Here is a 72089-nt window from a genome sequence, read left to right as displayed (position 1 = left end):
AATTAAATCAAATTAAGAAATATTGTTTTTATTAAAAGCTACCTTTGTAAAACTTGGAATTTATTCCATCCATTTAAATAAAATCCGGTGTTTCTAAACTCTGATATTTTTCCTAACTCACGGTCCTGCTGAAATTTCCGCTGCAATGTTTTTCAAAATAATAACCGGTACCACTGGACTGCTCGCGGCTTCCGATTCCGGCCAGGATGGGATCGGGGTCGTGACAGAAGGTGGTATCAGAGCTAAGCCACTGCTTTAATCTTATAAGTGTTGTGATAATAATACTTACGCTTAAATAAAAGAGTTAGGAGATTACTATTAAATGGTAGCACAGCTGATAACAGTTAGACTTGAACATAAGAAAAGATGCCTTAGTATAAGCTAAGCCACTGGTTTACCCAATTAGGTGTTATAATAATACCTAAGTGAAACGGAGAATTAGAAACTTAATGTTATCTGATAGCACTTCGGATGATATTTAGACTTGAACTTAAGAATTTTGCCTTAAAATAAACTTTAAGGTAAATTACTTATATAAGTATAATGTAATGGATACTAGTATGTCATAAGAATGACGGTTAGCAGGCAATAGCACTTAATTGCTATTTATTCTTGCTTATTGATATTATTTGGTCTAGAATAAGATATGTTATGGGAATACAAATTTCCTTGATTCTGGATAAAAGTCCTAATAAAAGAGACACTTTTAAAATCTTGAAAAGATACTATTTATGGGAAATAGAAAATTTTCTCCGGCAAAACTGGGTATAGAGTAGCAGACTCTCCAGCTTGTCCGGATATACTGAGGTTACCTCTCCGGCGCGAACCGGGTAAGATGGGGTATATAAAATGTCAAACAAGTGACAAGATTTCCCTAAATAAGTATCATGGCCTGATATCAGACTTGTTTTTGAAAATAAGAATCTGTTAAATACATTAACCTTATAAAGGGTATGTATATTACAGCATGTGAAATATATGATTATATAGATATGTATATCTATAAGAAATTTCAAAAGCCATAACAATTGATAATTAAGGATAAAGCACAACTATATGTGTCAATAATAAATCTAGATTCCTTTATCAAGAATCTCTTACCTATATCGATATCAAACATTATTTTGTTTGATCATCTACCTCGTAACTCGAGCAATAATAATAAATGGAAACCCATTAAGTTAGGACACCATCAAAAATATAAGAAGTACCAATGCGTTACCATAAATTATTAACGCCATAAATTATGAACGCAAGTAAGAAGCATGTAAAGTTGTGCTAATGCACAAGAAAACACATAAAACTTAAATTATACGTCCACAGACGTCAAAGTTTATCACACACAACTTCCAAGGCAAGACCTTTGAAAAATATAAATTAGGCACGACGACGCCAATATTAATTCCGTCAGTAAAAGTACTACTAATCAAAAAGCGGCACTTTATCTTACAAACAATCAAAATCTCGCTGAGGTACGTTGGAACAATATTTCACAAACATCGGTGCATAGTCTAACCTGAGTCATAATTATTAGCACTACAAAAGAAGTCATATAGTTTTGCAAATTCCCTATTTCATTTCACTTCATTCGGCATTCTCTAATGTCATTTAACAAATAGTTATCACACGAAATTCCAGATAAGAAGTTCTTATATTTCTTTCGTTGCAATTCTGACTTCTGCCTATAAAGAGTTGACTTTCGTGTTTCTACTTCCTCTAATAGTCATCATACCATGAGGATTTCTTTCATAGTAGCAAATATTGATCTATTTCATTTCTTGGTAAATCCACACTTTACACATGCACTGTTTGTTGCGCATGTGGTTCGTTTGATTTATAAAGACCACTGGAGGGCTTCATTCCGAATTATTATTTTTATCAAAAGTTCAAATATCGTATTACTATACTTGATCTTTGCATTTATAAACCACGGTTATTGCAAAACGTTGACTCTTTGATATCGAGTCAATAAGTTTCTTGAAAAAACTCAATTTCCTTTAGCATACATGGGTTTTGTTGTAACCATATCCAAAATTTCTTATTGAAACATGAACTCGTTTTGTTTACACCAAGTTCAATTGTTTGAACTTGCTCGTATTACGTATTCAATTCAAAGTCCCATATGATATTTTAAGCCATCATATTCAAATCCGAAATAATCCCAACAAGCACTTCGATTCTCTTGAACCATAACATGCTTTCTTGGCCTTCGACTTCACTGAATTATTTCTTTGATCACGATCACTTTGTGATAAAATTTTCACAAATTTGAAGATTGCGTTAATCTAGGATTTAATTATTTATTTATTTATTTATATTGAATCCGCTTTGTTGATTTATTTTATAAAAGCAATCTTACCTATTAAGGTGGGGAGTCTTAACACAATTGTGTGCTAATGATCCACCATTTCATATCCTAATTCCGTAGTCCTTACAACCTCAATCGAGCCTTTCGTGATATTTCTTACCTTATCATCATTAATCGAAAAACATTGTATAAACTTAATTGATTATATATAGAAACTTACAATATAGTATTTCTGTAATTAAAATTTTTGTTAAAACCATTAAGGTAAAGAAATTATATTTTTACGTATAAAATTTTGTTTAAAGTATATTCTCATTTAAGTTTATGCATTTATTATTGGTAATTAATATTAGTTTTATTATTAGTAATAATATATTAATAGTAATAGTGTTAGTATTATTTTTAGATACTAGAATTATTATCAGGGGCATGTATTGAATAGCCTAGCCTTAGTTAGGCATGGACTGGCCACCTATGCTTAAACAAGGCAGCACTAACCAATATCCAACCATGATAATAACTATTTAATATATATATATATAAATTAAGTCATCATACTTATTTAATAAATTTCAATTATATGTAAAAATATTTTTATATTATATATATAGAAATATATATACTTCGTACTGTAAAGAGAAAACATATTTTCATAAAAAAATAATTAAAGGGACGAACAAAATTATCTAAATAATTGTCTGAGCATTCATGAACAAAACATATTATAGATAAATGTTCATCTTAATTAATATTTCACAAACTATTAAATACTTATAGAAATATTCTTTTATAATATGTACATATTAAAATATCAAATGTCATTTACGCAAGCCAATATTTAAGTATGCTCGATATTAAAATAAACATTTATTATTCTACTTTTATGATTTAAAATACTCTAATCTTATAGTAAATATACTTGATGTTAAAAATAATAATCGTAAGTTCTAGAATATTGGGTAAACCAATTTATAAAACATATATCATTATATTGTCAAAGTTACCACGGGTTTTGATATTTAAACCTATCTATATTTATTTATTATTCTATCTTATGATAACATAAAAGGAAAAGGAATTTAATAAATCAAAGTATCACCTATCTTTAATCAAACATTTTGATTAAAATCATCTGAATACAATTGTGTATTAAAACAAAAATACTCTAACTTTATTGTCTTTTCATGTATTCTTACAAATCACCCATCGCAGCACATTGATTTTTATCATAATTCAATATCTGACAAAACATTTTCATGTTTTCATTTCCTTTTGAACCGGTCAATCTTCAGTATTTCTTAGGTACCAATCAAGGTAAGTTTTCTTTTGACAAAGAATTTCACTAATTCCCAAAAAGTTCTTCACATTCATTCTAAAAAAAAAAATCTATAGAGCATATATCTTTTGGCTTAAACATAATCACCTTGGAAAACTATACCATTTCATCTCATTCGTTTAAACATTTTATCTTTTGAAATATCTAGATTCGCTTCCTTGAAACTCTCAAAACGGTGAATTTATTCGGTCATCTTAATTATTGAAATTCTTTCAATCATTACAAACACTTTGTAGCGTCCGAATACATTTGTAGCATGTGCTAATAATAAACCCTATTCATACGCCATTCGTTTGATTTGTCATATTCTTGGTACAATTATGTACTCAGATTACGATACACTAAATTCTATTGTCCAGTACCATTTAAGTAAACGATATTGATTTTCGGATAATCATTAACAAATCATTTTCCATACTTCCATTCACAAAAAGATATTTATCAATTCAGAATCTCCCTCAAATTGATCAAAGTAAGTTCATTTCGGATATTGAATCCAGTTGTTTCTATAAATCATTTTTATTTTCAAAATTCATACCCCTCAAAATATCTTTTGATTCCATTCCCTGATACATTATTTCTCTTAAATTAAAAGAAGAAACATAAAGAAAATATCATAGTCCAAATCTCGAGGACGAGATTTTTATTAAGGTGGGGAGGATGTAACAACCCTCACTAAAATTAATATTTAGTATGATAATTATGCAATAAGGAAACCCTAATTAAGTTTAGTATGATTAATTAATCAGTTAATCAATATTAATTAAGCTAACAAGATTAATTAAGCTAAGTAAGGTTTATTAAAAATAGATATATATGGGGTCGTATAAGAACGTTTAATATTAATAATAAAATATATTATTTTTTTTCCTTACTCCGTTTTTAATGAAACTTAGGTTAAAACGTAGATAAAAATATGCTCGTTCTAAAGACATATTCGTCGTTTTATAAAACGTTATATTTTAAAATTTATGCAAGAAAAACGAGTGAAGCAGCTGAATTAATATATATAAGCAAGCTAGCTAGCATGTCAAGCAGGTAGGTAGGCACGTCAACTTATCCACATCGACCAAAAGTATGATTTGAGGTGCTTGCCTGCTTGCTATAAATAAGAAGCTTAGGATTCATTTTTCTTTGCTCATTTCTTTTCTTCTTCTCTCTATACGTTGGTGTTCTAACCAATAATCACTCAATCGCTATTACGATTCATTTTCCGACCGATCAATATATCCAATGGATGTTTAAGTGCCGCCCATATTAGGGTGATACTTTGTCGTTCGTCGTTAATTCGATGAATGTTTAAGTATCGCACTTTGTCGTTCGTTGTGAGAATTTGATCTCGTGAGTTATCGTAAAAGCTGTATTGATCATTAACCCGGTTTTTGTGAAATTCGTTAAGGTTCGAATCTCATGACTACCGTTAAGGTTTGATTTGGGTTTTACACCAATACGTCTTCCATTCTATTAAACTATGTATTACCAAGAATACTCCCAACTACACCCTTACAATCAAACAAACTATTAAATCATCAGAAGATCCAGAATAATAAAGTGCATGCTTAATTATCGGAAGAAATAGAATCAAGAAGTTTGTTAACTCAATCCTGCATGCTGATTTGTGAGTCATTCTCTTTTTATCAACTATTTTACAATACTCCAAATCATTTTTCAAAGTTATAATTACAGTGATTAAGTTTATGTAATCACCAAATTACAGCCGGTATGTGGGGTATTGTGCACAATATTATTATTATTATTATTATTATTATTATTATTATTATTATTATTATTGTTTCCTTCACATTAGGTGGGCGAGCCTAAACTGATATACGTCACTCATTGGGACAGCCAACGGTGATATGACCACAGTCACAGAGCTGGTCTGTGACAAATACCTATTCTTGAAAGTTGGTTGATAATAAACATATGTAAAAACCCTTAATACTGTGAATTATAACAAATGTGTCGTTTTCAGTAAAATGAATGAACTCACTCAGTATTTCCCGCTGATAAAACCTTTTTAAAACGCGTTTCAGGTAATTACAGTAGATTGGAATAAGGATTGGATCCGGCACTAAAAGACTTCAAGAAGTGGCTTATTTTATTAATTAAATCAAATTAAGAAATATTGTTTTTATTAAAAGCTACCTTTGTAAAACTTGGAATTTATTCCATCCATTTAAATAAAATCCGGTGTTTCTAAACTCTGATATTTTTCCTAACTCACGGTCCTGATGAAATTTCCGCTGCAATGTTTTTCAAAATAATCACCGGTACCACTGGACTGCTCGCGGCTTCCGATTCCGGCCAGGATGGGATCGGGGTCGTGACAGTTATGCTCGAGACTCCTATGATCGGTGTAGATAGTGCACTTGGTACCGTACAGGTAGTGTCGCCATATCTTAAGCGTGAAAACAACAGCTCCCAGCTCTAAATCGTGCGTCGTGTAGTTCCGTTCATGAACCTTAAGTTGGCACGAAGCGTAAGCAATAACTTTATCCCGTTGCATCAATACACAACCAAGCCCCTGTATCGATGCGTCACAATAGACCACAAAATCGTCCGTGCCTTCTGGCAAAGAGAGGATAGGTGCACTGCATAGTCTATCCTTTAAGTGCTGAAAAGCGGTTTCCTGAGTATTTCCCCAACGGTAGGTGACACCCTTCTGTGTCAGTAGCGTAAGCGGCTGAGCAATCTTTGAGAAGTCTTTGATGAACCGTCTGTAATATCCCGCCAAACCCAAGGATTGGCGTATTTCCGTTGTGTACGCGGTGCAGGCCAGTTCCTGATCGAATCTACCTTGGATGGATCAACATGGATCCCATCCTTGTTTACTACGTGGCCTAGAAAGTGGACTTCACGAAGCCAGAAGTCACATTTCGAAAACTTGGCGTACAGCTGTTCTGACCGAAGAAGTTCCAAGATAAGTCGTAAGTGCTGCTCGTGCTCCTCCTGACTCTTAGAATAGATCAGGATATCGTCGATGAAGACAATGACAAACTTGTCTAGGTAGGGTTTGCACACCCTGTTCATAAGATCCATAAAGACTGCCGGTGCGTTTGTTAGCCCGAATGGCATGACTAGAAACTCGTAGTGGCCGTAACGAGTTCTGAATGCTGTTTTGGAGACGTCCTCATCCCGGACTCTCAGCTGATGGTAACCTGACTTCAAGTCTATCTTGGAGTAGTAGCACGACCCTTGCAACTGGTCGAATAAGTCGTCTATACGCGGAAGAGGATAACGGTTCTTCACCGTCACCTTGTTGAGTTCCCGGCAGTCTATGCACATCCTGAATGTACCGTCTTTCTTCTTCACAAACAATACTGGAGCTCCCCAAGGCGAAGTGCTAGGACGAATAAAGCCCTTTTCCAAGAGCTCTTGTAGCTGCTTTGACAGTTCTTCCAGTTCATTTGGAGCTAAACGATACGGTGCTCGAGCTATGGGTGCTGCTCCTGGAGCGAGTTCGATTTGAAATTCGACCTGGCGATGAGGCGGTAGACCTGGTAAATCTTCAGGGAACACCTGAGGAAAGTCACGTACAACTGGAATGTCCTCCAATTTCTTTTCCTTCGCTGATGCATCAGTAACAAGTGCCAAAATAGCGGTGTGACCCTTCCGCAAACATTTCTGAGCCTTCAAGAAAGAGATGATGCCAACCACAGCACCACTCTTGTCGCCTTGAACTTCGAGAGGTTCCTTACCAGAACGAGGGATACGAACAATCTTCTCTTTACACAAGATCTCTGCGTGATGTTGGGATAACCAGTCCATACCAATGACGATGTCGAAACTACCCAAAACTATGGGTATGAGATCGATGGAGAAAGTCTGACCAGCGAGGATAAGATTACAACCCTGAACTATGTGTGTGGCCTCTAGACTTTTACCGTTAGCTAACTCTAAGACATGCTTGGTGTTTAGGGGAGTTGGTGCACGTTTTAACATTTGGCTAACTTTCAAAGACATATAACTTGTATCCGCACCCGAATCAAATAAAACAGTAACATAAATATCGTCGAGAAGAAACTTACCCATAACCACATTGGGATCATTCCTTGTGTCGCCCTGACCCAGCACGAAAGCACGACCCCGAGCTTCATTGCCGTTGTTGTTTCCCCCATTGTTGTTGTTCCATTGCCCTGGTGGTTGTTGTTGTTGCGATTCTGGTTCTAGTTCAATTGGGGGCAATCACGTTTGAAATGACCTTCAGCCCCACACTGGAAACATCCCCTGTTGCCCCGCTGTTGCTGCTGCTGCGGGTTTTGTGGAGCTGGTGGTGGTAGGTGCTGATTCTGATTCGCAGGTCGTGAGCTCCTGCAGTCTTTAGCTTCGTGCCCTAACTTGAGACATCTCTGACAACGTTCCTTACGACACCGTCCACTGTGGTGTCTGTTGCACCTATTACACAATGGGTGAATTCCCCGATATCCACCCTGCCCCTGACCACCAGAGGATTGTTGACCCAGACTCTGGTAGTCGTTTATCTTGCGCTGCTGTGCTTGAGACTGAACGGAAACTGATCCTCTGCTGGAATCCCCATCCCATTTCCGTTTGTTGTCGCTGAGTGTAGCAGGAGTAGCAGCTGAAGTGGTAGTTGCACTGATGCGCTTTGGCAGCTTGTTCTGTTCCACCGCCTGATCCGTGAGGCGATGAGCAAGACGTTGAATGTCTTGGATATTGTCGAGGTTTGCCGATGTAACATGGCTCTGAATCTCTGATGCTAGACCCTTGAGGTACAACTCGATGCGCTTGATTGGGGGGTCCACCATGGTTGGACACAGGATGGCCAGCTCGTTCGACCGTTTCGTATAAGCTTCAATTTCCGACCCCGTCATTTTCAGATGATAAAGCTCCACTTCCAACTTGTGGATGTCATCACGCGTGCAGTATTCTCGTTTGATGAGTTCCTTGAAATCGTTCCAAAGGGTGGCGTTAGCAGCTGCCAGCCCTAGAATCTGTACTTGCGCGTTCCACCAAGTCAACGCAATTCCTTCCAAAGTACCAGTGGCGACTTCACCCTGCGAGCCTCAGGGCATTCACATATCTCGAATACCGACTCGAGCTTCTCAAACCAATGGAGTAGTCCCACTGCTCCTTCTGTGCCACTGAATGTGCTTGGACGACAGTCCATGAAGTTCTTGAAAGTGCAAACAGGTTGCTGTGCGGGTTGACCTATTGTGTACGAATAGGACAGAGTTAAACACATGAGTTGGTTTAGGAGTGTAGGATCTAAAGATCCTAGTGTGAGTTATGACTACAGGATACTTGTGCGGCTGCAAGTGCCGCAGCAACTTGTTCGTTAATGAGAGCCGTCAACTGGGCTTGAGTCATGTTAATTCGTCCAGACATGATCTTCATAGCAAAGATAACATAGGTAAGAGAGAGGTTCGCGAAAAGTGCGATGACAGAAGAGAGTAAGCACACAAGTGTTCTCAAGCAATAGTAGTTATGTGTATCTAAGCATACTACGAGCAAAGTTCTATACAATTCTAGCATGTAGGCAATAAACATAAACCATATTACCTAGGATGTTGAGTCTTGCACGTGGAGCGAAGCGTCGTTGTGGATCGTTGAGAGCACTGTTCTGGTTATAGTCTGGTTTTAATAAAAACGTTTTTCCCATGTTAAAACCAAGTTCTCTATAACCAATGGCTCTGATACCAATCTGTCACACCTCCAAAATCCACCCGCGGAGTACCACCGCTTGGAGGCGTGACATGACCAAGATCAAGCCACCAATCATATTGAACATAGTAATTAAATAATAAAAGTAATCAATTCAACCCATCACAATATAACTGGTGTTTAACAAAACATAATTTGAGTAGCGGAAGCATAAGTATGTAAACCCAAAGTAAATCATAAGTTTAAATGTTTAAACGTTTAACATGGCATCCACGATCCATGTCCCACAACGACCTGCTCCTCCCTGTGCAAGCTCCATATGTACCTAAGGTCCTGCAAGGCATGCAGCAGAGAGTCAACAACTAGTTGAGCGAGTTCACAGTTGATAGTTCAGTAATTGTAATAGTATGAGTAGCTTTATTTTCGTTCATTAGATCATGTATCGTATTAGTTTGCATCGCGGCCATCTAGGAATGTATGCGAAGATTAGGGGAAGTTTTCCCAAGTATTCTAGACTAGGTATATTTGTATCACAGCCACCCGGCATGTGTGCGAAGTTTAGTGCATGGTTCGCAGCCATCCCAGGCATGTGTGCGAAGATTAGTCATATTATCGCAGCCAACCCCGGCGTGTGTGCGAAGATCAGTTCTATTAGGATCACTAGTCTAGTCGTATCTTATCAATAACCCTTCCTCACCCGAGGACCATATCGGTAAGTTCCATTAGCTAGGTAAGTACAAGTAAATCATCTAATCTCATTTCCACCCTGGGAACCCCATGCCTTGGCTGTGTGAACTCACCTCGGGTTTGCTCGGCAGATACACAAAAGGTTTCTTAATAGGGTTACCATACAAGTCAGGTTTTGACTCAAGCATAGCACATAGGTTTACGCATAATCTAACAAGTTATGTACACGTAATGATCATGGCAAACACGTATTGATCATAGAAATCACGTATCCCACATTCGTAGTCAAATTCATCTCAAACTAACACTTGTACAAACCCAAAGATAAAGCCCAATAAACAGGCGGCCCAACCGATTGTGCGATCAGCACCACTTGTGCGATCCACAATGGGTTGTGCGATTAACCCTATGCCCGGCCCAATAACATAAGTAGTCCAATAACATATCGGCCCAATTAAATAACGTATAAGTGGCTTGTGCGGTCCGGTTAGCCTTGTACGATCCGGACAGCTTGTGCGATGGTGGTTTGGGCTGGTTCGGCCCAACAGCGTATCAAGATTCAATACATAGTGTGTGTGGCCGAAGACCTTGTGCGATCGGCACCGTCTTGTGCGATCCACAAGATCTTGTGCGATCATGCAATGTGGGGTTGTACGCTGTGCTTATCCATTTGTACATAACTTGTGCGATCTCTTATGCGTGTGATCTTGTGCGACCAGAGCCTCTTGTACGATCAAGAGGCTTGTGCGATCGGTTTTAAATATCCGGATTTCATGCTTATTCGGTTACACATTCAATAGTTTCCAAACATGTGATTATCAATCAACAACTAATCAATTTCAAAACATGCTAGATTTCGATCAAACAAGGTTGTTACAACCAATTCACATAAACCCTAATCAAATCATAGCACGAACAATATCAAATCAACTCTTATGATTCGGTCCGATTTCATGAACATTCACCCGGTTACATATGTTTAATCTTAAACATCAATTCATGATAGCCGAACAACAACAATAACATATCCGATTACATTCATTCAAAACTTAAATCATCACACCAAATCAGTCCGAAAACAAGGCATAGCAACCTAGTAACATCAAATCGGTTCTAGCTTATTATCATGCACCACAATTGACAAGAACATCACATACGGTTTTAGCTTACTATCACATATACAACCCTAATTGGTTTAATCTAAGCATGGAATCATAACATCATTCAACAAGACATCACAAACAAAACACTAACCGATTGTAGGTAATGCAAGAACGATCCAAACAGAGAGTCTTGGTGCCGTCAGCTTCGAGGGAGAGAAGAGAGAGCAAGTAGGGTTTTTGTGAGTGTGATTGTTGTGATTTATTTTTGATAAAAGTGAGAGATGGTTACTACCCCTAAGTGTTATGTGAACAACAAGATGGGCCGAACCCAACTCGGCTGCCTATTGGTTTCGTTACAAGCAATACGGCCCAAATGGGCTTGTGCGATCGGGTCTATGTTGTGCGATTACATCATACATACATACAAGCACAAATCAAACATAACATTCATTTAAACAACAAGGTTCACATAAGCACGTAACGTTACACAAAGTAGGTTCGAATTAGGAGTTGTCACATTGGGCTTTAAGGCCCAATCAACATAATAAAGTCCAACAATATGTGTGTGTGGCCCAAGCCTTGTGCGACTCTATTGTGCGATCGTGTTGTACGATTGGTCTTGTGCGATTTGAGCTCTTGTGCGATTCAAGAGCTCGTGCGACCAGTTAACAAATTCCTTAATTCATGCAATCAGTTACTGATTTCAATCAATTCGTTTTGACCAATTATAACAGTTTCCATAACTGAAATTTATCAATCAACACAATTACAGTTTCTAACATGAACAATAATCGATCAAAACAAGCATAATCCAAACGATTTCTCATAAACCCTAATCGAAACAAAGCATGAACAATAGTTTACCCATCAACATTCAATCGGATTAAACACTAGAATTAATACATATCATCCGAGTTCAACCATATCACAGCCGATTAACATACATCCATTCGGTTCCTAAAATCAATAACATGCAATCCGATTCATACAAACATCCTCACATAACATCATCATCCATCATATATATATACAACCCTAACCATTATATCAAAACATGAAATCATAATATCATTTAACAAATCATGAAACACTAACCGATTAAAGATGGGATGAGGATGATCCGAAACAAAGCTTAGAGAGAGATGGGGGTGTTCACCGTCGGCTTCTAGAGAGAAGGAAGAGAATAGGGTTTGTGTGTGTGTTGTGTGTTTTGTAACAAATGAGGAGTAACCCTTTCTCCTAAGTGTAATGTGTGTAAAAGAGAGTGGGTCGGCCCATCATGGGCTGCCCTTGGTCCGAGTACAAGAAATACGGCCCAATCGGGCTTGTGCGATCGAATGGTTGTTGTGCGATTCGGGTTACGTACATTTGTTACACATAAACACATAGCATAACATTAAATAAATCAACCAAGTTCACAGAGTCACATAACGTTCAAACAATCACATAAGGTTCAAACGAGTTACACTAAGTACAAAGAGAGGTTTGAAATACGAGTTGTCACAATTAAGCCCCTTGGCCTATATATAGAACACTTAGGGTTATGTTTTAGAACTTTTGGCATTTGGAGAATTGGAGAGCTAGGAGCTAGAGAGAGAAAGTACTCAAGGTGATTCACGGTTCTTGTATCTTTTCAGATCTATCAATCGAATCACAGATTATAATACGTCATGTGTGTTCGGTCACGTTCGTGTACGGATTCCGCACGTTACACGAATCAGTTCGCAATTGTTTCGGAGTCGGAAACCGGTCCTACAAGTGGTATCAGAGCAGGAGCTCGATTGCACGGATCTAACACACAAAATCGCACAAGAAATTCAGAAAATTCAAAGTCAAAACAAATCAGATTTGTCAAATTTCTCATTCTACACTTTTTCTTCACGTTCTTGACTGAAAATTTCCAAATTAAACGAGATTTTACGGCTAAAAATCACTGATTTTTGTATATGTTGTGCGAAAACACTTGATCTATAAGCCTACAGATTTTCAGATCTTAATTCCAAGCGTTTTAAGAGAAATCGAGATTTTTGTGGTTTGAAAGTGTTCAAAATGTTAACTGTTGCTGCTGTTGTTATTCTTGATGGTCATTGATCGGATGGCAATCCGATCGGATGACCATCCGATCCAAAGTTAACTCGTTCAAACTTTGCCTAAATTCTCATTCAATCATTTCTTTGTTTAAAAGTCAATTCGGTCAATCATTATGGCCCTTTATACTAAACATCCCGTGATCTCTTTGGTCCAATAGGATTAAAATTTGAAATAAATGGTTGTCTGACATTTGTGTTCGGCCCAAGAATTGCATGTGATTTCATATACGGGATTGTCGGCCATCTTTATTCAAAATTCATGTATTATAAATTGAATAATTAGTGGATGTCAGCCCACTAAGTCCATCGGCCCAATTAGAATTGAAATTGATTGTTGTTTGTCGGTTAAGTGGACATGGTGGTCCAATAAAATTCAAACACAAATATATCAAAAGCTGTTTGAATTGAGTTGTGGAATGTGTCAGACATTAATTCAAAAGGTTGCATTGCTCGATAATTGATAGCAGTTGTCGGCTTGTAGTTTGAAAGTTTTGATAATTGATACCAAGTATCGAGTGGCAATCCGTATGGATTGCCATCCGATCATCTACACCTAGTTTGTCAAAGTGTCGAATATCAAAAGTCACTCGATCGGATTACATTGATTGTTTGAAAAAGCTACTCGATCGGATCATCATCCGATCCGTGGCATTGTATTGTGTTTTGTTTTGTTAACTGACAATTGTCGAACGGTGACTCAATCGGATCACCATCCGATCCTTGTCACTCTCTCACTTATTCACTTGTGAAAATCATCGAGTGGCAATCCGAACGGATTGCCATCCGATCCTAATCACTCTATTTTGCTCGTGATTCAGGTTCAAGCATCGGATCCCCACTCGATCAGATCACCATCCGATTCAAGGCAAGGTTCAAGCGTCGGATCCCCACTCGATCGGATCACCATCCGATTCAAGGCAAGGTTCAAGCGTCGGATCCCCACTCGATCGGATCACCATCCGATTCAAGGCAAAAGGTTCAAGCGTCGGATCCCACTCGATCGGATCACCATCTGATAGTTGGTTGGTGACACTCGATCAGATCACCATCCGATTCAAGGCATACTGTTCAAGTGTCGGATCGTCGCTCGATTGGATCACCACCCGATCCAAAGCTTATTGTCAAAGTGTCGGATCGTCGCTCAATCGGATCACCACCCGATCCAAAGCTTATTGTTCAAGAGTCGGATCGTCACTCGATCGGATCACCATCTGATTCGCTTCCATCCGATCTTTGTTACTGTTGACTGTTGTTGACCCACTCGATAGGATACCTGTCCGATCCAGTTGTTTGATAGTGTTTGAACTGATCATTTTGTTTGATCGTTTGCAGGTAATTCGAAGTGATTCAAGGCGATAAACAAGGAATATCATGGCTGAAGAATTCTACAACACGTTTTACAAGGCGTTCACGTCCGAGTCTTCCGAAACCTCAACCGTTACACCAAAAACTATAACAAAAGCAATCAATGATAATATTAAACATGATAACTTCTATGGAACTCATTCAAACCACCAAAGCTCGAAAGTATTGAAGATTATACATGGTGGAAAGAACGTTTCATCAACTGGGCCAAAGCTTACGCGCACGAGAGCTGGTTTTGTTTAGAGTTTAGATATGATAGACCTGTCGATGACAAAGGCGAAGAAATCCCACTCAAAAGCTTATCCGTTGAAGACAAAAAGAACTTCTCATATGAATAGAGAATGATTGCTCTAATCCAATCATCGATTAGAGATGACATTTTTGCATTAATTGAACATGACGGGTTATCAAAATCTGTTTAGAAAGCTTTAAGGAAAGAGTTTGATTTGTTTGATAGTCTAAATGGAGAGTCGGTGAGGCAAATGATTGAGAGATTTTGTCATTTAAAAATTGAGCTTGAAAGGTTTGAAATCGTAAAAACACGTGAGGTAATTATTGATAAAATCATTGAAGCGTTACCACGAGCTAATCAGTGGCAAACGTTTGTTTTTATTTTGAAAAATGATGCGTTGTATGAAACAATTACTCTCGACGTGTTGATTGAAAAGATTGAAACTCATGAGCTTGAATTGCAGAAACAGAACAAGATGAGTAGTTCTTCGCATCAACAGAGTGTCGGTCTTTACTACAAGGGTAATGTACCTTCGGTGACTGTAAGTGAATCACCAAAGACAGGATTCAGTGCTGAAAAGTCAAAAGAACCACATAAAAGCTCATCAAGTTACGATCCAGGATATCATTCATCGTTAACAACATCAAACTCTGAAGAACCTGAAGAGATTCTCCGTAACATCGCTTTAAAGCTAAAGAAGTCTTCAACGATGAACATCAATGCTTCTAAACAACAAATGAGTCTTATAGGATCAATTCTGGAATCTTACGAAGATCTGGTAGCTGGGAAAATTGGAAATTCCGAACTGACAAAGGAAGATTACGATCAGATCGATTCAGAAGAGATGGATCTAATTGATCTGAGATGGTGTTTGGCAAGCTGCATTCGAAGAGCTCAACGGTTCATGGATATCGCTGGCAGACAATCAATCTGTGGACCATCAACAAAGCTGGGATTCGACAAATCAAAAGTGACATGCTTCAAATGCAAGCAAAAGGGTCATTTCAAAAGAGAATGCAGAAACTCTGCTGTTGAAGAAAGAGCTAATCCGTTCAAAGAAGATTACTATCAAAAGGCGATCTATCACAAGAACATAGAGGAATCACGAAGGTTGAAACAAATTGAAGATAATCCTGAAAAAGAGAAGTCAAGAGCTTGTGCGGTGATACAATATGACGAAGGGTTTGACTGGAGCGAGTTCCTTCCAGAAGAAGATCGTGTTGATTATCGATTCAAAGTTAGAACAAATGAGGATGCATATAATCATCATGCTTTGGTTGCTGAAATCAAGGAGAAATCTCGAGAAGAAATTCTGAAAGAGAAAACCGAAAGAGAAAGATTCTTTGCTGGTTGCAGAATTGAGAAACTGCACGAAGAATACGAAGATGAAAAGTACTATGGAAGATACGACAAGAAGAGAGATTGCTATGTCAACAAAAATGGTGATCCTGTCGTTCACAGAAAAGATGTGGTTTTCAATGATGTTCTTGTAGTAATTCCTCTGTCCGGCGAATACTATTCAAATGTTGCGAAAGATAAAACTTATCTGAAAAGACTGGACAAGATAATTCGTGATGTAATGACAGCAAGTCTGAAGAAGAGGGATGAAGAAAGGATGAAGAAGAATGTTGATGAGTTGGTAACTGATTTGAAGAAGGTACTTGAGGAAGAGAAGGTAGAAGAAAAAATTGTGGAAAAAGAAGCTGTTACTGAAGAACAGCAGGTTGAAGAAGAGATGAAGAAGAAAGAAGAAGAAGAATAAGTGAAGATGGAAAACTTGGTTGAACAGACTGAGAGTTTGGATGTTGGTAATGATGTTGATGCTGGTGAGGAACAAAAAAACAGTGAAGCTGATCAGACACAGACGGAAGCAAAAGCCGAAGTATCAATCACTGAGGTAAAAATCGATACTGAAGTCTTAAATGAAACTGTTGAACAGTGCAAGAAATGCATGGAAACGTGTAGTGCTTGTACTGAAAAAGATGAAAAGTTCAGAACAAGAAAGCTAGAATTTAATAAAATCGAAGAAGTTTTCAAAAATAAATGCAAAGAAATGTTAGAAAATGAAAAAGTTTTAAAAGAAAATGATGAAAAACTAACACAAAAGTGCAAGAGTTTAGAAAAAGAAAATGGAATTTTGAAAGATAAGGTTTCGAAAATGACAGAAGAATGTGTTCAAAAAGAAAATGCATGTCAGGAAATGAAAAAGGAGTATGATTCGATAAAATTGGCTTACCACATTACAAAACAATCATAAGAAGATGTGAAGAGTCAAATGAAACTTGTTCAATCTAGATTGAGATACTGTTCTGAAACAACTGATACGCTAAAGAGACAGTATTCAATAAAGCAACAAGTTGTTAATTCTTATATTGAGGATGTTTCTAAGTTGAAGCGTCAAATAGCCGATTTAGATCAGGATAACAACAAGTTAAAAAGCTATCATGCGTCATCATATGTGCTTGAAAGAATTTTCAACATAAAACCGGGTGATGATGATTCTAAGAAAAACAAAAAGGGTATTGGTTCTGAATATCATCAAGTTCCTCCATCGGAAAAGTTTGCATTTTATGATGATGAGAAAGTCGAAAAAGCTTTCAACATTGTCGATCAATTGCCAGATAACATTGACGTAACCTATTCCAAATATGATGATTCAAGTGATTCAGAGGTGGTAGGTAAGGTCGTTGAAAGTGTGTTGAAAGAAGAGTCGGTTGAAACAGGTAAATCTGAATCACAGGATGAAAATGAAGGTAGTTTTCATGAAGAATATCTGAAAAACTCAAAATCTGAGAAAAATTTGAATGATGATTCAAAAGGATTGGTTTATACCATGATTGGATCGGACAAATTACTTTTAGATATTGTATTCCCGATTCAGAATGTGATTTCAGAAAAGATTGATAAAGTTTTCAAAATGGTTGAAATTAAAAAATCTGAAATTCCTAAGTTTGCTGGAAAAGGTCACAAAACTTTTTATAACAAACCTAGTTTCAAGAAGAAAAACATGAAGGCTGGGTTCGGTTATAAGAAGAAACAAAGTTGGAATAAAAATGAAAAATCAAATTATCAGAAAAAGACGAACTTTGTTCACGGAACAAGTTCCGAAGAAGAGAAAGAACTCCAATTTAAACGACAGTCTAATGAAGAGTTCTATGCTCAGAAAAAGCAACAACAGGTCAAAGATGTATAAAAAAGAACATGTTTCAAATGCAATCAAAAAGGACATCTTGCTCGCAAGTGTCCAAATCTGAAACCTGTTGGTGTTGAAACGAAAGAGAAGTCTGATGATGTTGAGAAACAGAAATCTGAGGATGTGAAACAAAGGTCGACCAGATTTGATTCAAAACAAACTTGGAGATACAACACAAACAAGTTTGCTTCGAATCAAACTTGGAAATCAAACCCGAATAGGTTCGATTCTAGACAGACCTGGAATTTTCACACACCCAGATTTAGAATAACACAAAGTTGGAGAACAAATGTCGATGCAACAAAACCACAACAGTTTTGGAAACCAACTATTGTTCAAAATCAAAATGTTAAAAAAGATTCACATTTTTACAAAAGAGGTACTCCAAAAGGTCAAACATGGTCTGTTAAGAGACAAATCGCTTTGATAAATGATGAAAAAGTTGAAGTCAAAATTGAGAAAGTCTTTGTACAAAATGACAAAGATTTTCCGAAGTTAAATGATGCATTTTGTGTTGAAATACCCAAGGTCAAACAGACCTGGGCTAAATTGTTCAAATAATTCAAATAGTTGAATGTGCAGGTGCTCAAGAAAATTGAAGACTGTGAGAATGGAAATCAGGGCAGCCTAGCACAAGGAGGGGAGAAGGCTACTGGTCCTCTGCGAGTGTTAAACATAGAGTTTGTTTGATTTTTTTGTACATAAATAAACCATATTTCAAAAAGCCTAAAAATTGAAAATTTAAAAACCAAAAATATGTTTTTAATTTGTCAAAAATTGAAAAATAATAAAAAATACGTTTGTTTTTTTAAATTTGTCAAAAATTCAAAATAATGATGATTGAATACGCCGAAACCCTCACGGCTGAACAAACATGATTAATTTCGCAAGATTGAAAAACGGTTTTCAAACTGTAAAATATCAACGTGTTGTAAATCATGGGGGTACATTATATTTTCTGCAAAACAGGGCATGTAAAGCAGAAAATGGATGGCGAGACAAAGCTGTCAGTATCAAGTTGTCAAATTTTCTTTAAAATGGTTTTGAATTTTAGGGGAGTAAGAAATTGTCAGAAAATCCAAAAACATTTGAAAATTTGAAAAAGCCAAAAACATGATAAAATTCAAAAGTGAGTTTTGTGTAAAAAGAGGAAATGATAGTACATCAGTAGACAATCACAATACGCTAAAGAATTGGAAAGGTAAAATGTGATAAACGGTCTCACTGATGATATGTCAGTAGATTTTTATACGCTTAGTAGATTGTTTTCGAGATATAAACCTAAATATCAATACTTACATATCTCATGGGGAACATATCTCAGATATATGGGTAACCCCCGAAATCTTGTTTGAGAGATTGCCTGATTCTGAGATACTAGGTCTTTATACTGTTTGATATCTGGGGTATTATACCTGGTCTTCTGATATTGCGGAAGCAATGGCCTAGACCACGTATAATACTTTACGCGCTTTTAAAGCTCACCCTCTGCACAAAAAATTGAAAAACATCGAAAGATATGAATCAATTGCAGTTGAAGAAAAGATTCCCTAAAGGGAACACACCTAAAGTCGAAAAGAGCTAGATTTCGATGTTGGATACTTAATGCTGCCAAATCTATGAAGATTGTTGTTAGGGGAAGAAAATCAAGTAATCCTGGATATATTCATATTATTATATTTTAGAGCCAGGATCTTGATTAAAAGTTTTTAAGAGCCAGGTCACGATTCCTGGTCAATCGAAAATGCTTTCACTGTTGAAATATTTCAGCATAAGCTAAGAGAGCCAGGTTATTCAATCCTGGATGATCAAAATGTTTTACTTATAAATGTTTGAGAAATTGCAGATACTATTCCAGATTACGATCCCGATAGCCGAGTCTAAGGGGGAGTCTGAAGACGAGCTCAACGCAAGGGGGAGCGTGCATTCAAGGAGCCAGGTAACTATCCTGAAGGAGCTTGTATCTAGAAAGCCAGGTGTCGATCCCAAAAGCACGGAAGCCTGACGAAAGGGGGAGCCTGAAGGAAGAGTCTACTGAAAGGAGGAGCTGAAGCTGAAGACAGATCCATGGGGATTCTGTCTGAGCAAGAGGGAGTCTATGTTGCTGAAGTTGTGATAAAGCTTCAAGAAGACTCAAGAGAGAGAGAGAAAGACAAGACGCTGCGAGATTGACTGCGGTAATATCCAAGGGGGAGTCTGTTAGTGCAGTTATGTCTATCACCTCTGTCAATTCAGTCTGTAGCAGAATCAGAAGAAAACAAGATATTATATTGTAATATTTAAGGAAAAGGCAAGATGGCATTTATGTAATTAATGAGAAATCTCATTAAGCCCCTTGGCCTATATATAGAATACTTAGGGTTATGTTTTAGAACTTTTGGCATTTGGAGAATTGGAGAGCTAGGAGCTAGAGAGAGAAAGTACTCAAGGTGATTCACGGTTCTTGTATCTTTTCAGATCTATCAATCGAATCACAGATTATATCACGTCGTGTGTGTTCAGTCACGTTCGTGTACGGATTCCGCACGTTACACGAATCGGTTCGCAATCGTTTCGGAGTCGAAAACCGGTCCCACAAGAAACGGTTTAACTGTTGTACCGAGCGGTTTAACCGGGTGACTAGTCATCCTTATAATCAATAAAAATACAACTTTAACTCAAAAAATTATCCAAAGCTACAAATTCAATAATGAAAAATCGATTTTTCACAAAATATTTCTTAAATAAAACTCTACAATAGGTTTATGGCATTGTAGTGTTGAACCCATCAAGTTCAAGGTCACTTAAAAGACGAAATTCATTATTATCATCATTCTTATCATCAAGAACATAATTACTTTTGTTTTCTACAATATAAGGGTGAAGGGAGTGGTTAAATACTTGAAAGTGGCAAACTTCAAAATCAACCAATCAGAGGGTGCCATGTCATTCCATCTAAAAAGTTTAAACTATGCTAAAAAGTGTTGTCAATAGTTAAACACTTGAATTGGTAAACTTTTTTTTTGTTTTCATTTTTTTTTAAATTATGTGTTAAATAGGTCTCTTCCCGCGCGGCATGTGACATCCCGGAAAATTAGGCATCTTTCCTGATTCGTTTTGCGTGTTACTTGTTTATAAAATACATGTTTATTTAGAAATTACGTGTGTCGCGAATATCGCGTAGTGTGTCTTGTATTTATAAATTATAACAAAATACCCGATCTTCGGAACTGAAACATTGTTAGTTATGTGAATAAACTAGAAACCAGAACACCTTAATTTATTATTTTGCGAAACTCATGAGAAACCAAAACCTGCTACCTTGCGACCTGAAAACCGAACCCATCCTTTTTTCCCCACACCTCACGGCCCAAACAAACCCAACCCAAAACCCACCCTTCTCAGCCCACATACCCAAACCGCCCCACACCCCTTCCCCTTTGTGTTTTATTTGCACGTATGTAGTGCATGAGAGCTAAAAAAAAAACCCCTTCGCAAATTCCCTCTTGATCGCATCTCCTTCCCTCTAGTTCTTTCTCTCCGCTCCAAGGTTAGTGTGCTTGTTAGCCTACATTTTATGGTATTTTTGTGTATACATGGTTGTGATCTTGAGACATGCATGGTAGATGTTTATTGATTTCATGATTAATTTCGGATGAAATATTATTGCTTGAGATATTCGATGATATGCATGTATACATGAGCGTTGGTTGCGTTTGTGATGATGTTTAGGATGTTATACACCTAGGGTTTGCTGTGGTTTGAATATGCAAGGTGTTATTTGATGGGTAACTGGTTAGTAGTCGATATTACTAAGTTTCATGGTCGTTTAAACTCGTTCTAGTATTATAAAGACATTGTAGGATCGTGTCTCGACCCAAACGAGTCGTTCAGAGGATATTCTATCAAATACAGATACAGAAAATAAGTATTTGACTTAGGAACAGCTAGCAAATCACTTTAAACTTCTATTTGCATTGATTTCTGACAGTTTACATTCAAATCCTGGACCGGCAGCACTTCGGTACAGTTTTCAAGACTCTTCTAATCTGGTTCGCTTAAATGACCTATATATAGTGCTAGGAGATCCGCTTCAACGGACATGTCCGAATAAGCGGATCTCCATTGTACATATAAGCGGATCTATCAATTGACATACAAGCGGACCTATTCGTATGTCACTATAAGCGAACCTATATCTAAACACACATACAATATCCTGTTTTCTCGTAAAACGCGCCCTGATCTAACAATCTAAGACTAAGACTCGATCCAAGACGAAGTCAACAGATGTAGCGCACCAACAGACTCCCCCTCAGATGTTGACGGAGTCGTCCATCGAGTCACGACAATGCTATGTCTTCAAATCTTCAGTCTTGATCAGTCTCTGGGCTTCTCTCTTTCTATTTTCATCCCTTACTCTTAAATCACCAACAAGCTTCTTCTCTTTGATGTTGACATCTTTTGAGTTTTTCATCTCCAACATTCACTCCCCCTTAAATAATGACTTTTCCTGCATAAAACTCTACCACAAGCATAAGTTTTATGACAAACAATTAAGCATTTAGACATCATTTGAAACTTATCACAAACAAATCAATCAATCAAATACTGATGAACCACTTGGAATTGTAACATTTTTCTTATCAAAACAAACACAATCTCCCAAACCAACTTGTTCATCATGTTTAGCACTTGGAATTTTGAAAATCAGCTATTCAATATCAGTTGTCAAAAATCTTTTTGACTTTTTCAAAATTTATGCTAAAACACACCAAAAATCTTTTTGTATTTTCTGAGAGATGATAACTGACACTACTTGAAAAACAAAAGAATGCAGAAATGAAATATTTACAGACAATATTTTTGTGAGTTTGTGCAAGAGGATCATATCAGTTTTGAGACAAATCACTAACACCGTTAAGCTTTAAACATTCTCAGTTCTAACCAATTTACCTAGATTGTCAGTATATTGCTCCATTTTAAATTTTCACACAAATTTCAATCGATTCGAGATACGATATTAATGTTTTAGAAACTTAAACTTAATTGTGTATCACTCCACTTGAATATACTCCTGTATCCAGATCCCAATATTCAGTCTTACAGGTGAGTATACCACAGATGATATCTGTAAATGGGTTATGTGCGAGGGCCGTGAGAGCTCAGGTCGATTACTTCCGTATACGCAAAGAGATGACGGCTTCGACTTTAGGTGGGTCCCCTTTAGAGGATCTTTTATTACAACAGCAGCGACTATCAATTTTATTGTTTCATCAGCTTGCTGAGGGCGATGCTATATTTCAAGCATTTTGCAGAAAGCATTATCCGGGGACTAGGTCAGTACTTCCATACAGCAGAAGTCCCGGGATAATACCCCAGATATCACTGAGTATAAAGACCTAGTATCTCAGAATATGGGACCTTTCAAACAAGATTTCGGGGGTTACCCATATATTCAAGAATAGTTACCCACGAATCAAGCAAGTTTGAATTAGGTTTATATCTCGTTTCAATTTACTAAAAGTGCGAAAACCTACTGACACATCCGCAGTAAGATTGTTTATAACATTTTTACTTTACATTTCTTTAGCGTGTTGTGATAGTCCACTGATGTACTATGATTTCCTCTTTTTCACAATAAAACTCATTTTTAAATTTTTCATGTTTTGGCTTTTTCAAATTTTCTAATGTTTTTGGATTTTCTAAAAATTTTCTACTCCCCCTAAAATGCAAAAACATTAAAGAAATTTGAAAAATATCTAAGCTCTAGACACACTAGAAACATGAAAGTAAACCAAACTATACAAAAATATGACAACTGATATCAAAACACATCAAATCGCCATTCATTTGGCATAAACAATCAGAACTCCCCCTATCAACAAACTATTTTCCCATTTAGATTTCAAAACACTTAAGTTTGTTTTAATCAAAATGGTTTTTCCGGAAAATAAGTTTGATTGATTTTATCACTTGTAGATTTATGAAACAAATTCGGGGTTGTGGTTCATCATATTGTCTTCCAACCAGCTGTAGGAAAATACAAGTGCAAATTAATGTCCTTGAATTTACCATATGCAATCAATGCACAATCAAATCTTCTAACCACTTGTTCAACAAATACAAACAAACCTCTTTACCATATGTATGATTGACGTTACCGAATCAATCTCAAGAAAGATGCCGATTCATGCTCCACGCTTACCAACCTGGGAGCTCCGGCAAGTCCTGAGACTTACTGTTCATAATATGTACCATCCCAGTCACAAACCAGGGATGGTTCAATCTTTTCTTTCTTTGTTTTCTTCTCATAAAATTCTTTAACCCCTTTGACTTTTCGATCAATCATCTTTCCAAAGATATGTTTTACCTTGGGGTTAAAGACCTTCTCAGCATCAAATTCCTGTTTATCATTATAAAATTGGTTAGAAATTTCATTTTTACCAATTTTCTTTTTATAATTCTCAGCCCGAAGTGATGGAAACTCCTCATCATTCACAATCGGAACTGATTTTTCATCTTTTACATCAGCTTCACATTTTGAAACAACTTGTGGCTCAACTGATTTTATGGAATCAGTTTCATCGCCCGAAAATAGCTCCTCTGATTTTGACCTATCAGAATCATCGCTAGAGCTTTCACCACCCTTCTTAACAACCCATTTCTGGTTGTCAGATTTAGCTCTCTTCTTGTAAAACTTGTTCGAACTCTCACCAATTTCAAATGTAGAATCTTGAAACAATTTTGTTCTATCAATTGGTGGTTCGAACTCAACTACTCTTTCTTTGAGTTTACGAGATACTCCCTGTTTTGATTGTATTGCCTTAGAACAATCTCGGGCAATATGTCCAACAATGTTGCACCGGAAACAGGTTCTCGTATCTGTATCCTCCTTAGCCATCTTCTTCAATTCATCTTGCTTCTTTGCAAGGAACTCACTATTTGATTCCCTCCAGAAACTTGTCTTTTCTTCTTCATCAGTTGATGTGCCTGAAACAAATGACATTTTGGATTTAAAATCATGAACATATTTTTCATTTTTCTGTTTTTCTGTAGGAATAAAACCAAGACCTTTCTTTTTAAAATTATCGTTATGGTTTGATTTCTTTTAGAAACCTGAACCAGAACTGTAATTCTTTTTCTTATTTAATCTTTGTTGTACTCTTGAGGTGTACATTTTAGGTTTTTCATTAAGACATAAGTCTTTTATTCCAGAAATATTAATTTCTGTGAGTTTGAAAACCTTGTTTATCAATTCAGTTTTGACACCTCTTATTGGAAATTCCTCATCAGAATATAATTTGTCAGAATCACTCAAAGTGTATGCAACTTTGAACAATCCATCATCCAAATCAGATTTTGATAACAAAAATTTTCTATCATAAACTATTTTGTCCTGTTTTTCTGTATGACACAGAGTGCTTGACCCAGACTTTGACTCTGACGCGAACTCCGACGTTGACTCCTCTATTTCATCGTTTTCTAACACATGATCCATGACTTTCTTCATCAATTGAGACTGTTGATCAGTGTCAGACGATGTAAACACAACATCAATACTATCTGGCAAATTGACTGATGACTCCGACTCCCACTGTAAATTTATTGCCTTTTTGACTCTTTCATCGTTTGGGTATCTTGGCAAATATCCATTTTCCAGCGGGGGTGGACACTTGTTATAACTACCAGAATCTTTCTTATCAGTCTTTTTCTTCGTGCCGTTCTTCTTCTTTTCCGAAGTCTTTTCATCAGCAATTTTTTCAGCTTCCTTTTCTTCAGTTACCTCATCATCTTCCCATGCCTTCATACTTTCAACTGTCGGATAAATCCTGTCAATGACATAAGAAGTACATGAGTAACTTTTTAACAAACGGTTAACTCTTTTAGTTTCAATTCTTTGCAACTCAAGCTTTTGTTCCAAAGCAGCACACTTCTCGATGTAATTATTCACAACTTTCTGTTTGATCATGAATGCTCCCTGAAGTGTCTTCATTGCTGTTGCTTGTTCTTCACTTGATTGATTGTATTGATTTATGGACTTGTTCAGAACATCATAAGATTCCTTTAACTGATTTATGTTATTAATCAGTTCACTGTTTTTCTTCTTGAAAATCTCACAGTTTTCACACATCACAGGAATCTTTTTAGCATTAACTTCAGCATCAACTTTAAACTTTGGAACCTCTTTCATCTTTTGCCTTCTGTTTACAAAAATATCTTCATCATCACTGCTCACCGGTGTTTTGACCTTTTTCTTTTTCTTTTTAACTTTTTCATCATCACTATCACTTTCAGCAATCAGCTTCATATCAGCTTTGAATTTTCTTGCCCAATACTCAGTATCATCATCACTGTCATCTTCAACCTTTGCCATGAAAGCAGTGTAAGCTCTAGTTGATCAGGAATATAATCATCCCAAGTAAAATTTTCCCAGCTAAAACCCTCTGGTAGCTTTTCATCTTCTTGATCAATCAAACAAGCTTTTGCATTATCTGGAATATATTTATCCCAGTTGAATGACTTCTTTTCATCTTGATTAACCACACATGCTTTCTTTCTAGAATCTTCAATTATGGGTCTTCCATGTGCAGTTTGTGCTTGATGTTGATGTTGTTGTGATGGTGATTGAGCAACTTGATGGTAGATGGCTTTTCTGTAATAATCATTGTTGTTGTTGAAAGGATTTTGAGCTCCACTTGCTTCGCAGTTAGTGCACTCCCTCTTGAAGTGACCTTTTTCCCTGCAACGAAAACAAGTGACTTTAGATTTATCAAAACCTAAAGTAGAAACATTAGCATCACGAGGATCATCTCTCCTCGTTATCTGCTTAAATTTCTCAGCTCTCCTTAGTACACTAGCCAAACACCATTTAATATCCATCAGCTCTATCTCTTCAGCATCTATCTGGTCGTAGTCTTCCTTGGTTAACATTGGATTCCCGATACGACCTGCAACAAAACAAGTATAAGATTCCAAAACCATTCCTAATAAAGACATTTGACTTTTGGCAACTTCTTCAGAATAATCTTGATCATTTTCAAGATTTAAAACAATGTTGCACTGAAGTTTTCTCCCATTTTTCGTTGCTGAAATGTTTGGATCAAAAGATGGAAATGATGTGAAACTTGTTTTACTGCTTGATCCTTTAGATGAGCTTTCAGATGAATTTTTGACACTGTAGGCAGTTTCAACTTTCGGAGATAGATTTGATGATTTCTCATTCACCCCTGTTTTATAGTATAACCCAATATCCTGTTCACCATCAAAATCTTTCATTCGAATAATTTTTTGTTGTTCCATTTCTTGAGCTTCGATCTTTTCAATGAACTTGCTGAGTGTCAAATTGCTAAAACCTTTCTTGTTTCTTAACATCATAAGATATGTGCCCCAAGTTTCATATGGCAAAGCATCAGCAAGTTTTTCAATCAACTCTTCATTGTTTTTCTCAATACTCAATCTCTTCATGTTAGCAAGCAAATTGCAGTATCTTTCGATAATCTCTCTTGTGCTTTCATTCTTTAACCCCCGAAACAGATCAAACTCTTTCTTTAGAAGTGATTTCTTGCTTTTGACCATTTCTTCACTACCACGAAACTTTGACCTTAAAGCTTTCCAAATTGAGTATGAAGTTCCATTGTGTTGCAACAGAACCATAATATCCTCTTTCACTGCTTGTTGAATAAGACTTAACATCATTTTCTCATCTTTGTATTTCTTTCTAGCATCAGCACCTAGATCTTTTATCGGAACAGGCTCTTCATCATCATTCATCGGTCGAACATATTTTGTCTCGACACATTCCCAAGCATCTAGGTAATTAGCTTGTACCCAATTCTCAAAACGACCTTCCCAACCTTTAAATTCTTCTATATTCATGAGTTTGGGTGGTTTTTGCATTGTACCCGTTTCATTCTCGAGCATTGTATTTTGTGCAAAAGTAATCGGTGTAACCGGAGTAGCGAACGCGTTAAAAAAATCCTCGTCCATTTTCAAATTTTATCAATTTTCACAACAGCCCTTATAAGCGAACCGAATTGTTTGAAATGTTCACAAAAGCGAAACTGCTGAGTACACACAAGCGGAACTAGTAAACCAAATAAGCGAAACCACTAAGTCCGTATAAGCGAATCACTGGATGATCACAAAAGCGGAACTGAATGTTGTTCACTGAAGCGGACCTCTTGTGCTTTGAAGCGGATCTACTTGGTCAGATAAGCGGAACTAATTAATGTTCAACCAAGCGGATCTACTTGGTCAGACAAGCGGAACTCTCTGAAAAATGTAACAATAAGCGGAACTACCCTGTTCTTTGAAGCGGATCTATTTGATAAAATGTATCTATAAGTGGATCTAACCCGTTCACACAAGCGGAACTATGGTGTGTCCGTAAAAGCGGAACTAACTCGAAAGCTAATTTGACCCATTTTTAATGCGAATTTTAACACCAAACTTTCCAGGATTTGTCTATATCCAACTATGCAGAATCCTTGAAATTTTGAGCTGATTTTGACCGGTGAAAATGTCGGAACTGAAGAAAGAAGGTGTAGAAGAAAGAAATCTTGACAAATTCCAGCTATTCTCTGCAGAACTCCTCCTCCTGAAGCTCTGATACCACTTGTAGGATCGTGTCTCGACCCAAACGAGTCGTTCAGAGGATATTCTATCAATTACAGATGCGGAAAATAAGTATTTGACTTAGGAACAGCTAGCAAATCACTTTAAACTTCTATTTGCATTGATTTCTGACAGTTTACATTCAAATCCTGGACCGGCAGCACTTCGGTACAGTTTTCAAGACTCTTCTAATCTGGTTCGCTTAAATGACCTATATATAGTGCTAGGAGATCCGCTTCAATGGACATGTCCGAATAAGCGGATCTCCATTGTACGTATAAGCGGATCTATCAGTTGACATACAAGCGGACCTATTCCTATGTCACTATAAGCGAACCTATATCTAAACACACATACAATATCCTGTTTTCTCGTAAAACGCGCCCTGATCTAACAATCTAAGACTAAGACTCGATCCAAGACGAAGTCAACAGATGTAGTACACCAACAGACATAAACAGAAAGCTGATTAACATTTACAGCCAACTTCAGTTGGCTGTAAACAGGTCGTTATATATCGAAAAACTGATTTTCTGAAGTCTGCAACGTACGTTTTTTAAAAACCCTTCAAATGGCGCTGGAATCTTATTTTTCTGAGGTCGTTTACTATTTTTAAAGAGTTGTTTCGTACAGCAGCTAAAGCTGCATTTTTTTGCAGAAATTACCTGTTATGTTTTACGTTATATCTGTAATCTGGATAGAGTTAGGTCGTGAAAGTCGCACAGTAGCTGGACACGGATGTTGCCGAAAATCTTCCACTGGAATTTTGCCATTCGGACAGACGATGATTTTTAAACAATTTTTTCCGTGGACTGTAGTCAGAAAGTGACGAATCTGACTGCAGCCTATTAGATGATTTTTAATAAATAATTGGTAATTACTTAGATCTTGAGATTTTTACACAAAGTGACGTGGACCACTTGGAACATTCTGCAAATTATTTAGAATTTTTGGAATGAGACAATTATTTTATAAAAATACCCGAAAATAGCCCAGTTCTGGACGTCAAAGCTGAAATGTAACAAGTTATAATGTGCGTATCTAAGTGTTGTTTGTGCTATCTGAGAATGATCAAACTTGTTTGATATCAACGATAATGTTATGTGAATTATTGTGTGTTGTGACCGTAAGAAATTATATGTGCAATAGGCATATGTATGTAAGTTGTTAACGTGATTGCATGATACGTGTTTAGATACATGTATGAGTTTTGTGCCTTACTTAAACACACTAATAAACTAAATGGTAATAGTACTAGAACGTAATTGACCTACCTTGACTCCTAACCATTTTAAGAGACCAACCGAGCAATCGAAGGTGAGTTCACACTTTTCTTAAAAAACAGGTGATTCCCGGTGGTTTGGGAATGGGTTAAATAACAATTATCCCCCTTGGGTAGAATACGTACTACCGTCCTCCTAGGTGAAGGACGACAACCGTTATAATACATGTCTTAAGCATACAAGACAACAACTTTATCTTAAAGTTCCCACTCATTGTATATCGGCTTAATCGTCGGGCCAATGGCGAACGGGTTATTAGTTAAATAGCGCTATTAGGTTTGACAAGCCTCACACCATCCCGCAAAGGATGGGAGTGGACTAATATACTTGGGCACTTAGTCAATGATGATAGACATTGACTTGGGGCACTCAACATAACTTTAGTCAGTAGTCGATATGGTACGGGTCTAGTGGTTTAAAACATTGGGGTAGCTCCCCATGGCATGTTTTTATAAAGAACAAGGAACTTAACAACTTATGGTTTTTGGAACAATATTAAAACGGACAACCAACTGTGAACTCGCCAACTTTTTGTTGACACACTACTGCATGCTTTGGAGGTCGTTAGGTGCATGGCTGGAGCTTGCATGAGAAGTGGACGTTGTGGTTAGGAATCTACTGTTGGATTTCTACTATTAAACATTATGACTTTTACTTTACTTAATGGGTTTTAAACTTTTGCTTCCGCTAACATTTAAACTTGGTTTGGGATTTTGTTTTCGTAAACACTAAACGTTTGATTGGTTGTTTTACTTCGTTTTACTTTATTTCACTTATTGTTCAGTATGATTGGTGGTATGATCCTGGTCAGTCACACGCCTCGCGGTATTACTCCGCTTATGGATTTTGGGGGTGTGACACGGCAAACCCACACCGCTTGGTTTCCTTACCGATCGGCAAAATGGGTCGGCGGGGGTGTTACCGCTCAGCAAACCCATTTACCGATCTGGTTAGCCGCCCACACCGTATCCCTAAAATAAGAAATATTATGGCATTGGAGTGTTAAAACACAAGGGTACTTGTCGTATAACTAAAATATATAACAACTAACTTTATGTTTGAGAAGGCGTTTCATGTCTTCCTCACCAAACATGTTATCTATATCATCATTATGAAGTTTTCCTTCCGGCTCTTCTTTAACCACCCAAAATTCTAAATGATTAACACTTTCATAATCAACCGGATCATAGGATCTCTTAGCATATTTGAGTCTAGAGAAACATTAACCCAAAAATGACACTTAAAAGGTAGATTTTGATGTAATAAAAAAAATAAAAATTCAATGTAGAGTTTAAACTCAAAATTGAACATGGATATAAACTAGTTCACGGGTATGTATTGGTAATACTAGATTTTCAAAGGATCGAAAAATAAATCGGGCTCTATTATACCGATGACGTCTCCTGCAAGCAATATAACTGGTAATACCAATAGGTTAGACACCGGGTGAATGAGAATTAATGATATGAGAGAGAAAGACTCAATTCATAGAAATTTTCATAATGAACTCATGTTATCCTATCCCACTATAACGTGCAATGCTCATGCTCTCTATCTTGTTGATGTGGTATTCAATTATTCATAACAAAATCCTTTCATGCTCTTGATGTGTTCCAGGTCCGGTTTCCCCTTCTGGGTTGGGCTTGACCAGTATTTAATGGGCCAGCTTGATTCACAATATAATATGACCACAATGTAGTGAACTAGTAAATTTAATTTGCTCGCGCGTTGCAGCAAGGTATAACTCGAATTTATAGCGTTTAATGAAAACATGTTATATTTGAACCGACCTGTTTCCGAACAAAGTTTACAATAATACGTAGATCAACTGAAAACGTATATAAAAATAAGTACAAAAACGTATTATATTTGACCTGACATATATTTTGGAAGAAACTTACGTTGAAACGTAAAGCAACTTGAATTTATATCGACACGTAAAAAAAATAAGCATATAGGAATATAATGTTTTCTTAAGTTAAAGAATGGTACGGCACGGTGTGGGGGCGTTGAAACGTAAAGTAACTTGAATTGTTACCATCTAATAAAAACGTACCACATTTGACCTGACTCGTTTTAATTTATAATGTTTTATTAAGTTGAAGAAAGGTACGACATAAAACGTATTATATTTGACCTGAATGATTTCCTAAAAAAAAAAAAAACTTACGTCTAAACGTAAATCGACTTAAATTTATACAGACATGCACATAACAATACGTACGTAAAACTTGATTACAAAGTGTTTAAAAAGTTGAGTGGTTGTAAGCATTAATGTTAAAAGTTGAAAGGTAATTGTACAGCGGACTACTCATGTAGTTATTCTTTTATAAATCTTCTTAGTTGTACCTAATTTTTAAATATTAGTTATCTTAATTACGTTTTTACCATATAATTAAATATTACTTTATAACGTTGGTATGCATCTTTAGTTACAAATGGTATCAATAAAGAAATGTCAATTTATACCCAGAACCGCAAGAAATAATATTCACTAAAGTAAATTTAACGTTATGTTTTTTAGATTATGGTATTCACTAAATAACTTTCATAGTTACTTGTACCTTTTTCAAGTTGATAAAACGTTCAATCCATTATTCCATTTTATCTGTTTTATTACAATTTTAAAATCCTTGATCAATTTCCAACAAAGGTTGGTTTTGCTTAAACCTAATACGGAGGACTGTTTTGTGTATTGCAATTAGTTCCATCGTGTGAGATTTCCAAAATCATTAACATGTCCTTTGTTTCCACTATTAAATGTATTTTTGAAAACCGGCATACAAATCTCACTACTAAGGCTTAAGCTCATTTGTTAAATGAACCGGGCGGCTGCTGGCCTTCGCCGGACTGGAGTGACGGTGGGGTGGAGGGGGTGTTAGGGTGTTTTCAAGTTATTTATTTTGTAAAGGTAAAATAGTCATTTTATCAAAAAGGAAAATCAACAAAACATAGTTGTCAAAAGGATTAAAAATAGATTAAAGTGAACAGGTGACCTTAACCTGAGAAATGATCTATTAGCTTACACTTACACCAAAGCTTATCAGAAGTCACAAGTGAACACGTTTGCAAAATGTAACAACTAACAAAAGACGTTTATAACCTTGATGGAGTTCCTCCAGAAACCACAATAGTCTCACCGGTTATATACGAAGCATCATCAGAAGCCAAGAAAGCGGTGGCTGCAGCCATGTCTTGTGTGGTCCCAAGCCTTTTGAGAGACGTCATGTTTTCCATCTCCCTTCTCTGAAGGGTATTTTAGACATTTTGTCAAAGGTCAAACATACGAGTACAGTCAAAGACGCAGAGACACTATTGAAGTAGAAAATGCTTACCTTGGCTTCACTGCTGGTAATGTATGAAGCAAAGTGTGTAGGCACAAACCCAGGGGCCACACAGTTAACACGCGTATGTGGGGCTAACTCACTTGCAAGAGCCTAAACAAATACCATAAAGAAAGAAAAATTATAACTTTATTATAAATAATGACGTATGTCCAGATCTAGGCTTAGGCCCGGATGAGATCTGGCCAAATGGGGCCCACACCCATTCCTATATCTGGCCAGATCTAGGCCTAAGCCCGAATATTGAGCCCGATCAGGACAATAACAAACGCAAAAGAAGGGAGCATTGAAACCTTGGTAAGACCGAGAAGAGCAGTCTTTGTGACACCATACATAGCCATGCCAGGTGGCGGTTGGAATGCACTGATAGACGAAATGAAAACAATCGATGAACCTTTGGATAAGTGAGGAGATGCATCCTGTTCAAAGAAGAAAACACTGCTCAGCTGAGCCCATAAAATATATCTCTCTTCCAAAAGTTTAACGTTTCGGTCAAAAGAGATGGTTAACTATTACATATAACGTTTACCTGAAGAAGTAGTATGGAGGTTTTAATATTGACTTCCCAAAGTTTGTCAAGGGTTGATTCTTTAGTTTGGAGAATGGGATTAACAGACGGATTAACCGCAGCATTTAACACTACTACATCTATTTTCCCATATTTCTGCATACATAACAGAAAAAGAGATCAAAATAACTACATAACCAACTTGAATTTACACGCAAGTGGAATATAAGAATATGGGTCCACGTTCATCCTCACCTGAACTGTCTGCTCAATGAGATTCTTTCTCTGTTGCGCATTAGAAACATGGCATACCGACCCCAACGCTTCAATTCCTTGTGCTTTGAGCTTTCCAACCGCCTCATCAACGTTTTTCTATACATAAATGTTTATCTTTAAACACGATTTGATATTTCAATTCATACATATTTCAATCAACGGAAAAAAAGAAACAGATCGAATTTACATCCAATTTGTGCAAAGATTCAAAAATGTTAACGACACATGTAAGCTTTAAGTTAACCGTCAAGGACTGGGTTGGCACAGTGGTAAGCGTTTGATTCCACTCTTAGTTCAAATCCAACTTCCACTGGTTTTTTACCTGTTCCCACTGGTTAGCAGGGTATTGGTGGGCCCGTAACTTTCCCTTAACGGGTTCTCATGGTTACCAAAAACAAACGTAACATTAAACTTGCGCTTTTGGAGCAGAAACAAGACCAAATTGACCATCAATTTGACCCAAACATTCATAAGCAAGTCTTGAATCACATTCTCAAAGGCTCAAGCATTGATTTTAACCAAACACCACCTCAACCAATTCACTTTTTTTTTTCTTTTTGAACGGCTTCAACTCAACAAATAATCGTATAATGATTTAAAGATAATCAGTCATAACTGAGCAAGTTAAAGAAAATAAAATGTAACCACTTTAACATCAAAAAAAAAAAAAAAAAAATATTATACAAGAAAATATATCACCCATTCAGCATACCTTCTTCAATTGATATCCGATCAAAAGAAACCAAAGAAAGTGCAAACATAATGAGATAAGTTGAATAATTTGTGATTATTGAACTTAAAATAATGAATATATGAATTAAGTAAACCATAAAACTCCATGCTTTTGACTCACAATAATCATCAGATCATAATCAGTCATTGAAAAACCTGTTTGCGAGAAGAGATGACGACAGAGGCACCTTCAAACCCAAGCCGTTGAGCAATACTGAACCCTATGCCCTGAGTTGAAGCTGTAACAATTGCAACTTTTCCTTCAAATCGTCTTCCAAACATCGATTTCTCCATTTTTATGAATGGATCACTGGTTGACTTTTTGATCGTGAATTTATGGATGCAACAGAAACCCCATTCCCCAATTAGGATATTGAAAGGTCACCATCAGCATGATGAGAGCATATGCCACTGAACTACTATGATTTTCGGATTTTTCCCCACATAGGATCATTAATGGTTGAATTTTCGAAGATGCTGAATGCCATGATTTTTCCAACTTAATAGATGGTTTTTTTTTTTTTTTTTACTTTAGCCATAGCCCAGGGGTGTAAACGAGCAAGCTTCACGATCAGCCGTTCAAATTTAAAAATAACTTTAGATGAGTTAGGCACAAGTTTCACTCAATAAACTTGAGCTCGCTCAAAAGCTTACACGAGTGGGAAAGGGGTGGTCACTAGTGATACAATTCTATCACTACCAAGCACCAATCAACTCATGCCATATCATCACCCAATATTCTATCACTAGTGATAGAAATGTAGTGGGGTGGTCACTAGTGATACAATTCCATCACTCCCAAATTTTTTTAATTTTTTATTTTAAAATTAGAAAATGTTTCAGTTTACTTTAAATGAAAGGTCCAATTAAAAATTATTGAGTAATGTGTTTGTCAGCCAACTGTCCAATTCTAAAGTTCCTTTTTTGACTTTCACGCGTTATCAAGATAACGAGTTAATAATATAACGCGTGATATAACGGGCGGCGGCGGTGTTTCGTTGTTGTTTAACGCGTGATGGGGTGGTATCACGGACCACCCCGCCTGCTCTTATAGAATTATAATAAAAATAACTATGGTATATAATGTGTATGAGGAATGTTCAAATGAAAACCACTAGTTAACTCGAAAACTAACTAAAAAATGTAAAAAAACATACCAATTTTTTTTACTAATTTTCGCTATTTAAACTATATAAAAAACTTTTTTTCAAAAAAAAAATTGTATTGCACATGTGTAATAGTACACATGTGTACTACAAAATTATTATTTTTTTTAAAAAAAAAAGTTTTTTTTATACAAAAATTAACGATTTTTAATAAAAAAAATTGGGTGTGTTTTTTAGGTTTTTTTAGTTAGTTTTCGAGTTTCCGCGTTAAAGTGATTTTCATTTGAACCATCCCCTAATGTGTATTATGTTATATATAAAGTTTATAGAAAAGTAAGAGTTAAATGCCTGGCTGGTCCCTGTGGTTTGCAAAATTTGTAAACTTGGTCCTAGTAGTTTACTAATTACAGAGTTGGTCACATAGTTGCAAATTTTGCACTCGTGTCATCCTTATCACTAACCCATGTTAATTTTCTCAATTAAATGTATGCGAAATGACTAGATTGCCCCTAAACAATAAAAAAAATAAAAAATAAAGATTGCCCACCTTAATTCATTCAAAATCACAGTTCTTTAATCTTCTCTATCTCTAACAATCAATTTCAACAAATTTTCATGTTCAGCTAAAATCTCTTTCAACAAACTTTCAACGTCTTACCGTACTCCGCTCTCCACTTGATCGTCGCTCGTTTCTCTAATCTCAGATCTCCGTTCGGTAACTCGATCTCCAGCCGTTTAATCCTCTCGAATGTTCGAAGAATCATCGCCGGAGAATATTGTGATTTCGGTTGCGATTGTTCCGATTGCTATTGAAATTGATGATGTGGAGGAGAAGAAATTAGGTTTTGGGTCGATTTAACGATGGATTTGAAGAAACCGATGACGGAGGAAGTGTCACCGTCGTCGTCGGAGTCAGCGGCGGAGATGACTCGGTCAACTCGGAGGAGGAGCAAGTCGGAGTGAGGAACGAGTGAGTTGAAACGGCGAGAAACGGATCGGCAGCGGATTAAGGTTTTGATGTCGGAGATGTAGTTGAAGATTGTTAAGATGATAGGGTCCGGTAACCGGTCGAAGTCGTCGGAGATGTTTTCCGGTGACGGTTCCATGAATGAATGAGAGTGAGTATGTTGACCGGAAAGAGTGAGTTTGATGTCGGAGATGTAGTTGAAGATTGTTAAGATGATAGGGCCATCTTTATTTATTTATTTTTTTATTGTTCAGAGGCAATCTAGTCTTTTTTTTTTTTTTTTTTTGGTAAAAGGGTATACCCCGATGATTTGTATTACTATCAAAATAAAACAAGTAGAATGGCTGGGCACCAAACTAGTTCAATAGTGTGACATGCCACACTAAAGTAAAACAAGTTACAAGAGCAACTCAACAATCAACCAAACACCTAAACGCTATACATCAATAAAATCAATAAAGCCATAACATTTAGGTATCAGCGGCAACTTCATCCAAGGATGCTATCTTCCAGATCTGCAAAAGTCTTGAAACCCGATCACTGGCCTTGTATTTAAACGAGTGCAACTTCAAACGAATTGTCTCCGTAATTAGTTCCTCTAGTTTTTCCAGCGGCCTCAACTGATTTTTAAGTAACCTAGCATTCCTTTCTTGCCATATGAAATAAGCAGTAGCGACAAGCACTACTTTACGATCACCCAAATGGCTAATTTTGATTTCGCTTTAGGGGTTATCCATGCCATCACATCCTCCCATCTTCCTTCAATTTGCGTCATGTCAGCTTTACTCCGGATAGAAGACCAAATCTGACTCGAATAGGACACTCAAAGAACAAATGCTCATGTGTTTCTAAACCTCTATAACACAAAAGACAACACATCATATTCATGTTACCCGCCATATTATTCCACACCTGAATGCGGTCTTGGGTAGCTAACTTTCTTCTACATATCAGCCAAGAAAGGAAAGCATGCCACGGAATTGCAAATGATGACCATATCATCCTATACCACGAAACTGCTTGCGCCGAAGTTCTTAACGAATTCCAAGCCGTTTTCGTTGTGAAATGTTCGCTATGATTTGCGTCCGTCTTCCACACAATCACGTCTTCCTTATTTGGGATAAGTGTGATCGGATTAAGTTGAAAGAGTATGGGAAACATATCTCTCCACGCGTCCGGCCAAACCCATCTATTATCATGCACAACATCCGCCACTTTAGAACATATAGATAACCCTTCCCTGGTCATTTGTCTCGGGGTGACATAAGCGCTTAACGGACACTAATCGTTCCACTTGTCATGCCATAGAAACGTGTTCTCCCCATTACCTATTCTCGACACAAAAAAATCACGAACTATAGGCCAGAGATAGATAATCTTCCTCTAACTCCAGCAGTTATTCGATTGAGAAGGAATGTCCCAAAAGCTTCTACCTTTTAGATGATTCGAGTACACCCATTCAACCCAAAGAGATTTCCTTCGAGAGAGAATGCTGTAAATATGATAGACCATTAAAGCTTTGTTAACATCTATGACACGCCTAATTCCCAAGCCACCTTCTTCCTTAGGAAGACACACAATTTTCCACGGGACTTTCGCTTTACCTTTAACAAAACGGCCTTGAAACCAAAGAAAATTCCGTAGGTTTTGCTACAGTTGTTTCACAATACTACTCAGGAGGATGAAAACCAAAGCCCGATATATATAAAAAGCTGAGAGAACAGAGATCACCAATTGTAGTCTGCCTGCAAAGGATAAAAATTTTACTTTCCAATCCGTAATTCTATTTTCCATCCTTTCCAACAAGACCTTTGTAACACCCCGAAAAATATAAAACTTTATATTAGAATTATAAAGTATAAATAAACGAGAATAAACTAACTAGGAATAAATAACCCAGTTAGTCATGAGTCTAGTAAAAACAAAGAAACTTGATTAAAACATGTAAAGTTTAACTTGGCTTTAGTTGAGGGGCCAAAGATGTTAAAAATCAAACTAGTTTTAAGAAAACAAAAAAAAATCCAAACACACATTTGAGTGTGTCTGGAACGATCAAGAACGCAGGGGGCGACCAAGTTCACCCTCAAACTAGTTTCAACTTTTTGATCAAATTAAAGGCTCTAAAGTGTTCCAAATTGAATTCCAAGCATAGATTGGTGATCATCTTAGCGAAGTGATCATAAGGTAGGCTAAATTCCATCATTTTAGTCCCATCTTAGATTCTTGATAAATTGTGAAATCAAAATCTGAGCTTGATATGTTGATGTTTAGATGAAATTAGGGTTGGAGACATGTTTAGATGTAAAACCCTAGCCAATAATCTGTGAAATTGATGTCCAAATTATGAATATTCATGTTTACCTATCTAAGTGTTAAATAGGTTTGTGAATGAAAAGGAAACCAAATAAGTAATCAGAAAATTTATGTTAAACGGTTTGCATGAAGTGAATTTGATATTGATATACACGCTAGGAGCAAAGAACTTGCAAAAAGTATAAACACTCGGCTAAATAGTTGAGACATGAACTTGGTAATGGTTATTTAAAAACCATGCTCTTAAAGTGTTTGTTAAAATGCTTAAAAGAAAGCTAACATAGTGACTTTGAGATAAAAATGCATGTTTATACGATATGGCAAATTATGCATGATATATTGTGAAAAGAGTTCTAAACAATACTTGGTTGAACTCTATAGGCAAGGAATCCGGATCGTCAAGTGGATAAGCCGGAGGGTGTACGCGTTTGAAAGGAGTGTATTAAAGGTACGTGATTTTAGTCCCATTACATTATGCATAAATGTTTGGATTTAGTTTGTTAATGGTGTCATAGTGTAGTATATGTGTTTGGTGTGTCATTGAAGTGGTGAAGCTCACTCGACAATCAAACGGGTCAAAATAACGGTTGGAAATAGTTTGGTTTGTCATTAAAGTGACGGTTTTCACTCGACAACCAAACGGGTCAAAACTATGTCTTTAAAACAATCATGTGTGTAGAGACTCGAAAGTCTCATATCGTGCTAGTGTTAGATAGCAATACGCCAATGTATTGGTTATACTAAGTTAAGTTTATGAATCTGTGATATCGGGTCGAACGGTAGAAATCAAAGGTGTTGGTGCACTGATGTCTATTAACTTCATCTTTATTGAGTCTTGTAATGTACTAGATAGATCAGGGCACGAAAATCGAGAAACAGTTTTTCGGGTAATTCCGCACGAAATTACACTGGTGTAATTTCGCACGGAATTAAGGGTTTCACACGGAATTACTAATTCCGCACGGAATTAGATAATTCCGCATGAACTCTTAATTTCGTTTGAGTTGTTTTCATGCGGAATTAATGTCACACCCCAACCAATGGCGGAAACATCGGGATGAGACGAAGTGTGAAGATTGCTCGAGACATCATAACACTATTTGTGACGATAATTAAATAATTCCCATTTCATTTCATAACTTTCAATTGTCAACATTACATAAACTCAAGTAACAACAACTTCAAAAGAAATACATGATAACATAAGCAAAATTGATGCGACATATTAAACCTAAACGTCTATATGTGTATCTAGGCATCAACGCTACTTTTTTTCATAGCATCATCATCATCAACCTATAACATGTTTAAAATACAATTCAATGCAAAAGCAAAGGCGAGTATACAAGTTTGGTACGTACATAACAAAAGATAAGTTTTAAACAATTCCTCATAGCAAGCATGTGATTCAAGATAAACATTTAAATATGGCATGTGTCTAACATATCAAACCAAAAGAGACGCAACATGCTCATGACATAACCTCAAGTCTACGGGCGGGTCGTCAATCCTATAGCGCTACATATGTCACGGTTAGGCTCGTACGAAGTTAATGATAAGTTCAACACATAAGATTCACCCAAGTTTAAAGTATCAAGCCATCACGTATACAAGCATGTTATAGGAATGTTCATGTGTTTAAGCAAAATGTTCATGTGTAAGTTTTTGATAAGTAAACATGTTATACCCCAAAAGTGGTAAAAGTAAAAAGGGGGAAATACGAGTATACTCACAATTTTGCGTAGGAAGTACACTTAAACCGCGAGGAAAGTTGGTGGAGTCTCGACATTACGAGTGGTTGCGTTTGTGATTCCTTGTAGAATAATGCACGAATAAAATTGGGAAACCGAACGAACGGGAACGATTATCCTAGATATTCAAATGCCACATAACAATCTTGTTATTATTTATTGGTTAAATATAATTGCTTATAAATAGTTTATAAAATATTTAGATATTAAAATTGATCACGTTAATAGTTTTATCGTTATAAACGAATTTAAATGATTTGTGTTATAGTTAAAAGTTTAAGGTTTTTATTATAAAGGTAAAATAAATATATAAAATAATAAAAAGAATATATACTATTAAGATTTAATGGTTCTATTAAAAAGAATTCAAAATAAATACAAAAAGATTTACTGTTCTACACCAACTTGTTTTGAAAGTCCATGTGCTTTTAATTTTCTTAAACAGTTGTTGGAAGTCATCTTCCTCTTTTTAAAACAAAGAACCGTTTCAGTGTGTGCAAGTTTCTAAACTTGCAGTTTGCTTAAATGCTTATAATATCAAAAAAATAAAATATCAAAATATTTTAACAAGGGATAAACAAGGAAACAAAGAAATAAGAAAAGTATACCAAAACAGTAAACTCAAGAGTTCTCGACAACTCTTCGAGTTCCAACAACGATTCCGAACAGATGTTATAACTTATCAACTTTTATAACCTTCATCGAACACTTTGTATCATGTTTCAAATCATTGAACTAAAATATATATATGCTAAAAGGAGAAGACTTAAACAAAACGTATGGAGCGAGAATATTGTACCGCGACGAAAAGACGTGAATAACCCGAACCATCTATATCATCTTCACCGAATGGAAAAAGGTGCGGACGAACTTCATAATGTGTGAATCCGTTGCGAACCTCCGATGTCATTTTCGTCTCCGGTGAGCTTCGATCTGCGGCGAGGTGCAAGGAAGGTGTTTTCGGCTACGTGCTCGGTGAGCGAAACATGGCCAAACAGTTCCGTCGTGAACTTCGATCTCTAGCGAGCTCCGGTGAATTGTTATTGAAACAGAGAGGGTGAAAGGGTGGTGTCGAGATGCAGGGTGTTGAGAGGTGTAGGATGTCGAGAGGCGTAGGAGGTGATGGTTATCTCAAAATGCATTATGTTTGGGTCCTAATAACCTTTTCGAAAACTAAACAAAAAGAAGGTTGTAGTTGCTGTTTATGAGGGAAAGTTTGATTAAATCAAGTAAAGGAATTAAATGGGGAGGAATAAATACAAGGAAAAGCAACACATGCCAGCCATAATTGCGGCCGCATGCTGCTGTCTTCCATCTTTATTTATTTTATTTTATTTTATTTTTTTGTTTTGTTTTGAGAGACATAATAGGTTAGATATGTGAACATGTTATATTATAAACACAATACTAATTTATAACATTAAAGATAAAGAGTGGGGCAAAAAGAAACAAACCAAAAAAAACAATCTGGTTGTGACTTTTGGCTTGTGGAATTCGATTGGCCACAAGGCCATTTGGCATTTCATTTTTTTTAGAGTATATTATGTATTACTAAAGTTAATTGATTAATAATATAGATAAACAGGAAATTAAATAAGTTTGTATGAGATAAAGTATAGGTGGTATATTGTGAATGTAGAATTAAGTGCTTGCACGTATAGGGTATCTAGAATCACGTATCAAACGAATGGGCGTATCAATGTAATAACAATGTATAAACGATGTATAAAAGGTTCCTTTCATTACGATCAAAGTCTTGGATTTTACAATGGCTTGAGACGAAATACGATTACAAGAAATATAAGTTTCCCAAAAATAGAAATGCGAACCAGCTTTCTAATTAAGGAAAGTACGAAAAAGCAGGGAGTTACAGTCTCCCCTCCTTTAGGAAATTTTGTCCCGAAATTTATTCAAGAAGAAGACTTTAAAGACATTTAGGCTAAAAGAATGATTGTCTAAAATCGAGACTTGGAAGTTTTGAAACGTTTTAAAAAGTATGAAATTTTGGGAGAATAAAAATAAGTTTGTAAAATGAATTGTCTGGCTAAAATGGTTTTGAGGCATGAGCATGGGTGAACGTGTATAGGTAAAACGATTTTGAATAGCTGAATTTGGAGTTGTTTTACAAATGTGCTGTATTTACGAAGGAGGTCTTAGTAAAATAGTTGGTAATCAATACGAGTGCGGTAGGTTGCATAGGAGGTTTTAAGCGTAGTGTAAAATTCACATGTAAAAATTGCCTTTTGAGTGGAACGAGAAAGTTTGGGACTTTTAAATAAAGTATTAACGGCCTACTAATTATGTTTACCAGAAATAAGAATAGGAAGATGGTTTTAAGGGTAATGAGATAAGTTAGGATGCGATTGTTTGAACAAGCTTGTTTGTGAATGAGGTTTGTATGAAAGAAAAGGATAAAGGAGAATAATACGAGTATAGAAATGAACGAATGACTCTTAAAGAGTGCAAGTATAAGAATAGCATAAGTGTTGGATAGATGAACGTAGTGTGTTAAGAATGAAGTCTCGTCGTGGATAATCGGGCATAATGCGTTGTGAGTTGTCTAAAGTTGTATTAGGTCTAAATAGGTTTGTAAAACACTGAATTTCTCATGACACATTTTACAAAAGTTTGGTAACGTGGCGAAAACACTTATATATAGGAAGTACCAGCGGCGTATCCACCATGTTTTTACCACATTACGTTCGTTCCGTCTTCGGTGCCATGTTACGTTCCGTGTCTTACCATGCACAGTAGTACACTCTATGGTTCTCATACGCCTATCACTATAATCCCGTGTGCACCCGTGATTATATTGATAGTCGCATGATCCGCATAGCTTGTACTAGTTGTGTATGAATTTGGGTAGGTACACAAAAAAAGATAAGAATGTGTGCGTATAAGAATAAAGTATGTAAGCAAGTCCATGCTTAAGTATGTATAGGACCCACGTAAGCGAATACCTCGGATTCCGCTCGCGTACGGACACGAATGTATGAATCATGAGTATGTATGAAAGATAAGTATGAGTATAAGTGTAAGTTATGAATACGCATGCGAATGTATATATAAACATATGACGTATGAGTATGATATGAACATGAGTATAAGCATAAATGTATTGTCATGAATATGAATATTAGTGTTAACGTGAGTGTAATTATAATTCTAAGAATATGAATATAAATTTGAATATAAGTGTAACATATGAGTACAACGTAAAATGTATAAATCGCGACTATTAGCGTATGAGTTAATGATTTTATATATGGTATGAATTTAAATACGTATAAGATCAAGAGGTTTGAGTATAAAAGAAACAAAACTGAGTAGTACATGTGAAGTAGTCGTGAGGTATAAACTAGAACACGTGAAATGACGTGCATGTATAGTTGTTTGAGTTTATCGAATCAAAATAGATTGAGTTGATTGGGAAGGTAGAGTATAGTTTGTAAATGTAAAGGAACATAAAGTACTCATTGGTTATGCATAACGTATTTTGTAATGATTGAAATTTGGGAAATAAAACGTTTTAAGACATGATTTAGAATCCCGTGTATATGAGTTGAGTGAAAAACAGATTGTATAATAGAAAGTACGCTTGATAAAACAATGTATTTTGAAATCGATATAAGTAGGTATTTTGAATAATGATAAACAATTTATGTACAAAATATGATCGATTTTGCATAATAAGATATTTTGAAGAGGCGTTTTGGTAACGATCACCTAGGTAAGGGAATCACCCCTAACTCGTTGGTGAGGTCGTTTTTAAGAAAAAAAAAAGGGAAGTGGAGTCAATCGTCAAGGTAAGGAAATCACTCCTATCTCGATGATATGTCTCCACTTGTCATTACAAGGAATATGGATTTTAAATTACATGAACTCATGCATATGTATAAATGTATGGAAAAGATTCAATATGTTATGTGTGTGAAAAGAGAATATCGGAAGTGAATTTTGAATTTGAAAGGTTCCATCGTATAAGATAAATAATAGAAACACATGTTTGATTAAAATTTGGATGGTTCCGAAACGGAACTTTGACTAACCAAAGTGATCGAAAAGTCTTTCGAATTTGAGGAGCATGCTTTGGCCTAATAGGTGGAATACTTTCGCCGACAAGTCGGTTAACGGTATTTACCCTTCTGGTTACTACATGTCCCAAATCAATTGAAATTTCGAGACTTGGCGGGATTTATGAAAATGAAGGAGTGGAACTAGTCGACAAGGTGCGGGTTTCACCCCTAACTTGGCGATTTAGTATCCTAAGTGTGGTTGGTACTCGTCGGGTCAAAATTTGATTTCAACACTTTGAGGAGGGTCCACTAGAATTCAAAATTTGAATTTCTCCATCAAGGTGAGGATTTCACTCCTAACTTGGTGGTGAATTTCGGGTAAGAAAAGAAAAGTAGAAGGATTGAGAGTCATTCACCAAATTGTGGGTTTCACGCCTATTTTGGTGAAGTCGTCTCGTTTGTGTATTATGAGTGGTTTGTGAATTTAGAATAGTCGAGTAAAATATATGAGGAAAAGAGTATGTTGAAGATCATACAAACAAGTATAAACATGTCAAGAATGGCACATAAAGAATGACATATTAAAACAAATATTAACACATAATGAAACATGTATTAACACATAAGAATAGCATGTCAAGTATGTTACATAAGGATAAATGACATAGATGTTTAAAAGACTCAAAGAGAACGTATAAGAAACACATAAAGTGGCATGCATGTAGTTTCAAACAAACATAAGAATAAGGCTCTAAACTATAGACTAGGTAAAAGCAATCCTACTTTTCCTAATTCCCTATAGTTATGGCTCTGATACCAATCTGTCACACCCCAACCAATGGCGGAAACATCGGGATGAGACGAAGTGTGAAGATTGCTCGAGACATCATAACACTATTTGTGACGATAATTAAATAATTCCCATTTCATTTCATAACTTTCAATTGTCAACATTACATAAACTCAAGTAACAACAACTTCAAAAGGAATACATGATAACATAAGCAAAATTGATGCGGCATATTAAACCTAAACGTCTATATGTGTATCTAGGCATCAACGCTACTTCTTTTCATAGCATCGTCATCATCAACCTGTAACATGTTTAAAATACAATTCAATGCAAAAGCAAAGGCGAGTATACAAGTTTGGTACGTACATAACAAAAGATAAGTTTTAAACAATTCCTCATAGCAAGCATGTGATTCAAGATAAACATTTAAATATGGCATGTGTCTAACATATCAAACCAAAAGAGACGCAACATGCTCATGACATAACCTCAAGTCTACGGGCGGGTCGTCAATCCTATAGCGCTACATATGTCAGGGTTAGGCTCGTACGAAGTTAATGATAAGTTCAACACATAAGATTCACCCAAGTTTAAAGTATCAAGCCATCACGTATACAAGCATGTTATAGGAATGTTCATGTGTTTAAGCAAAATGTTCATGTGTAAGTTTTTGATAAGTAAACATGTTACACCCCAAAAGTGGTAAAAGTAAAATGGGGGAAATACGAGTATACTCACAATTTTGCGTAGGAAGTACACTTAAACCGCGAGGAAAGTTGGTGGAGTCTCGACATTACGAGTGGTTGCGTTTGCGATTCCTTGTAGAATAACGCACGAATAAAATTAGGAAACCGAACGAACGGGAACGATTATCTTAGATATTCAAATGCCACATAACAATCTTGTTATTATTTATTGGTTAAATATAATTCCTTATAAATAGTTTATAAAATATTTAGATATTAAAATTGATCACGTTAATAGTTTTATCGTTATAAACGAATTTAAATGATTTGTGTTATAGTTAAAAGTTTAAGGTTTTTATTATAAAGGTAAAATAAATATATAAAATAATAAAAAGAATATATACTATTAAGATTTAATGGTTCTATTAAAAAGAATTTAAAATAAATACAAAAAGATTTACTGTTCTACACCAACTTGTTTTGGAAGTCCATGTGCTTTTAATTTTCTTAAACAGTTGTTGGAAGTCATTTTCCTCTTTTTAAAACATAGAACCGTTTCAGTGTGTGCAAGTTTCTAAACTTGCAGTTTGCTTAAATGCTTATAATATCAAAAAAATAAAATATCAAAATATTTTAACAAGGGATAAACGAGGAAACAAAGAAATAAGAAAAGTATACCAAAACAGTTAACTCAAGAGTTCTCGACAACTCTTCGAGTTCCAACAACGACTCCGAACAGATGTTATAACTTATCAACTTTTATAACCTTCATCGAACACTTTGTATCATGTTTCAAATCATTGAACTAAAATATATATATATGCTAAAAGGAGAAGACTTAAACAATACGAATGGAGCGAGAATATTGTACCGCGACGAAAAGACGTGAATAACCCGAACCATCTATATCATCTTCACCGAATGGAAACAGGTGCGGACGAACTTCGTAATGTGTGAATCCGTTGCGAACCTCCGATGTCATTTTCGTCTCCGGTGAGCTTCGATCTGCGGCGAGGTGCAAGGAAGGTGTTTTCGGCTACGTGCTCGGTGAGCGAAACATGGCCAAACAGTTCCGTCGTGAACTTCGATCTCTAGCGAGCTCTGGTGAATTGTTATTGAAGCAGAGAAGGTGAAAGGGTGGTGTCGAGATGCGAGGGTGTTGAGAGGTGTAGGATGTCGAGAGGCGTAGGAGGTGATGGTTATCTCAAAATGCATTATGTTTGGGTCCTAATAACCTTTTCGAAAACTAAACAAAAAGAAGGTTGTAGTTGCTGTTTATGAGGGAAAGTTTGATTAAATCAAGTAAGGGAATTAAATGGGGAGGAATAAATACAAGGAAAATCAACACATGCCAGCCATAATTGCGGCCGCATGCTGCTGTCTTCCATCTTTATTTATTTTATTTTATTTTATTTTATTTTATTGTTTTGTTTTGAGAGACATAATAGGTTAGATATGTGAACATGTTATATTATAAACACAATACTAATTTATAACATTAAAGATAAAGAGTGGGGCAAAAAGAAACAAACCAAAAAAAAAACAATCTGGTCGTGACTTTTGGCTTGTGGAATTCGATTGGCCACAAGCCATTTGGCATTTCATTTTTTTTAGAGTATATTATGTATTACTAAAGTTAATTGATTAATAATATAGATAAACAGGAAATTAAATAAGTTTGTATGAGATAAAGTATAGGTGGTATATTGTGAATGTAGAATCAAGTGCTTGCACGTATAGGGTATCTAGAATCACGTATCAAACGAATGGGCGTATCAACGTAATAACAATGTATAAACGATGTATAAAAGGTTCCTTTCATTACGATCAAAGTCTCGGATTTTACAATGGCTTGAGACGAAATACGATTACAAGAAATATAAGTTTCCCAAAAATAGAAATGCGAACCAGCTTTCTAATTAAGGAAAGTACGAAAAAGCAGGGAGTTACAATTAACACGCCTATAAATACTGGTCTTGCCTGTTCATTTCGTACGGAATTATGTCATTGTGAGCCGAGGTGCTGCCGAATTGTTATCAGAATTGTAAAAAGCTCAGGATCAATCAATAAAAGGATAATTAGAAAGGAACAAGCTGTTCTACGTCATTTACATTGATTCCGCCTTTGTATCTGATGATGAACTACTCAGATTGACTCGTTAGGGTCATACGACGATCCAACAAGTGGTATCAGAGCTCAGGACGAGGAGTTCATACCAATTCCGCTTGATTTTATCGGATTATCTCACTTCTACTCTTTCTTTTCAAAATTAAACGAGATTTAACGGACAAAATGTCTTGATTTTCACATATCATAAGCGAAATACAGTTTTAACAAACCCTTGAAGGAATCAGACCAAAATTCGAACTAAAAGTAACAAAAATGGGCCAAAATTGTAATTTCGTTTGAACGGGCATTTAATTTCGTTTTAAAAAGTTGTAATTCCACACGGAATTATAATTTGGGCTTAATTTCGCTTGAAAGGATTGCTGATTTCAAACGAAATCAGATTCCGTTTGTAGTGTTCAAACGAAATTACTAATTTCGTTTCAAGGTGCCTAATTTCGTTTGAAGTTGAGCTAATTCCGCACGGAATTAGATCTTGTTTGGTAATTCCGTTCGAAAAATGTAATTTCGCTTGAAATACTTAATTCCACTTGAGTAGGTATTTCGTGTGAACAAGCTAATTTCGTTTGAAATAGTTATTCCGTGTGAACAAGTAATCTCGTTTGAGTTCATAATTTCGTTTGAACTAATTCCGTTTGAAAATTGTTTTGTAAAAGATAAAAATTTTTCTAAGTGTTTGTTGTTTGATACAGGTACTTGAAAAGCTTGGTCAAAACGTTTGACGAAAAGGAAAACGCTAAACTTGGAAGAATTAATGAATGGTTTGATATGAATTGGCAATACAAGAAAGAAGATGAGAAAAAGGATTTTTGGATTATAAGATCTGAATATTTTTTGTGTAAAAAATTTGAAAAGTTTAAGGATTTGGAAAAGAGATATGATGAATTACTTGATAATTTGAAGAGGTATGGGATAAAGATATCAGATGCTGAAAAGATATCTAAATTTGCAGATGCCTTACCTTTACAGTGGGATGAGTTTTTGGGAAAATTGAAAAAGGATTCTAGGTTCTCAAAATTTGATCCATATGATTTCATCAGAGAGCTTAGAAAACACAATGATGAGAATGAAAAGAAAAAGAAACAGTTAATAAATGAAATAGAAAGAAACTCAGAAAATATAAGTTTGGTTGTGACTCTTGAAATAATCAAAAGAATTAGAAAAGGTCTTAGTGCAAGATCTGATATGAAATATGATTTCAAGAGAGGTTGTTTTTTTAGATGAAGATTTGAACCCTGCTGATATGGTTAAAATTTTTCTTGCAGAAACAGACAAGAAGGAGACAGAGAGAATGTTAAAGAATGAAGAATCAAAAAAGGATGAAACTTCAAAATGTGAAGTTGTGTGCTCAAAATGTGAAAAATCCGAAGCAGACAATATCAAACTCTTGAAGGATGTAGAGAGTTTGACATTGGAAAACAAAAATTTAAAAGAAAAAGAAAAAGCTTTTGAAAAGATTAAAATTGAAAATAAAGATGTTTCTCGGATGAAATTAGAAAATAAAGTTTTAAAAGAAAAAGAAACAGATTTTCAAAATCAAATAAAAGTTTTAGAAAATGAAAAATCTGTTTTAGAAGAAAATAAAGTTGCAAATGAAAAGGCAATAAATTCTCATCTTGAGAAAATCACTCAACTTGAGAAAGAAGTTGAGTGTGCTAGAAATAAAATCAATGAATTAGAAAAGAAATTGAAAGGCTTTGTGACTTCATCATCATCACCAGATCTTGTATGTCCAAAACCGATCAATTCTGCTCCAATAAGTGACAATGTCACAAATTTTGACAAAGTCAAAATTGAAGATTGTGATGACAAATCTGATGACGAAAAAGAAAAAGAAGAGAAAAGAAAAATCTTTTTGGAATTAAAAGAAAAATTTACAAATACTGTTTTGCAATCTACTGAAATAGGTGAATGCTCAAAGCAAAAACCTGTTAAGAAGAATGTAAAACAAAAACAAAGAGTTAAAAATTCGGAAAATTTTCAAAAAGAAAATAAAAGATCATTAGTTCAGTCATCTAATCATTATGAAAAATCACAAAAATTTAAAAATCAAAACTCACAAAAAGTTGGTAATAAGTGGTGCAGGTTTGACCACAGTTCTCAAATGCCAAATCAAGGATACAAGAAAGGACATGTTTACCACAAGGCAAATCAATGCTATGATCTAAGTGTGTGGTATAAAAATGGTGTGTGGTATAAAAATGAGGAAATGTATGATAACAGAGTGTGTTACACATGTGGTTGTCAGGGATACATTGCTGTTAACTGCAAACTCAAAGATTTGATTCAAGAAGATGCTATGACTGTGGAATCAAAGGTCATATTGCCAGAGATTGCTCAATGAGATCAAAGAGAAGATCGAGGGCTGAATCTCATGGACAAAAGTATGAATCAGTCAAGGTTGAAGAAAAGCCCAAAGAAAAGAAACAGAAGAAACAAAAGGTGAAGTTATCACAGGGGCAGAAAGACCGACTGAGGAAGAAAAGAAAGAAAGCTAGAGAGTATTTGGAAAAGATTTTGTCCTCGGATACAACTGGTAATCCGAGAAAAGGTTCTAATGAATTGCTTTCCTCAACTGCAAAGACAAGCAAAACGAATTCTTCAGATGCAAATATGAGGACAAAAGGGGTGATAAAGAAAGAAAAATTAACTAATCAAACCAACGAAAAATTAAAGAAAGTTAATTTTTCAGATAAAGCCTTTATCAAAGTGTTTAAGTATAACAAAGATTGTGAAAAATCTTGCACGTCACGAGTTGACAAATTTGGAAAGCTTAAACATTGTAAGGATTGGGTTCCCATAAAGAATGGCAATGAATTTGTTTCTAAGAAAACAAAAGAGCCATCTTCTGGTGATGAATTTGTTTCTAAGAAAACAAAAGAGCCATCTTCAGGCAATGAATTTGTTTCTTCGGAAGCAAAAGAGCCACATTCCGGCAATGAAACTGACTCGACAAAGTCAAAGGAACCACAATCAGGCAATGAAACTGACTCAACAAAGTCAGAAGAGCCAAGTTTTGAGGTAAAAACTGTCAAACCCAAGGCTGGTCAGGCTTGGGTGAATCTGTTTAAATGAAAAACCTGACTTGCCGGAACTCCCAGGTTGGTAAGCGTGGAGTAGGAATCGGCATCTTTCTTGAGAAATTCACGATTGTGATATTTCGAATTACAAAAGATTAATCAAGGACATTAAGTTGTACTTGATTTATCTTTCCGACAAGTAGTTAAAGGAGAACAAGGTGATGAAACCCCGAATTTGTGAAATGACACACAAAACTAATTTTCTGGAAAAACCATTTTTGATTAAAATAAACTTAAGTGTTTTGAAATCATGATGGGAAAATAGTTTGTTGTCAGGGGCTGATTGTTTATGCCAAGTGAATGGCGAATTGAAGCGATTTGATATCAGTTTGTCACTTTCCTTGTATAGTTTGTTTTCAAATTTTCCCAGAAAATCAAAATTGAAACATATTTTGATTTTAGGGGGAGAAAAATTTTATAAAAAAATAGAAAATTTGAAAATGCCAAAAACATTGAAAAAGCAAAAATGAGTTTTGTTGTGAATAAGAGGAAATGATAGTAAATCAGTGGACTATCACAGCATGCTAAAGAAATGAAATGTCAAATGTGATAAACAGTTTCACTAAGGATGTGACGATAGGCTCAGCTAGACTAGTAGATTTGCGATAACGATACAAACATAAATGAAAAAGCCTAGTTCTAGTGGAAAACATGGTTGAAAGCATAGTACTTAGTTTTGTCCTTCGTGATTGTGTACCTACTCAGTAATCGCTGAATGCTAAAAGAGCATAAAAACCGGTCAGTTTGTGAATTTTCACAACTTGCTGAAAAAGTCATTGTGATTGTGCATTTTATTTTGCAAAGATTTAAACTTGTTTTATTTCTTTATTTTGTTTATGCATTGGACATCCTCTGCGTATACGTGAGTATCGAACTGGATGTTAGTGCCTAAACGTTCTGCTTTATTTTTCTTGGTGTTTTGTTTAAGCTTTGGATCACCTCTGCGTATACGGGAGTATCGACCTGGTGGTTAAAGCTTAAACAAATTCAACTTGTTTTATTTTCATATTTTGTTTTAACATTGGACTTTCTCTGCGTATCGAAAGATCGACTTGATTGTTAATGTTTAAACATTCTGCTTTATTTTCGCACATATCACAGTTGATAAAAGTTTAAAGGCATTACTTGAGTTAGTGTATTGCATGATGAGGGGATATGCTGAGATCGTGGGGTCCATAAGAATTTAGTGCAAAATTAATATACCTTAAAGTATCAGTAAGCATTTTGAACGTTTTTAGATTGAGTTTAAAGAGGACAACTATATCGTCAATCTATGTGAATTGTTTAGAACGTAAAAAGATTAAAGCTTAACGGTGCTAGTGATTTGTCTCCTAAACTGATATGATCCTCTTACACAAACTCACAAAAATATTGTTTGTATATTATTCTTTATTGCATTTCTATAAAAACAAAAATTCTAAAAGATTGTGTTTTAGTTTTAAATTTTGAAAAATTCAAAAAGATTTTCGACAACTGATGTTGGAAAGTGGATGTTCAAAATTTCTAGTGCTAAACATGATGAACTATACTGGGTTGGGAGAGTTTGTTGAGAAACTTTGAATGTCATATACACATGTTTTGAAAGATTGTATGTTTAGTTAATCAAGGTCATTCATTTGAACTTGATGTAACTATAACAGATTGATGAATGAATGATTTCTACCAGTAAGTTTTATTTTAAATGACAAAAATTTGTGAAACTTACGTTGAGGTAGAAGATGTGCAGGTTAGTTGAGATAGATCAGCTTAAAGGGGAGCTAACAAGCAAAGAAAGAACTTCATGGCAAAGATTGTGTAAAGTTTGTTCCAGAAAATAGATTCCAGCTTATCGAAAGGGGGAGTTTACATTCTGGATCAACAATCAAATTGAAGTTTGAAGAATGAAGCTGATAGAGGTTAAAGGTGCTTTACAGTATTAGATATTTTGGTTGAACGCAAAGACTGATGAAGACTGAAGAATTTGAAGACTCAACACTGCAGACTTCGTCGATATCCAAGGGGGAGTCTGTTAGTGCTGTTTGTCTGTCAACTTCGTCTGGTATCAAGTCTTGCATTGTCCATGACATGAAGATCTAGAAATCAAGACTAAAGACTGAAGACTGGATGCTAAAGACTTCGTCAACATCCAATGGGGAGTCTGTTGGTGCACTGATGTCTGTTAACTTCGTCTTTATTAAGTCTTGTAATGTACTAGATAGATCAGGGCATGGAAATCGAGAAAGAGTGTTTTATGGTAATTCCGCACGAAATTACACTGGTGTAATTTCGCACGGAATTAAGGGTTTCACATGGAATTACTAATTCGGCACAGAATTAGATAATTCCGCATGAACTCTTAATTTCGTTTGAGTTGTTTTCGGCGGAATTAACACGCCTATAAATACTGGTCTTGCCTGTTCATTTCGTATGGAATTATGTCATTGTGAGCCGAGGTGCTGCCGAATTGTTATCTGAATTGTAAAAAGCTCAGGATCAATCAATAAAAGGATAATTAGAAAGGAACAAGCTATTTTACGTCATTTACATTGATTCCGCCCTTGTATCTGATGATGAACTACTCAGATTGACTCGTTAGGGTCATACGACGATCCAACAAAAGGCAAGAGTTGCATGAAGCGGCATGCTTGAATTTTGAGAAAACAAGCATGAAATTCTAATGTGAGCGTAAAGCCATGTAATGGCGCGGATACGCCAAGATCTACAAGCCCGGGGAATGGGTAATTAAGTCTAGTATGCCAAAGAACTGAATGATGAAAAATATGCACACATAGCTAATGGGTCGGATAATCGAAACAAGGATTTTGTTTCGACAACTCAGAATTAAATGTGACGTTTCTAGACCTCCTAACTTGATTTCCATAACAGCAAGCACAGCATGAGCATCCTAAACACCTATCACATATGTTAAAATAAATGCAATACACATAGTGTAAAGGTGAGCATACAAGTTTAATAGTATAATAGTAGCGAAAAACGGTTTACGCATAACCAGCATGTAACATGTTGAAAAGTGAAGCATGTAAGCTATCGACAATGAAATATGCACAGACATGACTGCGAGTTGTAGAATGCGCAACACATATCACCACCATGACACGTGAAGTAAAACCCTTAACAACCCCTGTCCACGACAGGTGCTGAGTCCAAACTATATTACTATCGTTGCTAAGGTGTCAGGAAACAATCACTGTGTAAACATAACATACAGGCGTTCATCGAATAACACGTATATCATGCAGAGCGGTTAGCGTATAAAAAGTGTTTGCGTTATGTGATCGATGTGATTTGATATAGGTAACGTATGTAACACCCAAAAGTGCGTTAAGCAAAAAGGGATCGTGATGCGTGTGTAGTGTAATATATTTTTAATGTATAATTAAGCCCTTTTTACACCTTTAGCCAAGTTTTAAATTTATAAAACACGATATTCACTAACACTAAACACACATATGGGCAAGTGCACCCATCGTGAACGTAGTATAGTGTTGGTAAGATACCGAGGTCGTCCAAGGACACAAGAGCTTTTAATACCGGTTTATCCTCAACGTCTAATCAAATCAAAAAGTGAGAAAAATGTTTTTTTTTAAACTAAGAAAATAAAAACTAACTAAATGCTGAAAAATAAAATAAAAATAAAAACAGATAGACAAGATGAATCACTTGGATCCGACTCGTGTATTAGTATAACCTTTGATTATTTTCGCACTTTTGCACTTTTTAAGAGATTATCTTAGTTATTGTAGTAGGCCCCTCTTTTGAAGGCGACGTTACCCTCAACCCAGTAGTTTGAGTCAGCAAGGATACAATCCTAAAGGGTTGGATTATTGGAAGATAATGAATTAAGTTATTAATGCAAATTATGGTAGGCCCCGCTTTTGGCGGTGACGTTACCCTCGGCTAAGTAGTCTGAGTCAGCAGGGATACAGTCCTAAATAGCCGGGTTATAGTATTAATAGTAGTTAACTTATGAGGGGGTCAAAGAGTTTGGATCCCCGCCATCCAATACCTATGGGCATTGAAGGAGATCCTACTAAATTTGACCCAGGTCCCAAGCAGGACCTCTAAACGCTGAACAAGGGCAAGACCCTTACCAAACCGTTCCCTTAACCCCCGACCAGGTAGCCAACATACCTCCATATAGACCGTGGAGATATGAATGGTGAAAATATTTTATTTTATATAGACAGAAAAATAATGCCAAGACACCACGGACAAATGATAAGGAAAGATCACCTTCAACATAAGCAACTAGTTATTAAAGTCATTAATACAAAACCAAATAAAAAGTGCAAAAGATTAAAAATAAAAAGTATTATACTAAACACTTGTCTTTACCAAGTGATGTAAGAGACTTAGGCAAACATGGCCTTGATTGTCAAGAACTCTTACTATCAATCTTGGATCCCGAGACGACTCACACACTCTACGATGGACAATGGATGATGGTGGTGGATGATGGTGTTATGGTGGTGGTGGGTGGTGGATGAAGTGTGAGAGAGGTGGTGTGCCAAGGGATGAGATGGAATGAAACCAAGCACTCCTATTTATAGGCTGAACAGAAGGCTGGGCACGGCCCCGTGTCCGCTGGACACGCCCCCGTGCCCGTCTGACACTCTCTCTCCTCATTAATTGTAATTCACAATTACAATTAATGCGTCTGCTGTACTTTCACCACGCCCCCGTGCTCACTGGACACGGCCCCGTGGTGGGCAATAGAAGCTTCTACAAGTTTGTCTTTTCTGCTGCTTCTTGGGCACGGCCCTGTGCTAGCTGAGCACGGGGCGTGTTCAGACTTCTGTTTTCTCTTCTTTGCTTTGGGGGATGCCGTTGAGGGTTCGGGCAGTCTACTTTTATTCCTTTTCTTGTATTTATGCTAGAATTAGTTGTCTTTTTGCTTCTTTTGTGAATTTGAGCTCATTTCATCCTGAAAATACAAAAGGAAGACAAAAACACTCTTTTTCCAACATTAGTACTTAAAAAGGGTTAGTTTTATGCCTTAATTGATGTAATTTATATGTTGCATTTTACACACATCAAATACCCCCACACTTGAACTTTTGCTTGTCCTCAAGCAAAACTCTTTAAATGTGGCTTACACTCCCAAATGTAATGGGTAGAAGAGAAGGTTTTTGGCTTGTCATAGAGTGTCGGGAATCCAAGATCTTTTTGGGCGTTATTTTTATTTATTTACAATCCTATTCGTTATGATTTATTTAGAACGTTTCATAAGATAAATTACTTATTTGGGCATAACATGCCTTTTTAAAATTCCATTTATATACAAGTTCGCATACCTCACGGGATAAATCACTCAACACTCGGCCGAAGGTGTATTTAGTGAATCACTCGAGAGCGGCATGGAACTTACTCCTTCCATAGGCTTGCCAAGCAATCAATCCTCCTCCTTTTTAACTTTTATACCTTTGTAAATATCAAGAGGACTTTTTAGGTGAAGGGTTAGGCTTGGGCTAAAGGTGGGTGGTTGGGTTAGTGGTTAGTAAAAGGGCGAAAAGCGTAAAAAGCGTCGGTTTTCGTAACACACTTTGTTTTTAGTGACTTTTTATTTTGAAGTATTTCTCCAAACAAGCTTTTGTTTGTATAGCTTTGTTTGTTTTTAACTTCATCATCATTTTTTTTAATCAGTCACATAAAAGAACGAGCTTGCGAAAAACCGAGCTTGTTACTAAAATAAAGGGTGAAAAATAAAAAGGGTTTTTTTTTTTTTTTTTGGGGTAAAAAGGGTTTAGGGTAATGAAATGAAAGGTTTAGGCTCAAAGGGGTTAACTAGGGGGATTTTGGGTAGGTTGTAAAAAAAAATGAAAAATAATGGTGTAGAAAGAAAAATGGTTATTCCTAATGCCTCCATCATTTACTTACTTGGGTTTAAGTTGGTAAGGACCGGGAATGAATCGTCGTGGCAAGTTCTAGAGTTGTAAGAACCAAGCGGCTATTCACACAAGAAACGAAAAATGAGCATTTAGTCTAAAGATGTAAATTTGTATGCTCAATAAAGGCTCAAAACTCACTTTTGTGGGAATGGGTTTTTAATGTGATCAAATATATATAATCGAATTTTAACTAGACTTGTTATGCCGTTTCATAATTTTCTTATGTTGGTTCTTGTTATCACGACGCTCTCGGTTGTAAATTTCATAAAAATATAACCTTATTAAACTTGTGATTCCTAACTTAAACTTTAGACAAGTAAAAAAAATGAAATTTTTTTGAAAAAATTTGGGGTGTTTAGCGGTTCCAATAGAGTTTTGTGTAAGGCTTGTTGTTAGGACTTGCAAAATTTCAAAGTGTTAGCTTCCCCCCACACTTAAATTACACATTGTCCTCAATGTGTCCCAAAAATAAATTTTTAGGTTGATTGGATGTGTAGTGTGGTGTTAAAAAGCAAAGATTTATGTTACTGGCAGTCTGGACACGGCCCCGTGTTCAGGTGCCAGTAACAAAAATTGAAGAAATGAGACAGAAGCCTGGACACGGGGGCGTGTCTGGTGAACACGGCCCGTGTCCAGTTACCTGAACTGGGCGTTTTTCTGCAGGTGGCTCAACACGGGGCCGTGTTGGTTGAGCACGGCCCGTGTTAAGCCTTCTGTGATGGAGATTTGTGTCGGGTTGCTCCGTTCTTTGTGCATGGGGCCATTTTTCTCGTTCCTTTTTTCATCCATTACCACCATGAGTGTGTTTTATTTCTGCAAATTAAAACTAAAAGATTAAACTAAACTAAGGATAGTTCCGCGGAATGCCTCCGTGATGCGCCACGTTTATAAGGGTCCTTGGCTAGACCCAATGCGAGGTTATATGTTTTCTGAGTGGGATGCTTGGCGTCCCATGTTACACCGTCGGAGAGCAGCATCCAAGCTCGAATCAATAACCTTCATGTAATTGACCGGGTCGTCGTCCTCTATTCTCTTCCCAACTCCGAACTTTACTTCATCATCCCCATACCTCAGGGTGAGTGTCCCGTCATTCATATCTACCACTGCTTGGGTGGTGGCAAGGAAGGGTCTCCTTAGTATGAGGGGGACCTCGGTGTCTTCCTCCATATCGAGTATGACAAAGTCGGCTGGATAGACGAATCGGCTTACCTTTACCAAGACATTTTCGATGACACCTTGTGGAAATTTGACGGATCGATCAGCGAGTTGTATGCTCATTTTTGTAGGACTCGTGGTTCCCAAGCCGAGTCTTTTAAACATTGATGAGGGCATGAGGTTAATGCTAGCCCCAAGGTCGGCTAGGGCATTACGAACGGGGGATTCCCCTATTGAGCAGGGAATCGTGAAGCTTCCGGGGTCGATTTTCTTTTGGGGAAGTTTATTGAATACGAGGGCAGAGCATTCTTTGCCTAAATTGACTAATTGCAAATTTTCAATTTTCTTTTTATGCGTAAGGAAGTCTCTCATGAATTTAGAGTATTTGGGCATTTGGGTTAGGACCTCGATAAAAGGAATATTGACATGCAATTGCTTTAATAGACTTTCGAACTTTGCGAATTGCTCATTGGTCTTTTGACGAATTAACCTACCGGGGTACGGAACTCGAGGAGCTTTGGTAGGCTCTGGTGACGGAGGGGAGTTCTTCTCCTGCAGAGGTGTGGGTACTGTTTCTTCTGTTGGCGGTGGCGCTTCTGCAGGCCCTACGGTGCGGTTTCGTAGCGTGATGAGGTGAACTTGTGCTTTTGGGTTTGTTTCGGTATTGCTAGGTAATGCGCCTTGCGGTCTCTCGGAAAAATTTTGAGCTATTTGATTTAATTGTTTTTCTAGGTTTTGAATACTAGCTTGTTGATTTCTAAAATTTGATTCTAATTGTAGAAATCTTTCCGAGTTTTTCTTTTCAGTGTCGGAGATGAGGAGAGATACAGTATCTTCAAGCCTTTCTCGTCCACTTTGTTGTTGAGTGAAATTTTGTGACTCATTTCTTGGTTGTTGAAAGTTTGTTCGTTGGGTTTGTTGGTTACTACTATTGCCGGGTTCTCTCCAACCAAGGTTTGGGTGGTTTCGCCATCCTTGGTTGTAAGTTCCCGTTGGGGGACCCGACGGCCTAGGTCTATTATCAATGTAGTTTACCATTTCTTGTTGATCGTCCGTTTCTTTCATACAACTCCAATTTTCATGTGACCCACCACACCCTTCACAAGCCATAACCGAGACTGTTTTTGTCATTTCCAATTTTTTTATTTTTGAAGAAAGGGCCTCGATTTGGGCTTGTAAAGAAGTGTTTTCATCGACCTTATGGGCGCCCGGGGCAATAGATTTATTCCCCCGGGGGGGGGGGTGTCATTGAAAATTGGTTTGAGCAATTTCCTCAATTTGATTATATATTTCATGCGGGCGTCGATTACCTAAAAGTCCCCCGGAGCTAGAATCAAGTGTCTGCCTTGTGTGTGGCAACAATCCATTATAGAAAGTGGATACTTGTTGCCATATCGCAAGGCCGTGATGTGGACACTTGCGTAATAACTCCTTGAACCTTTCCCAAGTTTCATATAAGGATTCCCCGTCCTCTTGTGAATATGTATTAATTTCAGTCATTAATTTAGCAGTTTTAGCGGGAGGGGAATACTTATATAGAAATTTTTGGGCTAGTTCATCCCAGGTGTTTACCGACCCAGCTGGGAGGGCGTTGAGCCAAGCTTTCGCTCGGTCTTTTAGAGAGAAAGGAAACATACGGAGGCGGATGGCGTCATTTGATGCTCCGTTGATCCGAAAGGTATCACATATTTCTAAGAAATTGGTGATATGTAGATGGGGATCCTCGTCCGCAAGCCCATGGAAGGTTGCAGAGTTTTGGAGCATTTGTATCAAATGCGGCCGAAGTTCGAAGTTATTAGCTTCAACATTCGGAGCATTGATAGCGGCGCCTAGGTTACCTACGGTGGGTCGTAGATGATCCATGAGGGTAAGTTGGTCCGCCATTGGAGGTGGATCACCCGAAACCTTCTCTTGGTTTTTAGCTTTTAATCTTTTTCTCAGAAAGCGTTCGGGTTCTTCTAGAGGTTCTTTTATGTCCTTATTAGAACTGGAGCTCATACACTATGTAAGATTGGCGTCGGGTTCCAAGTCCTGCAATAAAAACAGAAAAGAATGCTGGTCAGAAGGTTCACCACGGCCCCGTGTTCAGCGAACACGGCCCGTGGTCGGAGTTACAGTTAATGTTTTCCAGACCCCAGTTACTGGAAGTTGGACACGGCCCCGTGTTGCACCGACACGGCCCCGTGGTCAGCCTTCTGTAAGCTATCGACAATGAAATATGCACAGACATGACTGCGAGTTGTAGAATGCGCAACACATATCACCACCGTGACACGTGAAGTAAAACCCTTAACAACCCCTGTCCACGACAGGTGCTGAGTCCAAACTATATTACTATCGTTGCTAAGGTGTCAGGAAACAATCACTGTGTAAACATAACATACAGACGTTCATCGAATAACACGTATATCATGCAGAGCGGTTAGCGTATAAAAAGTGTTTGCGTTAAGCAAAAAGGGATCGTGATGCGTGTGTAGTGTAATATATTTTTAATGTATAATTAAGCCCTTTTTACACATTTAGCCAAGTTTTAAATTTATAAAACACGATATTCACTAACACTAAACACACATATGGGCAAGTGCACCCATCGTGAACGTAGTATAGTGTTGGAAAGATACCGAGGTCGTCCAAGGACACAAGAGCTTTTAATACCGGTTTATCCTCAACGTCTAATCAAATCAAAAAGTGAGAAAAATGTTTTTTTAAACTAAGAAAATAAAAACTAACTAAATGCTGAAAAATAAAATAAAAATAAAAACAGATATACAAGATGAATCACTTGGATCCGACTCGTGTATTAGTATAACCTTTGATTATTTTCGCACTTTTGCACTTGTTTAAGAGATTATCTTAGTTATTGTAGTAGGCCCCTCTTTTGAAGGCGACGTTACCCTCAACCCAGTAGTTTGAGTCAGCAAGGATACAATCCTAAAGGGTTGGATTATTGGAAGATAATGAATTAAGTTATTAATGCAAATTATGGTTAGTTTTTCCAACATTAGTACTTAAAAAGGGTTAGTTTTATGCCTTAATTGATGTAATTTATATGTTGCATTTTACACACATCAGATCGAGTATACTCACAGTTCGTTTTAAACAAATAACACAAGCTTGGATTGAAGGGAGCGCCGGAGAGTTAGCCTGATCAGATAACAACAGTATAAGCGTTGAACGATGCGTTAAACAGTGCGTCGAGTGATCTGAGGTAGGGGTGTTCATGAGCCGATCCGATCCGATCGAGGGTCTGCTCATGCTCGGATTGCATTACAACCGATCCGATCCGAGCGAATCGAATTTGCAAAACCAAGCGCAAAAGTGATGCTCATGCTCGGATTGAATTTGAATCGATCGGCTCAGTTTTGCTCGGTTTTTATCAAATCCTAAAAAAAGTCGAGCAGATCATTTTCGCTCGATTGAATTATAAGGTTTCGTTCAACAAAAACAAATTCTAACTTAATTATAACATATCCAACACTTCACTAACAAAAGCAATACATAACTCAAATCATGATTCTAAAAATGTTCTTAACAATATCAAGAAGCACAAAATAAAGTGCGAATACAAATTGTCATTTAGTTCAAAAGCCATAAACTTTTTCTTTAAGCTTGATCATCTTCATCCATCAATTTCCAATTTTTCTGGAGTCAACACATCAATTTCCAATTTTTCTTCATCTCTTGCAGCTTGCTACACATTTTTTGGGCGATATGACTGAATATTGTTTTAGGAATAGGATTTATGGTTAGATTTTCGTATTAAATATTAAGTTGGGCTGAATATTTTTTGGGCTTTTAATTTTTTTGGGCTATTATATTTTTTTGGGTTTCTAATCCATAAATCTATAATATATATATATATATTAATAAAAATAATTCGAGCGAAACCGAGCGATCGACGAGCGAGCGGAGCTTTGCTCATGCTTGGATTGAATTTGAATCGAACCGATCTGAGCGGCTCATTTACAAACTGAGCGGGAATCGAACGAGCATTTTTCGAGCGATCTTCGATCATCGAGCAGTTTGGACAGCCCTAATCTGAGGGACGGATAGTGATCCAATCGGATGACCGTCCGGACGGATGGTCATCCGTACGGATGACCATTCGGTCGGAGGGTTGTCCGTTTGGGATGGATGTTTTTGTGTATGATTTGAACTTTGAAGTTTTCATTGTAGCATTTTAAAAGATGAGAAGTGTTTCTACTTGTCAAGTCGTCCGGTCGGACGGTCATCCGGACGGATGGCCGTTCACTCGGATGGTGATCCGTCCAAGTGGAACGTCACAAAGGTTCAAGTCTCCTGGTGGAACGTCAAGAATGAATATCAGGCTTATTTTGTAACCTTGGGATAGGTGGAATTCCATGTCCGGCTCCTGGGCTTGGACCTGGGTCCGTCTCATACTTCTTGTAACGATTAAACGCGTTATGTGAAGGTTCCACTTCGTGATGTATATTTTGAATTTTAAGCTAGGCAAGATTCCAGGCCTAACAATCAGGCTTGGTCCTTCTTATGAATTTGGAATATGGAAACATTTGTAGAATGAATATTGGGCTCATTTTGTAAACTTGGGACATGTGGAATTCCGTGGTTGGCTCTTTGGCTTAGACCTGGGTCCGTCTCATACTTCTTGTAATGTTTGAACGCGTTATGTGAAGGTTCAACTTTGTGATGTATATTATTGAAATTTTGAACTAGGTCAGCTTCCATACTTAACAATCGGGCTTGGTCCTTCCCACTTATGACTTTGGAACATGAAAGCATCTGTAGAATGTACATCGGGCTTATTTTGTAAGCTTGGGATAGGTGGAATTCCATGTCCGGCTCCTGGGCTTGGACCTGGGTCCGTCTCATACTTCTTGTAACGATTGAACACGTAATGTGAAGGTTCAGCTTTGTGATGCATACTTTAAAATTTTAAACTAGGCAAGCTTCCAGACCTAACAATCGGGCTTTGTTCTTCCTTCTTATGAATTTGTAACATGGAAGCGTCTGTAGAATGAATATTGGGCTCTTTTTGTAAGCTTAGGACAAGTGGAATTCCATGGCCGGTGAAAGAGAATGTTCCTTGTCTTTCTTTATTGATTAATATGACTATATATAATACAATGGGTTCCACAATTTTGGGAACAAGTCATAACAGAATTATACACATTATCGATGCTAAATATATATGCTATTATACCCCCGCAGTCGAAGCGGGAGGGGACCGTATGCTGAGACTGGATCTAAAGTCCTCGAATAGAATTCGTGGTAACCCTTTTGTGAAGATGTCCGCTATTTGATACCGAGAGGGAACATGAAGGACACGAAGTTGACCCCGCTGAACCTGTTCACGCACGAAGTGTATATCCAGCTCTATGTGCTTGGTTCGCTGATGTTGAACCGGGTTACCTGACAGATATATGGCACTGACATTGTCGCAGTAAACGAGTGTAGCACGGGATAGTGGCAACTGAAGCTCAAGCAGTAAGTTTCGTAACCAGCAAATTTCAGCGACTACATTTGCCACACCACGATATTCAGCTTCCGCACTTGAGCGGGAGATGGTAGATTGCCGTTTGGAAGACCAAGAGATCAGGTTGTCACCGAAATAAATGCAGTAGCCGTTGGTTGAACGGCGTGTATCGGGGCAGCCGGCCCAATCCGCGTCCGTATAGGAAATCAAGGACGGAGACGACGAACCTGTAAGCATCAAGCCGAGAGTTGCAGTCCCCTTTACATACCTGATGATCCGTTTTAAAGCGTTCCAGTGATCTATGCGAGGGGTATGCATGTGCATGCAAACCTGTTGCACCGCGTAAGTAATATCCGGACGGGTGAATATGAGATATTGAAGTGCCCCAGCGAGACTACGATAGAGAGTGGGATCGTGAAATGGTTCGCTGGATGTAGCACTAAGCTTTGAATTGGTGTCGACTGGCGTGGCTACCGGGTTACAAGATTGCATCCCGGCTCGGCTAATGATGTCAGCAACATACGATTGTTGTGAAAGAAACATAGTGTTGGCTGTTTTGGAAACAGAGATTCCCCAAAACTAGCTAAGAGGGCCTAAATCCTTCATTGCAAATTCATGGGCAAGGCTGGACATTAATCGTTCGCGAAGAAGGTCAGATGAGGTGACCAAGAGTATATTGTCAACATAAAGAAGCAAGAAGGTTGTATCACTACCATGATGGAAGGTGAAGAGAGAAGCATCGTAGCGACTATGTTTAAAACCCAGGGTGAGAACATAGTCTGTGAATTTTTGATACCAAGCCCGTGGTGCCTGTTTAAGCCTGTAGAGAGATTTCTTGAGACGACACACATGTAGAAAGGCGTTAGTAACGTCTAATTGATGAACCGACCACCGTTGGGATAAAGCAATGGACAGTACTGTACGAATTGTCGCTGGCTTGACAACTGGACTAAAAGTTTCCCCGCAATCTATACCAACCTGTTGTGCCCAACCGTGCATACCAAGCGTGCTTTGTATCTTTCCAGTGACCCGTCCGATTTGAATTTGTGCTTAAACAACCACATACATCGAATGATGTTCATATCTGATGAACGAGGTACCAACTCCAAAGTTTCGTTTCTAATTAGTGCGTTGTACTCCGTAGTCATGGCGGAGTACCATTCCGGTATATTAAGGGCATCAGTGGGGTTTTTGGGAATAGGTTGGATAGTAGTGGATGTAGCGGAAGTGTGTAAGTTGAGTGGGTGTTTTGGTTTAAAAATTCCGCTCATAGAGCGTGTATGTATGGTGCATTGAGACAGAACAGTGAGGGGTTGACTCGTTGGGGTTGGTTCAGGGATCGGTTGTGTTTGAGTAGGGGCAGGCGGATCGGGGGGAGGGTGAGTGGGATTATTGGTGGTAATCGGTTGAGATGAATGGGTATGGTTGAGAGGTGTGTGTGGGCTGTGTGTAGAGGGAAGGGCCAATGGGGTTTAAAGGAGTTGGGCTTGTGGGATAATGAGGAGGTGGGCCGGTATGTTGTAAGGGAGTAGGGGACTGATGTGTAGTTTGACTGGTGGGGAACTGGGTGGGCCGAGGGTGTGGGAAGTGATGGTGGGGCCTGGAGTGGAATTATTGGGCCGAAGAAATGTGAGGAGAGAGATGAAATGGGAAAGGGGCAGTAAGAAAGTCGTAAGACGGAGTAGGACCGATTTATTGACTAAACGGAAATGTTCTATCGTCGAATGCTACGTGACGAGAGAGAAATATTTGTTTTGTTTGAAGGTCCAGACAACGATACCCGCGGTGAGTAGCGGGATATCCTAGAAAAACGCATGGTTGTGAGCGATATTGAAGTTTATGGATGGAGGTCGATGGGGTAAGAGGGTAACAAAGGCACCTGAATACCCGTAGGTAATCGAATGTGGGTGTGGTTTGGTATAATATTTCTGTTGGGGAAGCGGATTTGGTGTGGGTGTTAGGTAAAATGTTAAGGAGATAGGTGGCAGTCTCGAGTGCAAAATGCCATAAGTGAGTTGGTAGGGAAGCATGAGCAAGTAAGGTACGAACCATGTTATTTATTGTGCGGATTTTTCTTTCGGCTTTGCCGTTTTGGGAGGAAGTGTAGGGACATGAGAGGCGATAAAGGATCCCATTGGTGGTGAAAAAACTTTGAAAAGAGGAGTTAACATATTCACGTCCATTGTCACATTGAAATGTTTTAATGGTTCGTTCAAATTGGGTTTTTATTGTCGACATAAATTGTTGAAAATGTGTGAAAAATTTTGATTTGTTTGCGATTAGATAAGTCCACAAAAAATTAGAATAGTCATCTAGGAACAACACATAATATTTGTGACCACCTGAGCTAATAATAGGAGAAGTCCAAACATCACTGTGAATAATGTCAAACGGTTGAATAGTATAATTACTTGATGCAAAAAATGGTAACCGAATACTTTTACCAAAAACACAAGACTGGCATACATTCTTATGAAGTTTATCAAAAACAATAGAACTGGAAGTTTTTAAAGATTGCAAAGAAGAACGTCCAGGATGGCCTAGACGGTGATGCCAGAGTTGTGCGGAAATAGCAGCAGGAGCAGTAGGCTGAGATGGAGATGACCTGAGCACCAGAGGGTAAAGATCACCGCTGCTGTTGCATCTGAGGAGCGGCTTCTTGGTCTTGTAATCCTTCACAAGTAAACCAAATGGGTCAAATTCCACAGAAACAGAATTATCCGTGGTAAAGCGACGCACGGATATTAGGTTTTTGACAATTTTAGGTGAATATAGGACGTTTTTAAGGATAAAGGGTGGGAAGGGTTTGGGAAGGTATTTTGTGCCCTGTCCTAATACCGGAATGGTGTCGCCATTTCCTACAATAATGTTTTGAGACACGCACGAATTAGAAAAAGAATGGTAGTTACCTGATTCATGAGATGCGTTGGACGTTGCTCCTGTGTCCATGTACTGAGTGGGGTCAGGTTGCTGCAAGGACATAGTGTACATGGCTTGCTCGATGTCCGTCGGGCTGTAGGCAGTATGAGCTTGAGAGGGGCGCGGGCCAAGAATGCCAGGACTTTGGGCCGAATTGTGGTTGGGCCGAAGTGTAGTTGGATATGGGCAGGGTGGTATAGGCCAGTAGCTCTGTGGAGATGGGCCGAATGGAGGATATGGGCCGTAGGGTGGGTTGGGCCAAAAATTATAGAACTGATTTGGCCAGTAGTTAGCGGACAGTCTTCTGCAGTATGAACCGCGGCCCCTGCCACGTCTGCCCGACCGACCGCGGCCCCGGCCGCCGGTCCGGTCATCATGCCGGTTCAAGTCAGAAGTTGTCGCTCGCTGTGTTGTAGCGGTGAGGGTCGAACCAGCCACTTTGGAAGCGTGTAAAGCTTGTTCGGCTTTACGGCTTTCAACTTGGATTATCTTGGAGCGAGCTGTGTAGAAGGATGGCAACGGGTCCTGTTGTTGTAAGATGGTGGCTATTCCGTCATATTCTTCATTCAGACCAGCAATTAACTGAAGCACAAGTCGATCACTATCCACATGAGCATTAACATTGGCGAGCTGATCGGCCAAGACTTTGAGTTCTTGGCAGTAGGCGGACACATTCGGGAAGCCGTCAAGCCTGGTGTTGGAAAACTTGTGCATGAGGTGAATCGCACGGGCACTCTTATTGTCATGAAACAGGTTTTCGATGGCCACCCAGGCATCGTACGCGGTGGCAGTCTTGTTGATGATGGTGTGTAAGAGATCGTTTGAGATCGTGTTGTATATCCATTGTAAGACAATGGCATCCAACCGCTCCCAATCGTCCGACTGTTTGGTGGTTTCGGTGGAAGACGAAGTGGTTTCCGGTTTGCTTTTGATGTGATCATAGACAAGACAGGCTTTACAGTGTAGTTTGAAAAGGGTCGCCCACGAGTTATATTGTCCGGACTCGATTTCGAGAGTGATGGGTATGACAGTTTTGATGTTGGTAATGGTAGTAGCAGGGTGAATCTTGGATTCAATGGTGATGGGGGATGTGTTGTTTGAGCCTGTCATGGCGGCAGAAGCAGGAGAAAGAGACGAAGTAGGGTTAGAGGGAAAATATGAGAGGATCGAAGGTGGGTGATACCATGAAAGAGAATGTTCCTTGCCTTTCTTTATTGATTAATATGACTATATATAATACAATGGGTTTCACAATTTTGGGAACAAATCATAACAGAATTATACACATTATCGATGCTAAATATATATGCTATTAGCCGGCTCCTGGGCTTGGTCCTGGATTTGTTGGTCTAAAATTGTCTATCTCATACCTCTTGTAACGACTGGACATACGGTCCTGGATTTATTGGTCTAAAATTGTTCATCTCATACTTCTTGTAACGACTGGACATACGATTCACGATAGAAATAGGTCCCGTGTTCATGCACACCTAAACTAGGGCTTGACAGGGCTAAAGAATGTGTTATTTGTGGTGTCGATGTTTGTATAAAAGAGTGGTTTTGTTGTAAAAGAAACAAGAGAATTAGCACAATCTTGATGGAAGTTCCCATTAGGAAACTAATTTCTTGAAATAAGGAAATATGATTTTGGTTATCATGAACCGCAAATGTAGTAAATATATATGGGACACAACGCATTATTAGAATATTGTTTCATAATTTTCTTATTTAAACCTTGTTTTCAAAACGGTTCTTTCTAAGTTTAAGAAACAAGGTACTTACTATTTAATAATAACTAGGATTGAGAACCCGCGTATTACGGCGGGCCTGAATTCGTATACCTAATTTAGGTAAATCATGTGGACCCTTTAAATATATCACAGGTGTTTAAAAAATATTAAAAATTAAATTGCCTATAATTAAAAATTAAAAATTTAGTATGTAAAATGTGGGAACATGTCAAACAAAGAACACTTGAAAGCTGAAATTATCAATACTTGTAATTAAGTTAGTTATGTAAGAAATTACCAGTACTTATAAATAACTTAGTTATGTAAATCATTTTTAGTTATTAAAAACTAAATCAAAGAAAAGTTTTATTTTTAAAACATGTTAAATTTAAAACCTTAAAAATAAGTATTTATATTTTTATAAAGTTAAGTAATATATAGTAACAAACTACAAATATATAAATAACATTTAAAAAAAGATATTTAGGATTGATTGACAAAGTATGTCATTGGGCCAACGTTTACAGCCACAAACAGCTTCCAACCAATCATCAACCCTCAAGAATTTTGATGTGCTTCTCTACTTGTATATTAAACCATATTGTGCATTATTAACTTGTAAAAAAAGAATAGTAAAACTAACTCACAAACTAAAATTGTAAATTAATATAGGGGTATTGTGAAACAACAACATACTAGCAACCAACGTATAACTATAAACATATAGAACAAGTATTATAGAAAGTAAGAGAGAAAGAGAATAGGAGAACTCATTCTTATTCATGTGTATGTATGAAATACAAAAGCCACTATTTATAGGGCAATCATTCAACACAACTTAAATGCCAATGGGAGTTAGGCATGTGGATAGTCATATCATAAAATATATTTATAACAATCATAAAATCCATTTATAACACTCCCCCTTGACTATCCGCATGATAAAAGAAAACAATGTATTATACGCTTGGTAGTGCTGCCTCGTTAAAAACCTTGCTAGGAAAACCCAGTGGGACAAAACCTCAGCTAAGGGAAAAAGAGTGCAGCGCGTATTGTCTCCCCCTAATACTTCTGGATCAGGTATGTTGCCTCATTAAAAACCTTACTATGAAAACCCAATGGGACAAAACTTAGTCAAGGGAAAAAGAGTGTGCAACTTGAATAAATCTCCCCCTCATTATAATATGTATCCTTTAAGTAAAGTGTCCATCATCCTCGAAAGTTGCTCAAAACTTTTGTAGAATGATTTGTCGTTTGATGCCTGTGCAATCCTTTATATTGAGTAATATTGTAAAATCTTCTTGTGAGACTTCTAGTACTTTCTCTTGCGAACAAATACCATAAGATCCAAGACTATTTGTGTTACATTCTTTATATCTACAAGACTAACAGAACTAGCTTTCATGGGTTAGTAAAATATAGACACATATCATTCTTACCTTTAGGGTATCGACATATCTGCTTTACCATTCAAATGTCTCTTCATTGGACATGTGCTATATCATGTTGATAAATTCAAATAAAAAATATAAATGCATAGCTAGAAAGTTAAGTTAATGCACAATTGCACTTTAGCCATGGTACTTTTTGACTAAGTAGTTCAACATCCCTTTCTTGGGTTGATAAGAATATTTTTTCTATGTTAAGCGATCAGACAATCGTTCATGTACTCAATGAATGAGCTTTTTCTATATGACATCTTCTAGATGTAGTTAGATTGATAAGAAAAAATAGTACATATATACTCGATCTACAGGTCGAGAATAACTACACTTTGTAAAGGTCATTCAGAATTTTCCTCTTTAGTTTGAGAGTTCCCTCTCGATGATGTTTACATTATCACTGTAAGAGTGAAATCTTGTTTAAATAGATGTAGCTCATTTTATCAAAATTATACCTCTCTTTTCAGAGTATAGTCGACTGTACCACATACGAGTAGTTTCCTTTAAGATTCATATATATAACACCTATGGGGTTATTGTTTCATAATGCTTTGAGCATTTTTAATCCTTCAGGGGGTTTTCATACAGATGTCATTTGCAATTATCTCATACATGTATATGGTGATGACATCCATAAGTTGTTTTATCTGAAGTCATTCTGAGATTGCGAGGCCGCTTAAACATCTAAAGATTATCGCATCCACTACAGGGGTATACGTTTCCTCGTAATCAACTGCTGGGATTTGGGAAAAATCTTTATGTTAAAATGTGTGCCTTACATCGCAAAAACTCATTATTTACGTTTCCTTTTATTTAAAGACACCCATTTATAACCTTCTGGTTTGACGTCTATGGGTGTTCGAACTGCTGGTTCGAAAACGTTTAGTTTGTCGAGCAAATTTAGTTCAACCTTAAGTCATGTAGCCATTTTGGCTATTTGTGTGTGTACACTCTTGCACACTTTCTATATATGTAATCTTTTTTTTTCATCGATTACATCTATTGCTATAGCATAATCAAATATATCATTTTACACGTGTTTCATTACGGTTCCATATTGTACTTGTTTTGTACATAATTCATCGCGATCTCATATTTGTTTGGTACTAAGTTTCTTTTAGAACTCCATTAGCCTCTTTTGGGGTTTTGACAACAACCTTCTTTAAGGTTTAGTATGCAACCACTTCTGGGGTTTTGTATGCAACCACGTATGGTGTTTTGTGTGCCACCTCTTTTGGGGTTACACCAACTGCGTTACTCTGCTCTTTTTATGTTTGTGGGTTTTATCTTTTTTTTTTTTGGAACCGGTTTATCTCTCACAATTTATTAATATGATAATCATTTTGTGAGTACTTCCATTCGAGCAGATAAGTTTAAGCTGGTATATGTGACTTTGTCACATTATTTGTGTTAGTGAATGCATCTTGTATTTCATTTGTTATTATTTGCAAATACACGCTCTTTCTTTTGGATTTCAGATTTGCATTGACCACTTCAGGGGTCGATATATAATATGATGCATTTTTTTTTTATGTTACCAGTCTTTCATTTTCTTGTCTCCCCCTAAGACTGGGAATACGATGTACATATCCCATTTTATATGTTATGGTGGTGCTATTGGTACATAGGCTACACAACAAAATATATATAAAAAATGGAAACTTGGTTCTCTTCAGGAGACCAGTTGTAATGGGGAGTATTTGTGATAAGCAGTTGGTTTTGAATTGATATAATCTATCGACGAATTCTGTCTCGACTACGTATGCCTCTCACTATATTTCACATTGTGCCCAACAATTGTCCCTACAATTTGGTTGTCAAAGAACAATGTTAAACCATGTAAAAAAAACAATGTTCCATAGTGTTGGGCATATGCTACATACGGGTAGCTAAAAGCTCACATGTAACCATGGATGAATGCCACAATCCACACAACTGTACATTTCAAATGGTCCCATATAAGAGGGATTGTTTGTAGGAGTT

At 37.0% G+C, this 72089-nt stretch overlaps 1 protein-coding gene and 1 non-coding gene across 2 annotated transcripts; one reads left to right on the top strand and one right to left on the bottom strand.

Moving 5' to 3' along the window:
* Positions 1-32772: 32772 nt before the first annotated feature.
* Positions 32773-35153, bottom strand: LOC110865100 (tropinone reductase-like 3). The gene is made up of 6 exons (XM_022114310.2): positions 34835-35153; positions 33926-34042; positions 33692-33826; positions 33456-33581; positions 33154-33255; positions 32773-33064 (listed from the first exon to the last, which is right to left on the bottom strand). The coding sequence occupies exons 1-6, from the start codon at positions 34970-34972 to the stop codon at positions 32915-32917; spliced, it is 768 nt and encodes a 255-aa protein (XP_021970002.1). The 5' UTR covers positions 34973-35153; the 3' UTR covers positions 32773-32914.
* Positions 35154-59959: 24806 nt separating this feature from the next.
* LOC118482867 lies at positions 59960-60066 on the top strand. Its single transcript, XR_004869088.1, has one exon. It is a non-coding gene; the product is annotated as a small nucleolar RNA R71 (small nucleolar RNA).
* The last annotated feature ends 12023 nt before the right edge of the window (positions 60067-72089 follow it).

The sequence above is a fragment of the Helianthus annuus genome, chromosome 1 (assembly GCF_002127325.2).
Source record: "Helianthus annuus cultivar XRQ/B chromosome 1, HanXRQr2.0-SUNRISE, whole genome shotgun sequence".
In the NCBI taxonomy this organism is placed as follows: domain Eukaryota; kingdom Viridiplantae; phylum Streptophyta; class Magnoliopsida; order Asterales; family Asteraceae; genus Helianthus; species Helianthus annuus.
Note: the sequence above shows the minus strand (reverse complement) of the source record. Positions and strands in the feature narration are given on the sequence as shown.

Coding starts and splice junctions, on each gene's coding strand:
- LOC110865100 (XM_022114310.2), bottom strand. CDS start 34,972: ATGGAGAAATCGATGTTTGGAAGACGATTTGAAGGAAAAGTTGCAATT. Junction 34,043..34,834: donor TCATCTCTTCTCGCAAACAG/GTTTTTCAATGA, acceptor ATTTATGTATAG/AAAAACGTTGATGAGGCGGT. Junction 33,827..33,925: donor TCATTGAGCAGACAGTTCAG/GTGAGGATGAAC, acceptor TTATGTATGCAG/AAATATGGGAAAATAGATGT.